General features: G+C 40.7%; 2 protein-coding genes and 1 long non-coding RNA gene across 3 annotated transcripts; 2 read left to right on the top strand and 1 right to left on the bottom strand.

Moving 5' to 3' along the window:
• Window positions 1-13,163: 13,163 nt before the first annotated feature.
• LOC141621216 (uncharacterized) lies at window positions 13,164-13,837 on the top strand. Its single transcript, XR_012532151.1, has 3 exons — window positions 13,164-13,272; window positions 13,517-13,634; window positions 13,747-13,837. It is a non-coding gene; the product is annotated as an uncharacterized LOC141621216 (long non-coding RNA).
• A 16,813-nt stretch (window positions 13,838-30,650) lies between these two features.
• LOC141621215 (E3 ubiquitin-protein ligase PUB23-like) lies at window positions 30,651-32,168 on the top strand. The gene has a single exon (XM_074437873.1). It carries the CDS (start codon window positions 30,804-30,806, stop codon window positions 32,103-32,105), a length of 1,302 nt encoding a protein of 433 aa, XP_074293974.1. The 5' UTR covers window positions 30,651-30,803; the 3' UTR covers window positions 32,106-32,168.
• Window positions 32,169-47,045: 14,877 nt separating this feature from the next.
• Window positions 47,046-51,715, bottom strand: LOC141622851 (uncharacterized). Its single transcript, XM_074438869.1, has 7 exons — window positions 51,382-51,715; window positions 51,242-51,291; window positions 51,051-51,116; window positions 49,839-50,096; window positions 48,873-49,034; window positions 48,307-48,396; window positions 47,046-47,462 (listed from the first exon to the last, which is right to left on the bottom strand). Exons 1-7 carry the CDS (start codon window positions 51,648-51,650, stop codon window positions 47,266-47,268), a joined length of 1,092 nt encoding a protein of 363 aa, XP_074294970.1. The 5' UTR covers window positions 51,651-51,715; the 3' UTR covers window positions 47,046-47,265.
• Window positions 51,716-72,089: the final 20,374 nt, after the last annotated feature.

Here is a 72,089-nt window from a genome sequence, read left to right as displayed (position 1 = left end):
AAATTTTCCGTTATAATATTGACCATTTTATCGCTCTTTCTCCCACCAAAAAAATGTTACAACTTTAAAAATTTAATATTTAACTAGGTTAGACCCCGTGCATTAAATGCACGGCTTATAAAGTTTTTTTATTTCTACTAAATTAGATATATAATAATATTTTATTAGTTGTTCATTTTTCTCATCATTGCATTTTGCTTTGAGAAATAAAAAGTTGAAATTGAAAATTAATTAAAAAATTTAAGTAGCATGTTGAAATGTATTTTTCTAAATAATATTTTTTTTATAAGGCAAAGCTAATGATTCCAATTTATAAATTTTCTCAATTTTTTGTCTCGAAAGTAATTAAAACGGTTTATAATTTTGTTTCATACATAGTATCAGTTAAGTTATTCTCAAATAATAGAATTAGTTAGTAAATCATAGTTTGATACAATTTTTTTATTAAAATATTTTAATTAAAAGATTATAGATTAGAGTTTAGTTAAAAAAATATAATTTGATGAAAAGATTAAATTTAATGGAAAGATAATAAGTTAATAAAATAAATTATTATAATTATTAGTTACCTTACTTAGTTAATGTATACATAATTGTTATTAACTACCTTATTTAGAAAGATGCTTTTTGGAGGGAAAATTTGTGAGGATGTCTATTCATTTAGTAAATAGGGGTCAATATTATGTTTAAAGTCTCTTATATAATAAGTATACTTTGAGAGATTCGATATATTTGAGGCTAAGTTCCAAGGATAAATCATATTTATAATCATGGGATCACCACCTTATAATAATCTTCTGATGTGGGACAATTCAACTATTTATACGTAGTATATATTTATCAACCTACATTATTTTTTAATGTGAGACGAATAACATATTTAAAAGTACACCATATTTTTGAACCTAATTCGACATCCAGCCCGATTTAATAATAAGCAAATACTATATTATCTATTATTATTCATACGTTTATTTTCTATTTTTTTATCATAGTTAAAATATGTGCAAATGATATGAACCTATACTCTAATGATAGAATTTTTTTAGAGTAAATTAATAATTACTCCCTTTTATAGACCGCTTTTCTAAAATAACTCTCTTATGAAAACTTTTTAATAATTTACTCCCATAAAATGTTCTCGGGTCAAAAATTGCACCCATTTGCAATCTCAGGCAACATTTTACGTCAATTTTCAAATTTTCAGGTTAGAAACCAAATTTGATGACGAAAATGCCCTTACCTATGCTGTTATATGCTTTTAAGGTTTTCAACTCTATTTCCATTATACATCCATGATCCACCCTACTACAGCCAACAACGACTAACACAACACCACTACGACCACCGCACACTTTAGCCTAGCCACCCGTAGCGTACAACCGACACAAGCACTTCATGATGTCCTCCACACCGAACCCAACACTACTATTACTCAAATCTTGACCACCATCATTACCTCATTAAAAACCACATTTACCAGCTACAACTCCGGCTACCGCATAAGACTCCGACAACGACGTCGAGATCGATCACGGTCCTCATGCGACACCACCATTACCTTCTCCACCACTTAATCTTCAAAGCCCAGATCTACAACAAACACCAGTCGATCAGTCATTCTCACCGCCACCATCACTCAACCCACGACCAATATCATTTATCACCACACCCCACAACTTAATTCATGAACCACCACTCACATACACGGAAATTATATCCATTATTACAAACATAATTTAGCATAAATTTGTTGTTTGTTAGAACAATTGTTAATTGGTGATTAATCTTACCTAATAATATGGATTTCATGATTGTGTTTGTACAATTCTGTATAATTGTTTGTATAATTTTGCGGTAAGGCTAGGTACTGTGCTGCGAATTGGAGTCGAGGTAAGGAGGAACAAAGTATTTAATTAAGGCATTCTTAGGCAATTTCTTAACACTTTTCATAAGTTCAAGATAGCTTACCTCTTCTTCTTCTTCTTCTGAATCGGAATCTCGTAGAAAGCAGCAATAGGAGTCTACGCTATCTTTATCATTGTCTGAAAATAGGTCAAGACTTACGTTGCTTAGACATAGGTTAGCAACTTGCTTAAACTCCTTCTTAGTCTTCTCACGTTTTGCTTTGTCTTTAATTTTCTCCCATGTAGGACAATCCTTAATCATATGACTGGATTCTCCGCACTTGAAGCATCCTCTATTAGCAAACGTATTCTTTGACTCGGAAGTTTTCTTATTATAGATTTTGTTGTTGTTGTTAAACGACTTTGCTTGCTTATTTCTGAAAATTCGTTTATTTAATCGTTTGGCAAACAAAACCGTTTCATCCTCTATTTCAACATCTTCTTCCTTAGCAGAAGCTTGTAGAGCCATGCTCTTACTGTTACTGGCCTCGGCCTCTTCATCTTCCAGGATGAGTTCATGAGCCATGAGAGCATCAATGAGTTCTGCATAAGGTAGAGAGGTGAGATCTCTGACTTCTTCCATAACTGTGACCTTGGGATGCCACTTCTTGGTTAAGCTCCTAAGTACTTTTCTAGCAATATCCCCGGAGTTGAACGGTTTACCAAGATTTTTGAGCTCATTGACTATAGTAGAAAATCGTGCTGACATGCTATCAAGTGATTCATTCTTTTCCATTTTAAAAAGTTCATATTTTGAATCAGCAAGTCAATACGATATTTCCTAACAGCCGACTGAAGAGCTATGGGCGAGATTGATGCGGGCGAAATACTATCCGGATGGTGATGTTATGTCTACGGGTTTGGGAAATTGTCCGAGCTATACGTGGAAGGGTATTTTGGAAGCTAGGAAGGCCTTGGATAGTTGGTGGCGAAGGAGAATTGGCGATGGACTTACGACTAGGGCATGGCATGATGCGTGGTTGCCCGGGTCCCAGATGGGACGTATCTTATCTCTCAGGGGTATGATAATATGTTAATATGTTGGTGGCTGTTCTTTTAGAGGCGCGGGGGAAGGTGGCAAGAAGGAGTGCTCCACTTGTTGTTCTTGCCTTTTGAGCAAGAACGGATTAAGAATATTTGGGTTAGTCAGAATAGGCCTCGTGACGAGTGGTATTGGGTTGCCGAGAAGGATGGATTGTATTCAGTTAAGTCCGCGTACCGTCAGTTGGTTGGGGAGCGAGAGGCTTTGGAGGTGGGTGGAGCGTCGGATTAGGAGAAGGAGAAGTGGCTGTGGAATAGGCTCTGGAAAGTCCCGGTGTGCCTGAGTGAAGCTCTTCTTTTGGCAGCTGTGCAGCGAGGCATTGGTAACAAGTGCGAACATTGCGTCTCGAGTTCGAGGTGAGATTTCTTTATGTCCTTGTTGTAATTCTTGTTTTGAGTCGTGTCTTCATTTATTTTGTGACTTTCCTGTAGCAAAGCGGGTTTGGGAGGGCCTTGGGTAGGAAGGGGAAGGAGGTGGAGGAATGCGCGATTGGGTGGAAACACGTTGGAGAGAGTTTGGGTGTCGGGAGCACGCTTTGTTTATAGTAGGGTGCTGGGCTTTGTGGGAACACCGAAACAAAGTGGTGTTTGACTCGATGGTGGCGGATCCTATACGAGTTATTAGGAGAGCTACAGATGTCTTCGGAGGAGATCGATGGGGAGGGTTTTTGCGATATAAGAGGAGGGAAGGGGATGAGAGGCGAGAGGAGCAACCGGAGAAGAGGGGGTGGGGTACACCGCAGGAGGGGGTTGTGAAGGTGTATGTCGATGCGGGGGTTAAGGAGAGGGTTGGGGCGAGTCTAGGAGTGGTGTGTCGTGACAAGAAGGGTATGGTGCTGTGGGGTGTCGCGTTCATACAGGAGGCGGTTGTTGTTCATGAAGATGTCCGGGTAGCGAAGAGGAAGGGCCATTTCAGAGTCGTGGTGGAAAACGATTGCTTGATCGTTATCGAGGAATTGAAGAGAAAGGCCGCAAGGAGAAGCATTTTGTCTTTAGTTTTAGATGATATTTTCGCTTTATGTAATTCGTTTGCTTCTATTTCTTGGTCATATACTTATCGTGTGAACAATAGTGTGGCGCGCGCCTGAGCTCATATTACACCTAGGGTTCTTGGTAGATTCGAGTGGTCGGATGGTTTACCACCGATTGCGAACAGTGGTGTTCTTTATGATCTTTCTTTAATGTAGTAAGCCTTCGGGCTTTTCCCTCCAAAAAAAAAAAATCCTAAAATCTACTATGGTAACAGAGAAATCTCTCAAGGTGATGAAGAAGTGATGAAGGGTTTGTATGATTGTATTGTAAGATTGGTTCCACACCCTTAAAATTCAAGACAAAATTTGTAATGAGTTAGGGTTTTATCAAACCGGGACGAGTCTCATTTGCTTTGTGCATTTTGCTTTTGTGGTAATTGATTACAAAGTTAGCCTTTGAGGTTTTCTCTCTAATCGTGTATTATTGCGTGCCTTTGATTGTTACTTATCTCTGTAAGTCTGCCCTTAAGACGTTTAAGGTAAAGTCGGGTCAAGTACATATCACTTGTGTATATAAGAATGCATACGGAAAAACAATATATTTGTCTTATATATACACGAGTGGTATGATACTTGACACGTCTAAGCTTAAGATGGATAGTGCTTTCAACATACTCTAGAGTGGAAGTTGGTTGCGGAGTAGGGAGTAGGGGGAGGGGTCGAATGCACATTTGTTAATTCCTTTCACAATTGACATTCTGTGATATAAATGAAATGAATTGAGGGAGTAATTTATTACACTCCGTTTCTAACATTTGGTTTATTGCTCAATATCTTAAATATCAGCAACATCAATTGTGGATCAAAGACAAAGAGCATCCACATTGAAGAGGATAATCTTCTTAGCACTCTCTTTCATCTAAGTGGATGTCTTCTTCAATGTGGGTATATCCTCTTTAAAGAGGAAGAGGAAGACTTCCTCTATTTATGGAGGATGTTCTTATCTTGGCCCTTGTGCCAAATAAGAGATAAAAATTATAGTAGGGTCTACTTTAAAGGTGAAAGAGGAGAGAAAGATAGCATCCTCTTTGATTTGGGCAAAAATAAAAGAAGAGGAAAAAGATAATGGAAAGTGAGGTATATGAAAGAGGGTATAATATGTCAAAAATATAGAATGAAAGAGAGGAAATAAGAGGATCAAACTATCCTCTTTAATGTACATGCTCTAATACTAAACCTGACTAATAAGGAAAAACACATGTATACAACACATACTTACCTCCGAATCTCCGATGATAAGTTACATAGAGCAGTAAGAAAAATTCAATCAATAGATACGAGAATCTTACCAATAATCGCGTTGGATTGCTAATGGGGGTGCAATTCTAAGAACAAGCTGAAAAAGGGGAATCAGACACGAGGTAACAAAAGTGGAGCTTTCAGGGAAAGCGAAAAGCATTACCACTTCACTTACAAAGATATTCGTATAGTATAACGAATTTTAAAAGAGTTGAAAAAAAATGAGTTTCATCTTGTTGGATAACATTTTTTCATAGAAATGATTAAGATATATAAGAGGTTACATCTAATGGCTATAATTAAGATAGGCAAGGCAATACATGCAATACATAGAGCAGTAAGAAAAAACTCAATTTTGAACTTATCCAACCAAACCTTTTTCTCCCTTTATTGACACTAGAAAACATGAATTATGTGATAAAATTCGTTTAGTCAAATATTATTGTAGGTGTATGGGGGAGTATAAGAAGTAGAGTGGAGATTAGTTGTTTGTTTAGTTGATTAGTTGAAGGTTGATTAGTTGGAGTTTAGTTTAAAGGAATTAGTTTGTATTTGATTTGTTGTGAATTTGTTGGGATACATCAAAATGGGAGGGGAGGACCTCTATTTATAGTGCTCCTCCTCCTTCTCCTACATTCTTGGAATTCTCTAGAATAGAGCATTCTAGAGTGACCTAGACTTAGTACGTCTCTAGAGTTCTCTATACATATAAGACATCTCTAGAAGGTTATAGACTTCTCTACACACATCTAGACCATTCATGATCCTTCTAGAGTATTCTAGACTATTCTAGTAACTTCGACATTTTTCTAAAACATTCTAGAAGTTTCTACATTATTCTAAAATATTCCGGAACCTTCTAGAACACTCTAGAAAAGTCTCACACTTCAACAATTATCCACAACACCTCCGAGGAAAGAATGGAGGATGAGGTTCAAAGTTGAGGATATGATCCTAGACCAACTTGGAGACACAATACCTCTTTAACTTGAATGCATTTTTAAAACCTGATTTCTCCCACAAGACTTTCATTTTTAAAAAGGTCTAGATCATTAGATATGAAGCTTCGATTGATAGTATTTCCCTTGCATCAGCCCAAAACATGTGCATGCTATACTCTACCAAGGTTGAGTTCTAAGCCCATCGTATGTCAAATTGACGCTAATGATTTATAGCTTTCCTCTCCCAAAGATATTACCTAGTTGAGAGATATTCCATGTTTAGCGGTGACAAGTCAGATTTGAGAGTAGATATAATCTATGTTGCTCGAACTCTTCAATATTACCTCGCATGCATGCTCGACATGGATAATCATGAATGTCTTTTAACCTAACCTCCTTTCATTCCTAATATGATGTCAAATGATCCTAAGTCGTTCTTGCATATCAATTTTCTCATCGTACTTTCCTAATGCATTTAATTTTGAACTCCATTTTATTATGACCATTGAATGGTCTTCGTCGGATCACTAGTTCAATGTTTGTTATTCATGTATCCTTCTAAAAAGGGAGCACTGCCATTGTATAAATCTGATTTGATGATAATTGAACAAAAATTGGCTTATACAAAACTTTTTCTGTTTCTCCCGCCTTTTGTTTTTCACTTTTTCTTTTCTATTTTTTTTTCGCATTTTGAGGTGTGCGTTCACCCCGTGGACGATTCCAATTGATGATTCATGTCAGCGGACAATATCGTACTATTATAGGTTGTGGACACCGGTGCAGCAAAGGCCCAACACAAGATATTTACGCTTCCGCACAACATGTATGAGTATATATATATATATATATATATATATATCGGTTTTTCTAACATGTGCCCTAAGGGCACATGATAATAAGCTAAATAGGGGAAGATTTTCAAGATTATTACACTAATTATGGTAAATATGAGTTTCAACTCTAATTTATCATGAAATATTCTCAACAATATTTCCCTATTTAGCTTATTATCATGTGCCCTTAGGGCACATGTTAGAAAATCCGTATATATATATATATATATATATATATATATATATATATATATATATATATATATATATATATATATATATATATATATATATATATATATATATATATATATATATATATATATATCAATGTAAAAGGTTTTATATGATCAATCCAAGTCAAATATACTGCCTCTTTCATTATGCATTATTCGGATGAACCACATACTTGATTTCAGAAGGCACGAGGCATTTTTTTTTTGTAAACAAATTTGTATTGTAATTTTTTTTTTCTTTTTGGTGATACCTGAGAAGCTGACCTACGAGTGAGACTAAAAGCTAGCAATAATGTGACAGAAGGGAATAACAAAAGAACTACTCGTACAAGTTAAAAATGGAAACTACTTAGTTGTATGTATTGCTAGTTGCGTTTTAAAACAAGGCGCGTCCTTAAGACCCTCCTTTTTAAAACTCAGGATCCCGGCGTTTTGTGACCTACAGTGTGTCCAATGTTTATAGTAGTGAGACTTTTTCGAGCTTTTTTATTTTCTAGTTTACTCACAATACTGGTGTCATACCAATATGGAATTGTTGATGAGTTGGTCGTGGTGCTTAACTTTTTCATTTTGTTGAAGACTGTCGTTGGTTGAAAATACTGTAGTTTTGCTACTAAATGAAGATATTGTTACCAATTTTATTAGAAACGTGAGAGAGGAGATTTGAGGGAAAGATTATCACTTTAATTGTTTATTAACTTGTGTTATTTACATGCTAGGTTATGCCTTTTATATACAAGCAAAGAATCAAGTAAATAAGGAAAATAATATGTACAATATTTAAACATGGGAAGGAATTATTTAGAGTCCTTGATTTGTGGGATATGGGAGCCTTCAACTGATTTGGTGCAACGGCTCTTAGCGGAGTCTATTACCCCCCCGCAAGTTGGAGTGTGGGTTGATGACACACCCAGCTTGGATAAGAGATCATCGAAGGAAGCTCGACCAAGAGCTTTTGTTAAGATGTCCGCGAGTTGAGCTTTAGTGTGAACATAGCTAGGAGCGATCACACCTCTTTGTATTTCGCCGCGGATGAAATGACAATCGACTTCGATGTGTTTAGTGCGCTCGTGGAAGACCGGGTTTCGGGCAATGTGAAGTGCCGACTTGTTATCACATCGAAGTGGTATGGGCTTTTCTTGAGGGATGCCGAGAGTATGAAGTAGGCCTTTAAGCCATTTCAATTCGCAAATGGTAACTGCCATAGCCCGATATTCCGATTCAGATGAGGAGCGTGAGACGGTCAGTTGTTTCTTTGTCTTCCAAGAGATTGGGGATGATCCCAAAAAAACAATGTAGGCCGAAAGTGAGCGTCGACTTGTTGGACAAGAGGCGTAGTTGGCGTCACAATAGGCATTGAGATGTAAATTACTGTCGGAGCGAAGAAGTATACCTTGACCCGGAGAGTTCTTTAAATATCGCACCACGGTGAGAGCTGTCTGCCAATGATCGGTGGTAGGGGCATTCATGAACTGAGCAAGAGTGTGAACCGAGTATGTGAGCTCGGGTCTTGTAATCGTAAGATACACGAGTCGTCCCACGAGTCTTCGGTAGGGCTGCGGGTCTTTTAGTAAGTCGGCCTTAGAAGTGGCAAGATGATGATTTTGTTCCATGGGTGTGGAGGCCGGTTTGGTACCGAGAAGTCCGGTTTCCGTTAAGATATCCAACGCATATTTGCGTTGAGAGATAAAAATGCCGGAATTATTACGTGCAACTTCGATTCCAAGAAAGTATTTAAGGACCCCGAGATCCTTCATGTAAAAAAATTTGTGCAAATAGTCTTTGAATTTTGTAATAAAGGGAACATCGTTCCCACAAATGACCAAATCATCGACATAGACGAGTACGTGTACCTCGGTGGTGGAGTGTGAGATGGAGAATAATGAATGATCCAAAGGACATTGTTTGAAACCATATTCTCGTAGTGCGGAAGCAAGCTTAGCATACCAACACCGAGGTGCTTGACGAAGACCATATAGAGATTTTCTGAGACGACAGACTTTCCCTTCGGTTGAGGGAAGGAAACCTGGAGGAGGCTTCATATAGACTTCTTCATTAAGGTCACCATGTAGAAAGGCGTTATGGACGTCCATTTGGTGAATAACCCATCGTTTTGCTGCAGCGATAGCAAGAAGAGTACGGACCGTTACCAATTTAATTGTCGGGGCAAATGTCTCATTGTAATCCACTCCTTCAATTTGACGGTTACCCATCACAACTAAGCGGGCTTTGTATCGTTCGATGGACCCATCAGCATTGTATTTGATTTTGTAGACCCATTTCGAACCAATAGCCTTCTTGTGCGGAGGGAGATTTTCGAGAGTCCAAGTTTTGTTTTTCTCGAGAGCATCCAATTCCTTTTTCATAGCCGATAAAAAAACTTTATGGTTAGTAGAAAAATGTGCATAACTAAGATAATGCGAAATGGGATAGACGGTACCTCAAGATGATGACGTGGTGAGGAGTGAATTTATTGAGGGGCGAGAGGTAGAGAGGGCAAAGTCTTTCAAATTGGAGTTCGGTATTTTGGTTCCATGCCCTCGTCCTAGTGTAGTCGAGGTGGTCGAAGGTTGAGGGTCCTCATTTGGGACCGTGTCCCCAGCCGTTGTGGTGGCCTCGGGCTGCGGTTGGTCCGTGGAGGGTGGAGCTTGTGGTGTGGTAGATGGGTCTGGGGTAGTTGTCTCGGTTGTCGAAGGGGAAGCAGTAGAGGACGAGGGGGAGGGAGTTGAGGTAGATGTGGGTGAAATGAGAACAGGTGAAAGAGTCTCAAAGGAAAACGAGGTGGGATCATTTGTTGAGTCGTGGATGTTTAGTTGTTGATATGGAAATTCAGACTCGATAAAAACAACATCTCGGGACTCAAAGAATGCACCAGTGTCTAAGTCATACAGACGCCACCCTTTCTTGCCAAACAGGTACCCAATAAATATGCATTTTCGGCTTCTTGACGCGAATTTATCATGAGTACGATTTAAAGTTTTGGCATAGGCGAGACACCCAAGTATTCGAAGGTTGTCAAACGGAGGTGGTTTATTAAAAAGGAGCTCGTATGGCGTTTTGCCTTTAAGAATTGGTGTCGGAGTACGGTTTATTAAGTAGACCGCACTTAAGACACATTCTCCCCAAAAGTAAATAGGTAAGCTTGCTTGAAAAAGAAGAGCGTGGGCAACGTTTAAGATATGACGGTGTTTTCGCTCGACCCGCCCGTTTTGTTGGGGGGTGTCGACATTAGAAGTTTGAAATAAGACGCCATTTTCTTTAAAAAAAGGAATAAGAGGTTGAAATTCAGTGCCATTGTCAGTTCGTAAAATCTTAATTTTTGTATCAAATTGTCGTTCGATCATGGCAAAAAAATTGAGCAATTTTTGTTTAGTCTCACTTTTTGATCGTAAAAGATAAACCCACGTAGATCGTGAAAAATCGTCAACTATGGTAAGGAAAAACTTAGAACCACATGAGGCGTTTTCGGAATACGGCCCCCACAAATCACAATGTATAAGTTCAAAAGCGGAAATTGCATGACTAGAGCTTAAATTAAAATGCTCACGAGTTTGTTTTGCTCGTAAACAGATGTCACAATGTTTGCTATGAAAATCGTCACAAGTGCGAGAATTCTTATTAAGAAAAGATAAAAAACGAGAGATGTTGGAAGAGGGATGCCCCAACCTTCGATGCCAAAGTTCAAAAGAATTGTTTTTATCAGTCATGTTGGCATGAACACGGTCACGTCGCACCCCTTTCAGATGGTAAAGCCCCTCATATTGTTCACCCGCACCAATCACCGTCTTCAAGGTATGGTCCTGTATAAGACACATATTATGAGAAAATTGAATAGTTAACGTTTTATCCATTAAAAGGCTAGACACGGAGAGTAAATTGCAATGAAGATTAGCCGCGTATAAAACATCGCGTAAAATGAGACGCGGTGATAAACAGATGTCGCCACTTTGAGTGGTTATTTTCAAGTCCCCATTTGGTAAACCAACAGAGAGGGAATTAATATGTTTTAAATTCGAAAAATGCGAAAGGCACCCCGACATGTGGTGGGATGCCCCCGTGTCTATAATCCAAGATAAAGGAGAAGTATTACCATTGAGACGGTCGGTAGCATTGTCAGATTGTCGAGCTTGTAAGAGACGACCTAGTTCGTCCAAAGCTTATGGGGTTAAGGCATTGAGGTCGATGTTGTCGAACTGGGCAAGCGGGGTTTGGGAAGCCGAGCCTGTCGTGTTGCCAGAAGTCGTAGAGGAGGAGGACTTACCAGCGGCCATGTTCGCTTTAGCGGATGTAGTGGGTTTGCACCGATCAGCTGGTGCCTTACCACGAGGGTCGGCCAACGAGAGAGCAGCAATAACAGCAGGTTCAAGATGAACTCGGGGACGGGGACGATCACCCCAAGTCTCGGGATAATTCCCCGTCACTTGGTAACAAAAATTCACACTGTGTCCCGGTTTCTGACATATTACACAAAAATATTTGGATGGTTCATTCGGGTTCCGACGACCCCCACCCTGTGAATCTCGAGGTCCATTAGAGGCACGGGCCGCAAAGGCCATAACGTCAGGGGTAGTATCGTTTTTAGCAGAGGATAAATTTCTAACGCCCTCATCTTGTAAAAGACGATTATAAATAATATCTAAAGAGGGAAGAGGAGTAATACCGAGTATTTGAGACTGCGTATTAGCGAAACGAGTATCAAGACCCATTAAGAAATCACGTAACCGCGCCTTTTCCCTGCGTTTATTGATGAGCGTGACCCAGTCACAATTACACGGGTTGCACGAGCAGCGAGGCATAGGATCTTGATCAAGCAGTGCGTCCCAAATCGTCGTCAATCTGCCGTAATAGTCCACCAATGATTCAGAAGTACCTTGACGGTAGGAATGGAGATCAGTTTGCAGCTGATAAATTCGTGCTTCATTGGCTTGGCAGAAGCGGTTTTTAATGTCAATCCAGACTTGTTTGGCCTCTGGTCGCAAGGAGATTTGTCGGCGCAAAGCAGGGGTGAGAGTGTTAAAGATCCACATGGTAACCAAAGCGTTGGTCGATTGCCAAGACTCAAATTTATCAGATGTTGAGGATGGTGGCGAGATCGACCCGTCAATATAGCCGAGTTTGCCCTTAGCGAGAAGGGCGAGATTAAAGGAGCGAGACCACTCATCGTAATTTGTGTCATCGAACACGATCGGGGTAATGCTATGTCCCGTGTGTTCAACGTGAACAAGATTATAAGATTGAGTTGGTGTAGGGTTAACCACGACACCAGTTTCCGGGTTTGTCATGGCCGCGAAACAGAGAAGAGAAAGGCAGCGTATTGGTGTTGTTGTAAAATTAGATGAGAAAACCTAGAATCACTGATACCATATTAGAAACGTGAGAGAGGAGATTTGAGGGAAAGATTATCACTGTAATTGTTTATTAACTTGTGTTATTTACATGCTAGGTTATGCCTTTTATATACAAGCAAAGAATCAAGTAAATAAGGAAAATAATATGTACAATATTTAAACATGGGAAGGAATTATTTAGAGTCCTTGATTTGTGGGATATGGGAGCCTTCAACTGATTTGGTGCAACGGCTCTTAGAGGAGTCTATTAAATTTTGATTAGTTACTTACTGTATATGTTTATTTTAAGGACATATTTCTTTGCACCGTGAATTGTATTGCTTTTGAGTTTTTTTTTTTTGTTAGTTCCTAATTGCAGTTTCTTTTGGCTTAATTTAGGTTAATATATTGACACATACTGCTGAAGTTACCTTGAAACGTGAGAAACTAAAGGCTATTTCCGCTTTGAAAAAGAAGCACTATGCTCAAGACCAAAGGGAAATCTTTGGTAAGGTGCTCCCTGAAAATTGTGGTGGAGAAATAAACTCACCTGGTTTATCCGACGAAGTGGAAAATCATGCTTCTTGCTCCCAATTCTGCTTTTTGAATCTGAATCCTATCCTGTTTTTAGGAATTGAGCCTTGGACATTTGTTCAAAATCTTGGAGAAGCGGTCTTAATTCCCGTTGGCTGTCCTCATCAAGTTAGGAACTTGAAGGTACCGTTGCTTGGCTTCAATGATCAGTTCTTTAACCAAATAGGGTCTGTGAATGCTGCTGTTATGGTTCAAACAATCTCTTGCAAAATTAAAGACCTTTTTTGTACCCGTGCCAAACGGTCTTTACAAGATAGGTTATTTGGAAGTAGGTTTCTATGTTTTGCTGGTAGTCAAGTAACAAGTTTTTTATTGCTTTCTTTACGTGGTTAATGTTTTGCGGCCAATTGATTTTTTTTTTTTACAGTCCTGCATAAAAGTCGCTCTTGATTTTGTGTCTCCTGAAAATACGCAAGTGTATGCGGCTATCAGAGGAATTTCGTCTTCTGCCTCAAAACCACAGGGCAAAGGAGGATAAATTGGAGGTACATTCATCACGCTTTGTCACAATGTAGTCGCCCCATTCTTGCGCTTTTGCTAGGATTAGAAATAGAACAAATATTTCTGGATAGGGACTTAATGCCCTTTTCTATGTAGGTGAAAAAGATGACTATATTTGCTGCAGAGAAGGCTGTGAATGATATTTTGAAGTTAGAAAATAAAGCCCAAAGGCCAAAGCTAAAGCCTTCTTAAGTAAGCTTCTACTTTTATTTTATCTGCATGACTCGATTTTCTACCAAATGACTGATTGCACCTTCTGTTATGCGTTATAAAGTTCGTGTGCATTATGATAGATGAACCAACTCAACCAAAACCTTAAGGTGATGGTTGAGGCCCAACTATTATAAATATTCCTATTACGCTCCCTCACTCAAATGCCCGTTGGGCTTGAAGAGTGGTTAGTTGTGCACCGGCTCTCCCGTACCATGTGCTGGGTTTCCACTTCGAGAGTTTTTGAGGGGTTTTGAGGATGCCAGGATTCGAACTCGTGACCTTCGGTCACACTGGCTCTGATACCATGATAGATGAACCAACTCAACCAAAACCTTGAGGTGATGGTTGAGGCCCAACTATTATAAATATTCCTATTACGCTCCCTCACTCAAATGCCCGTTGGGCTTGAAGAGTGGTTACGCTCTCTCACTCAAATGCCCGTTGGGCTTGAAGAGTGGTTAGTTGTGCACCGACTCCCTATTAACCAAGATCATTCTTTATCCTCCATATCTTCACATAATCACAAATCAAGCAAAGTAAATAATATTATTGTGTAAATATAGCTAGTGTATAAATCTTGTCTATAGGCTCCATATTCTAACCTAAATTAGAGGTACATTAGTCCCTATAAATACCAATGTAAACATCAGTACAATGTATCCTTTACACAATCAATATAAACCTTTTCTATATGGTATCAGAGGAGCTCTAAACGATCCATCAAAAACCCTCTATCACCTCGGCAACCCACCTCTTTCAAACGTTCCAGCCCTATTTCCGTCACCATCACCACACCCGCCACCATGTCCAATCCAGAAATCACCATTCCCAACCCTCACGACACCACCACACCCTTGATCTCGCTCAACCTTAACAACTGTGTCAAATTGAACCCCATGAATTATGTCTCATGGAGGTTTTAACTCATGAACATCCTATTTGGATACAGCTTATTCGGGTTTCTTGATGGAACCCAACCCGCCTCATCACCAACCATCACAGGTGATGACAAACAGGAGAAACCGAACCCGGCCTATCTCTCATGGCTTAAACAAGACGGTCTCATTCTGGGTGCTCTCATGGGCACTTTAAGTGCCACCGTCCAAGCCCTAATAGTGAGAGCCACCACGGCCAAGGAAGCGTGGGATATCCTCGCTTCCACCTATGCAAACCCGTCTAAAGCGCATATTTTACAACTAAAAGACCGTCTAGACTCCATAGTCAAAACCTCTGATCAATCGATCAGTGACTACATCAATTCCTTTAAAACCTGTATCGACCAACTAGCACTATTAGGCAAAACCGTCGACCCCGATGACATCATATCGAAAGTCCTCCGTGGCCTAGATTACAACCTCTATAAGCCAGTCATCGACACCGTCCGCAACCGTGATAACTCAATTTCTTTTGAACTCCTTCATGAGAAATTGCTTCACCATGAATTATTGTTAAAACAACAACCATCAAACGATTTATTTCAACCGACTGCAAACTTGTCTTATCGAAATAACAACAACAGCCGCGGCAACCATCGTCATCAATACCAGCCGTCTGCCAACAACTACAACCCCCTGCCCCACCAACCCTCGGCCTCCACCAACGCAACCCCACGACCCTTTAAGGGTCGATGTCAATGATGCAGGCAAACGGGTCATGTAATTGCCAATTGCCCCTTCTTTAGGAAATTATTTCCTAACATTGTATTTCCTTCTTCACCATCTCGCAACAACCAGGCCGCACCCCAGGCCAACACCGCCACTGCCAACAACCTCGGCCCTAACCCCAATTATCTGCTCGACAGTGGGGCCTCCCACCACGTCACCCACGACCTTGATACTCTTGCCCTTCATTCCCCTTATCTCGGCCCAGACAACCTCTTTATTGGAGACGGTTCCTCGTTGGACATTGCTAATATAGGTTCGCTTCGCTTACCTTTCTCATCGCTTAAATTTACGAATGTTTTACATGTATCTCGTATCTCTCGTAACATTTTATCTATTTCACAATTATGTCGAGAAAATAATGCATATGTAATTTTCTCATCATCTTCGTTTATTGTAAAGGAAATCTCGACAGGAACGATACTCCTCCAGGGCCGAGCTAAAGACGGGATTTACGAGTTGAGCCCGTCACAACCCCACGCCTACTTCACCAAGAAAGGCTCAACTCCTCTTTCGTGGCATCATAAATTAGGACACCCGACTTATGATGTAATGAAACAAATTCATAAAAATGCAACATTTCCGTTTTTTGATTTTTCGTTTTGCAATTCATGGCATATCAGTAAAAGCACGAAATTACCATTCGCAACATCATCGTTCAAAACAAATAAACCACTCGAATTAATTTACTCGGAATTATGGACAAGTCCCGTTCTATCACGCGAAAAATATAAATATTATGTTATATTCGTCGACCAGTTTACTAAATATATTTGGTTATTTCCATTAAAACAAAAATCCGAAACCACTCAAGTCTTTCTCCGATTTAAGGCTCTCGTTGAAAAATATTTTAATACAACCGTTAAACATTTTTTCTCCGACAATGGTGGAGAATTCCAAAAATTAACTCCCGCCTTACTCGATAATGGTATAAGCCATTCAACCTCTCCGCCTCACACCCCCGAACATAATGGATACGCGGAACGACGTCACCGTCACATTGTTGAAACTGGGCTCGCACTACTATCCCACGCGGGCCTCCCAACCACTTTATGGCCTTTTGCGTTTAGTACTGCCACCTATCTAATCAATCGCCTACCAACTCGAACTTTAAACAACCAAACTCCGTATTTCAAACTTCACAATGTCGAACCAAAATATGACAAACTACACAATTTTGGTTGCTTATGTTATCCATGGCTTCGGCCCTATACCAAGAATAAACTCGATTATCGATCAACACCATGTATTTTTGTAGGATACTCCACCACTCAAAGTGCTTTCCACTGCCTTGATCCCAAGACCAATTGTATCTACACTTCTCGTCATGTTAAATTTATTGAAGACGAATTCGCTTACCAAAGTCTCGTTTCTACCGCATCAACTTCTCATACTCACACCAATCCTGATGAGTGGTGTAACCTCCTTATTCATGTACTGTCGCACCCTCCCAATACCGCTTCCAACATCGTTTCATCAGCTGCTCACCAATCTCGACATCCCATTCATCACGTCTATAATCGACGACCACCCACCAACACCCCTTCATCAACCGCTACACCATCGACATCTACCACACCTCCATCCAACTCGGACACCATACCCACAACGATCCCACAACCTCCAAGCACGGTAGTCACTCGACTTCAAAATAATATTCGCAAACCCAATCCTAAGTATGCGAACCTCGCTCAAACTTCCACCACAACTCACTCACTACCAAACACGGTCAAACAAGCACTTGTCCTCCCTCCATGGCGTCATGCTATGCAGGACGAATATGATGCGCTTGTCCGTAATAAAACTTGGACTCTCGTCCCTAGACAACCCTCTCACAATGTAATCGATGTAAATGGGTATATCGAATTAAATATAATCCTGATGGTACCCTAAAACAACATAAAGCACGACTCGTGGCTAAGGGATTTCACCAAAGACCTGGCATCGACTATACTGAAACCTTTAGTCCTGTGATTAAACCAACCACCGTACGACTCATTCTCTCTCTTGCGGTCACCAACAACTGGACTCTTCGACAACTAGACGTTAATAATGCCTTTCTACAAGGCACCTTAACTGATAATGTATATATGGCCCAGCCGCAAGGCTTTGTTGATTCCGCTCATCCTACCTTCGTATGCCCGCTACACAAAGCCATATATGGCTTAAAACAAGCACCTCGCGCATGGCATACCGAACTTAAAACATACCTTGTCAACTACGGTTTCAAACAGTCCATATCAGACTCCTCCTTATTTCTCCTCAAAACCAAAACGACCTGTATTTACATGCTAGTCTACGTCGATGATATTATTATTACTGGTCCAAACCACACTCATATACAACAATTTATAACACATTTAGCTAACCGATTCTCAATAAAAGATTTAGGACCGCTCTCTTATTTTCTTGGCATCGAAGTTGTACATAATGCTTTAGGCATTCACCTCAATCAATCTAAATACATATACGACCTACTAACCAAGTACAAAATGTCTGCAGCAAAACCTATCAATACTCCTATTGCCACGGACATCCACCTTATTCGTGAAGATCAAAAACCAATCCACGATCACTCGGATTATCGCGCCATCGTTGGGAGCCTACAATATCTCTCTCTCTCACACGACCAGACATTGCCTTCACTGTCAACCGTCTAGCTCAGTTTCTTCATCACCCCACGGCCACACATTGGACTGCCCTGAAACGCCTACTCCGTTACCTTCAAGGCACTCAAAACCATGGTCTCCAACTTTATCGTACCTCACCTCTTTGTCTTCATGCTTTCTGTGATGCGGATTTTGCAGGTGACAAACAATCCTACATCTCCACCACTGGCTACCTCATTTACCTCGGACGCAATCCAATCTCCTGGTCATCGAAGAAACAACGTGGCCTGGCCCTATCTACAATCAAAGCGCAGAATTCCGCATTGCTGTGTCCTCACTATCAAACCCTCTGGCTACGCAACTTGCTCACTGAACTCGGCATAGTCACCACCAAAGCACCTGCCATCTACTGTGACAATATGTCTGCAACCCTCTATGCCAAGAATCCCGTCTTTCATTCAAGAATGAAGCACATGGCTCTTGCCTTTCACTTTGTTCGTGAACAATTACAACTCGGTCGCATTCGAATTCAACACATTGCTGGCAAAGATTAACTCGCTGATGCGCTAACCAAACCACTTCACAAGCCACGATTCCAAGAACTACGCGACAAGATTGGTCTTCTTCCTCCGAAGTCCATCTTGAGGAGGAGTATTAACCAAGATCATTCGTTATCCTCCATATCTTCACATAATCACAAATCAAGCAAAGGAAATAATAATATTGTGTAAATATAGCTAGTGTATAAATCTTGTCTATAGGCTCCATATTCTAACCTAAATTAGAGGTCCATTAGTCCCTATAAATACCAATTTAAACATCAGTACAATGTATCCTTTACACAATCAATATAAACCTTTTCTATACATTATACTGGTTTAATTTTGTGAAATGATGTTCTATTTGGCGGATGTTGGCAGTAGAGGAACAATTGTTGTCAAGCTCGCCAATTTATTCATCACTATTATTACCTTTGTTTACTCGAGAGACAAAAATATATTTCAAAAAAAAATTGTTTCTGTTTGCAGGCTATGGTTACAAAAGGCGGAAAAAGTGACAAGATTACCCAGGAATCACATTTGTTTTATGTTAGCCAAGTCTTAACAATTACCAAGCCCTGAACTTCTTGATATCTTGTCGGCGTTCTCCATTTTTGGTCAATCTACCCTCTATGATTGAAGATCTTTTGACCGACGCAGGTTGTTGAGTCTGTATAGAGGGTGGGGTGGTGGGGAATAAGAGATTTAGACATTTAGGTGGCTGGCTGACTGCATCAGGTATAGCCTTATAGGGTGGAGTGATGAACTTGTTTTATGGAAACACTTTATAAACCAAAAATGATTTTAATTTGTGTGACAATCACAATTTCAGATTACGAAATCTGAATATTCTAAAAAGACTTGTTTTTATTCGCTTAGTAGTAAGGTGGATTAGCAATTGATGATATTTACAAGAATCTCTCGTACTGCATGGACATGCATGGGCCTCAAATCAACATCTACATTACATACACACACTAATTTCCAATCTTCATGTAGTAGTTAGTATGTATATCCCCGCTGATATCAATGCAACTCAACGGTCAACTCTATCTTCTGTGTAGCTTCCTCATTCACATGATCTAACGTCTTCTTCCACAATTCACCACTATTTAATTTATCCACTTTTTCTTCCATTCAATATCATTTTGGCCCACTATACAATACTCTTTACACAAATTCTCATTGAAGACGGATATATCTGTCACAAGCTGAATACGGATCAAGTATACCCAAGTGAATAGATAAGAGAAGAGCAGAATGCTACTAGTAGCATTGTACAACCGCCTCAAAGTTGTTGAGCTCATACACAAAATTGTTGAATTATTTTATAAGTTTTTGAGCTATTTTACGAAGTTATTGAGCTTAATAATTATTTTGTTAAGCTCAATAACTTTGTATCATAACTCGATAATTTTGTTAGTAGAGCTCGATAACTTTATAACAAAGCTCAACTATATTGAATAAGTTGTATATACAACCAGTTGTATAATACATTAACTGGGGCATTTTGCTTTTGTCTTATCTACCCACTTGGGTATTACTTGACCCGTCTTCAGCTTGTGACGGATATATCCGTCTTCAATGAAACTTACCGTACTCTTTAAGTATTTTCATTTCAACTTAAATTATTGAGACTTTTAAGTATGTACGAAGTAGATTGTAACTACTTCAATAAAAATGCAATTTTAAAGAAATTTAAAATTTTTCAAGGTAATAAAAAACGAATTAAAGAGATTTGAACCTACAATATCAGTTCGGGGTTTTCTGCCACGTGTTCAGGGTCGTTTTAGAAGTTACACTAATCGATTTGAGCCCCAAATAACATGTATTAATCCATTTTCATAATTATCCGATTTTCGTCCAAGTCTAGTTTACCGCATACCGACACCCTCAGATGTCGTCTGTTGCTCCTCAAAATTTGTGCGTCGACTTTACCTGACCTAAAGAATCATCTGTGTGATTTACGGACAATTTTATTCCGGAACCTTAAAATCACAAAAACTATGTATTGTACACTTTAATTTGAGCCGTTCTGAGGTTGTACAGGGTCACGACTCTTTTTCTCCCGGGTTTTCTACCATGTATCCAGAGTCGCTTCAGGAGTTATTCTATTCGAGCCCCGGGTAAAAAGTATTAATTTATTTTTCACGATTATCCGTTTTTCGTCCGAGTCTAGTTTATCACATACCATCACCCTCAGATGTTCGTTGTTGCAACTCAAAATTTGTGTGGCGACTTAACCTGACCTAAGGAATCATTTGTGTGATTTACGGATAATTTTGTTTTGGGACCTAATAATTTCGAAACCGTCTACTACACTTCAATTTGAGTCGTTCAGGAAGTCGTATAAAGTCAAGTCTCTTTTCCTCCCGAGTTTTTTACCACATGTGCGGGTTCGCTTCAAAAGTTATCCTTTTCGATTTGAGCCCCCAGAAAACAAGTAGTAATCTATTTTTCACGATTATCTCATTTTCGTCCGAGTCTAGTTTATCACATACCGGCACCCTCATATGTCCTTTATTTCTCCTCAAAATTTGTGTGGTGACTTTACCTGCTATGCGAAATTGTGTGTGTGATTTACGGACAATTTTGTTCCGGGACCTTAAAATCCTGAAACCGTGTATTTATACACACTTCAATTTGAGTTGTTTTGGAGGTCATATCGGGTCACGTCTCTTTTTTCCCCAGGTTTTCTACCCCGTGTCCGGAGTTGCTTCAGGAGTTATCCTATTCGATTAGAGCCCCCGATAACAAGTATTAATCTATTTTTCACGATTATCTAATTTTCGTCAAAATCTTGTTTATCACATACTGTCACCCTCAGATGTCCTCTATTGCTCCTCGAAGTTTGTACGTTGATTATTCCTGACCTAAAGAATCATTTGTGTGATTTACGGACAATTTTGTTCCGAAACCTGTAGACTGTGTATTGTATACACTTCAATTTGCGCCGGTCAGGGGGGTCGTACCGTGTCACATCTCTTTTTCCCCCGGGTTTCTACCACATCTCCGGAGTCGCTTCAAGAGTAATCTTATTCGATTTGAGTCCCGGGAAACAAGTATTAATCTACTTTTTAGGATTATCCGATTTTCGTCCCACTCTAGTTTATCCCATACCGGCACCCTCAGATATGCTCTGTTGCTACTCAAAATTTGTGTGCCGAATTTACCTCACCTAAGGATTCGACTGTGTGATTTGCGGACAACTTTGTTCCGGAACTTTAGAAATCACGAAAACCGTGTATTATAAACTTCAATTTTAGCCGTTCAGGAGGTCCTACCAGGTTATGTCTCCTTTTTCTCTCGGGTTTTCTACCACGTGTTCGGGGTCACTCCAGGAGTTAACCTATTCGATTTTAGTCCCGGGTAACAAGTATTATTCTATTTTTCAGGATTATTTTCGTCCCAGTCTAGTTTGCCGCTTACCGCACCATAAGATATCCTCTGTTGCTACTCGAAATTTGTGTGTCGAATGTACCTGATCTAAGGAACCGTTTATGTGATTTACGGACAGGTTCGTTCCGCGACCATAGATATCCGAAAGCTGTGTATCATACACTTCAATTTGAGCCATTCAGGAGGTCGTACTGGGCCACGTCTCTTTTTCTCCCTGGTTTTCTACCACTTGTTTGGGGTCGCTTCAGGAGTTATTCTATTCGATTTGAGCTCCGGGTAACAAGTATTAATCTTCATGATTATCCGTTTTTCGCCCGAGACTCGTTTATAGCATACCCTCAGATGTCATTAGTTGCTCCTTGATATTTGTGTGGCTACTTTGCGTGACCTAACATATCGCTTGTGTGATTTATGTACAATTTTGTTCCGGAACCTTAGAATCCCGAAAATAGTGTATTATACAATTCAAATTGGATGGTTTTGGAGGTCGTCCCGGGCCACGTCTCTATTTCTCCAGAGCTTTCTACCACGTGCCTGGATCACTTCAGGAGTTATCCTTTTTCGATTTGAGCCCCGTGTAACAAGTATTAATCTAGTCGCTTCAGGAGTTATCCTTTTCGATTTGAGCCCCGGGTAACAAGTATTAATCTAGTATTTTCGTTTTAGTCTAGTTTATCGCATACCGCACCATAAGACGTCCTCTGTTGCTCCTTAAAATCTGTGTGGCGACTTTACCTGAGCTAAGGAATCAGCTGTGTGATTTACGGGCAATTTTGTTCTGGCACATTAGAATACCAAAAACCCTGCATATACACTTCAATTTAAGTCCTTCGCGAGGTTGTGTCGGGTCACGTTTCTTTTTCTCCCGGGGTTTCTACCATGTGTCCGGAATCGCTTTAGAAGTTACCCTATTAAATTTCAGCCTCAAATAAAAAGTATTAATCCATTTTTCACAATTATCCGATATTCGCCTGAGACTCGTTTATCTCATACGAACACATTCGGATCTCGTTTTTTTTTTCTCCCGATTTTCTTACCACATAGTTGATGTCGTTTTAGGAGTTATCCTATTCAATTTCAGCTCCAAATTACATGCATTAATCCATTATTCATGATTGTCCGATTTTTGCCCGAGTCTAGTTTATTGGATACAGGCACTCTCAATTGTCCTTTGTTGCTCCTCAAAATTTGTGTGGCCGCCTTATCCGACCCAAGGAATCGTCAGTATGACTAACATAAAACTTTTGTTCCGGGACCCTGTAATCCCGAAAATCGTGTATTATACACTTCAATTTGAGCCGTTCTAGAGATCGTATAGGGTCACATTTCTTTTTCTCCCGGTTTTTCTTACCACGTGTCCGGGGTCGCTTTAGAAGTTATGTTATTCGATTTCAGCCTCAAATATCAAATTACTAATCCATTTTTTCACGATTATCTGATTTTCGTCCGAGGTTGATTTACTATATATCAAAACCCTCAAATGTCTTATGTTGCTCCTCAAAATTTGTGTAACTGTCTTATCCGACTCAATGAGCTCTTCGTGTGATTTATGAACATTTTTGTTCCGGAACCCTAAAATCTCTAAATCCGTATATTATTAATTTCAATTTAAACCGTTCGAGGGATCGTATTGAGCCAAATTTCTATTTCTCCCGATTTTTCTACCACATGCACAGAATTGCTTTATAAATTCCTCTAATTTGATTTGAACCCCGAGCAAGTAGTTTTCGTCCATAATTAAGATACAGAGTATCCTAATATTTTTCCAAATCCAACAAAGCTGTGGAGCCCTTAGACTTAGTTATCACGGAGTCAAAAAGGACAAGGAAAGTCAAAACATGGCGCCCATTGTTTAGGCTAACTATTCACCTCAACTACCAGATTATGGTGTGGTGTGTCATGTGTCCCTTAACTTTAATTTATCCATCTATTAAACACATGTATAAGGTGCGTTTTTAGCATTAACTCAGTGTTAGGCCGACTTAAATAAATTTACATCACAAAAGCTTCAAGATTTTGTTACAAAATCTTAATTTATTACTCGTAATTAAGTTTTACTCCGTATATTTAAGTTTTATTCGATATTTTATTTGTTGACAGCGATAGTTAAGACATAACGCATATAATGATCTTACAAAACTAATTGTGAAGTATAATATACTCCCTCCTATTCTCTATTTTCTTCCCTATTTCCTAAAACGGATTATTCAGATTTTCTTCCCCTTTCCTTTTTTGGAAACTTTTAATCTTATTTTATTCATTTCTCTCTCCTATCACCAAACCCCACCCAACTCACAATTTCTTATTTAATTCATAATTATTCATTTCTCTCTCCTATCACCAAACCCCACCCAACTCACAATTCCTTATTTTATTCATTCCTCTCTCCTATCACCAAACCCCACCCAATTCACAATTCATATTTTATTCACTTCCTTAAATATTGTGCCCCATCCAAAGGGGAAGAAAAAGAAGAATAGGAGGGAGTATATTTTTATGATGACGTTGTGAAACTTTAACTGCTGCCTTAACGTCTTACTTCCTCCATTCAACTCCACTCTACCACCTTCCCATTTTCATCCATTCAACTCCACTCTACCACTTACTAAAAAAAGAAAGAAAAATTACCATATTATCCTTATGACAACATTTTATTTACAAATCTTGCCACTAAATGGCCCACTTACTTTTACCCACAAAACACACCCTAAACTAATCCTAACCCAATTAACACTACCTAATCCATCTTATTTGATTAACCCTTCCCTCCAAATTTTAATGACCCAACCCAATTTTCCATTGAATATACCCCATTAATCCATTCAAATTTTGTTGCTGCAAATGGACTGGACTTCCGTCTCCTTCAACAACCCAAACCCAAACCCAATTTCTTGTCCTCTGAAATTCCGTCCTTCTAAACCCTAAAGACCTCTCTCATTCTCTCAAACCTTCTACACAATTCTAATAACCCAATCTCTCCCTTCTCTCTCTACATCCGCCTCCTTCTCCTTTCTCTGAAACCCTAGATCTGCCATCCGTCTCCTTCACATCTTTACTTCATCCTTTACCTTTACTTCATCACTTCATCTCGTCTTCTCATCTTTATCTCTTTATCTCTTTACTTCATCTCGTCTTCTCATCTTCTCATCTTTATCTCCGTCCTATCATGAAACCTCCTCATCCAAACTGTGGTAATGAGTGTATCCATTGTGTTTTTTATCGTTATCGTGTTGGTTTACAAGACGATGAACGCGATGAAGGCGATGATGAAGGCGGTGATGAAGGCGATGATGAAGTCGATGATGAAGGCGATGAATCTGCTCCTGAATCGCCTCCTCCAACCCATATCGTACCTGATTCCCTAGATCCTGATGATTTGGGGACTGAAGTTGAAGAGACGGAGTTCGATGATGGTGGCGTTTGCATTCCAAAGTCGCCCAAACGCTCGAGAACGTCGCTCCTTCAAAGGAGCTCCGAACGCGGAGAAAACCACTTTAATCGAAGTGGGTGGTGGTTTTGGGGAGCCTGAAAGTCCATGCACAAAGTACGCAAACCGGTATTTGAAGCGGATGGCGGAGAAGCGTCTTAAAACGCCTGAGAAAATAACCGAGTATGTTGAAAAACCGGTGGTTGATTATCCGTCACCGATGACTGTGAAATTCAATGCTTTTCTTGATAGACAGTTGTCTAAGCGATAATTATCTTCGAGGTGTTGGTATATTTTCTATCTCCTCAATTTTTTTTTTGTATTTTTTATTTATTTAATCGTATATTATTTCAATTATTTAATGAACTGCTGGGTTAACTGCTGTTAGGATTTTTTTAGGATTTTTTGTATGATTTGGTGATAAGATTTGATCTATGGCTCATGCATTTTTTCTGAATTAAAATCCTCTGAATAAACGGATAAATTGGAATATTAAAATTGAAAAATTGTAATTGATGTATTGTCTGTTTGGTTTGTGCGTATAAACTGAAAATAAAATCAAGTATAAGTATAATGTTGGTATGCATCAATTTGTCTGTCTAAATCTTGTTTTGTCTCGTCTCGAGATAATGTAATTTTTGTTTTTCTTTCGAATCAAATTTTGATTTATTATAATTTAAATTTATTATAAGTTTGTCTCGATTGTCTCTTTATCAAGTGAAAAATTTCGAGTATTAAAGGCTTAACGTCTGTCTCAAATCGCTTTTGTATGTCCGAGATAATGTAATTTTTGTTTTTCTGAACTGAAATTTTGACTGTTATAATTTCAGCTGTTATAAGTTTGTCTGACTGTCTGTTTATCAAGTGAAAAATTTCTGAGTATTAAAGGCTTAACGTCTGTCTGAAATCTGCTTTTGTATGTCTGAGATAATGTAATTTTTGTTTTTCTGAACTGAAATTTTGACTGTTATAATTTCTACTGTTATAAGTTTGTCTGACTGTCTGTTTATCAAGTGAAAAATTTCTGAGTATTAAAGGCTTAACATCTGTCTGAAATCTTGTTTTGTCTGTCTGAAATAATGTAATTTTTTTTTTCCTGAACTGTCAGTTATGAACTGAAAAATTGAACCAATTTTTGTTTGTCTGACTTAATGTGTTGAATTTTCTGTTAGGATGCAAGGTTTACTGTCATTAACCTCGATGATGGTCCTTCATGGACTGAGGGGTATCATCACTGTTATTGTTACTGTCATAGTTGCTCTATGATGATTATACCTTAATGGTTTGAGAGCTATACATGGTTTTTGGTGGAGTCTAGTTAAGTGGCCAATATGTTTAGTTGTTCAGCCACCACATTAAAAATAAATGAAAGGGTGTGTGTGTCTAGCCATTTAATTAGGAGTACTTTGACATCTCAATGATTACTCTACCTTCATGGTTTGAGGGCTGATTTAGTACTCCTTTTGAATGGAGATGACATGGTCTACCTTCATTATTTCTGTGTAGGAGGCTTTACAACTTCAAACAACTCAATGATGAGGCCACTTTGGCCTGAGAGTTGTATAAACCAAAATGGCTCTATGATGATTATACCTTAATGGTTTGAGAGCTATACATGGTTTTAGGGGGAGTTGAATGGAGGAAGTATATGTACGTTTTATTGCCCATAACTTACAAGTTATTTTGCCACCACATGTTATATTAATGAAAGGGTGTGTGTGTTCAATCATGGTAACTGCAGTTGAGCATGGTCTACCTTCATTTTGTAAAGTGTAGGAGGCAAGAATACTTGGGACAACTCAATGATGAGGGCAAACGTAGCCTGAGAGTTAGTCTATGCATTTTGCAACTGTCTGAACTGTTAAAATTTGACTGAAACTGTTAAAATATGTTTGTCTGAACTGTTTAAATTGGACTGGAATTTTTATTACTTTTGTCTGTCTGGACTGTTAAATTTGGACTATTACTGTTAAAATTTGTTTCTCTGGACTGTTAAAATTGGACTGAAAATGCTAAAAATGGTATGAAACTGTTGTTAACTTCAACTTAAAACAATCTGAACTGAAACTGATTATTATTATATGAACTTCAACTTCAAATTGTTATATGATGTTCAACTTTGCATTGCATATATCTGAATGCATATAACTTAAAATAATCTGAACTGAAACTGATGTTCATTTGAAACTGAAATTGCATATTCAACTTTACATTCAACATTAGGCTGCAGTTTAATGTTCATTTGAAACTGTTGTTCCAATTGAACATTAAACTGAACATTACATAACCTTTACTTAAAAAGGCATTACATTCCATTTAACTGATCTACTATAGCTTCAACATTATATCCTAGTTCAGTCATTATGTATTCTAAACCTTCAGTTTTACCTAAACCCTGCATATGTTCAATGCATTGCCTTACTAAAACTTCATTAACTACTAGATTCCTTGGCAACATGCCAATAGCAGCTAGATGTCCCTTCCCCATATGAGGGAGTGAAAAATTGTTATGACCCTTACACTTCATCATCTCTATCATAACTGCTTGTAACGATAAGAAAATGTTGTTGAGTTTGCTTGGACCATGTCGATAAATGCTTGCATAACTTCATTCACTAGGTCGTCCACTTGTCTTTCTTTGCCTTCTTTTTTGTAATGATTGTAGTGCCTTGAAATACCCAAGATCATTAACGTTTAGATCTGGTGAGTTAGCGGGCTGAAATACTAACTCGATATTAAATCCATCCGAATTTGCTTCTTTGCCATAAAATCGGGATCATCATTCTTGATGTGTGGCCTAGCATTGTCTTGTTGTATGTAAATATGCTTGCTAAGACCTTCTCGCCAAACACTCTTAATTCTTTGGAATTACTTGATGAATTAGACAATCCTTGACTACTTGTTTTGTGATGGACTCAATAGGCTTAGTCTCTAATGTACCCCTTGGCCTATTTACGCTTGACCTAGTCTTTGAACTTGATTAGTAAATGGAAACATGCCTATTTTACCATCAAAAATGCATTCACCATCTTCACCATAAATAGGTCTGCGATCGCACACATGAACATCACTTTTGTGATGAACCTCTTTGATTGACAAACTTCTATGAGGCGCTCCTCCCCTCAACTACGTATTACGGTTTCATTGTCTTCCGTAATATAGAACCACTTCTCATCCATGTGTATTACGTTGCTCATTTCATTAAACATTATTTCATCCACGAACATTATTAAGATCTAAGAACTCTTCAAGAACTTGTTTAACAACCAATGACTTTAATGAATAAAGTAGCCTTTGATCCTTGTGTAACTCACTGAGTTTAGGATGTAATGGGCTTGAATGACGTTTAAGTAAACCTTCTTTCACCCATGAATGGACCGTTCCAACTGAAACTCCACAATTTTCAGAAACTCTGATCATTGTGTCCCTTAGTGATTTATCAAGTGATTTGATATGTTCAATGTTTGGTAAAATCCTTTTTCTATTTTTGTTGCCTATCCTACCACTCTTGACATCTAATTTTTCACCTACTAACCTTGGTTTTTTTGCAAGTCTCCATATGTTTGATATGGTCCTTACACTTACATTGAATCTTTTCTTTCGCCTCTTTGATTGCACCACCACGATCAAGTTGCCCGTCATTTGATTTTTGAAGCAAGTAGATGGCGACTTCCGTCCTCGTTTCTTCAGACATGCACTTGAACCCCATTGATGCTCTGAAGATAATTTTGGAAACTTGTGTAATTTTTTGGTCTGTAGTGAACTGTAATTTTTTGGTCTGTAAATAATTTTAGAAAGTTTTTTTTTGTTGTGTTGCTAATGAATGAGGGAATATGTAATTTAATGTGAGGATGATTGTAATTTATGCATAAAACTAACCCTAGTTGGTGGGTTCCAACAGCTTGACTTGACAGAAAATGGTGGGAAATTAAGTGTTTGGTGGGGTTTTTGAAGTTTTGTAATTTTGGTGGGAAAATTAGTGTTGGTTTAACACACTAATACTTGGACAATTTCTGATTCCATAAAGTAAATGGCACAACTCCAATTGTACTTCTATTCATTTTTTAATTTACCCTTAAAACTTGTGCTTTTTGCCAATAGGTAGAGTGGAGTTGAATGGAGGAAGTATTAAGTAAATCGTAGGTATATAAATGTGATCACAAATTCTTGTTTCAGACCGTCACTATCCGTCTTAAGCTTAAGACGGATAGTGGCCTCTCACACAAATGCAAGTGGGAGGCAAGTGGGTGGGAAATGGATATACCCACTTGCCTCCCACTTGCATTTGTGTGAGAGGCCACTATTCGTCTTAAGCTTAAGACGGATAGTGACGGTCTTAAGCAAGACGGACTGAAATGTGATAGCCTACACCATGGTAGATGACTCTAACTAGACCAATCACCGTCTCAAATCAAATTATTAAACAAAAATGAGTCTTGAATAAAATATTCATAATTAATATTTATTTTATTAACATAATTAACACAATTAATATTACACGCTTAATATTAGTTCATTAAGCAGAAGCTCTTGCCTTAAACGAAGACATTTTAGCAGCTAAATATTTAGGAATCTCAAAGCTAATTGTCGAAGGTGATAATTTATGTGTTATTAACTCAATCCGTAGTACTTGGCAAATTCCTTGGGAAATTTCTAGTATTATCAAAGATGTAAAATTAGATCTTAATTTCGTCGAGGAAGTGATAATTAAACATTGCTATCGGGAAGCAACAAAGTTGCTGATTTTATGGCTTCTATTGGACATGAATGTCCAACTCTTTTGAGGTGGTTTGATAGCCGGTGACTTCAACTTACCTCACTCATTCGAAAGAATGAGATAGGTTGGTCCTACTCAAGATGATCAATCTAATTTTCTTACCTTATCAAAAAAATAAAATAAAAAAAATTACACACTTAATATGACAGAAAAGTATTTGTGTTAAATTAATCATTTTCCAAAATTCAATTTAATTTTCTAAACTTTTTACTCACTTTTCTCCATAAAAAGGTCCGTGTTTGACTTTATGCTAGGGTTGAATTTATTTAATTAAACAAGTTGTTCTTTTCTTTCTATGTGAACTCATCTCCTCTCTCTCTCTTCAATTCCTCATTTATATATCAACCTCTCATATCTCCTCTTTTCTTCACTCCTCACAATATCTACAAACATATTCTTTCTACCCATTAATTTCATCATACAACTCATTTAGTCCAGATTCGAGCCGGTACACCACAAAACTATCCATATTTTTAACAACATACCCGTAAGTTGCTAAAACAATATTTAGTCACGAAAAACATATAAATGGGTGATTTCGAAATCCCAACACATTTTTTATGTCCAATCTCACTACAACTTATGAAAGACCCCGTTACCATAGTAACGGGTATAACATACGATAGGGATAGCATAGAAAAATGGTTTTACACTTGTAAAAACACAACATGTCCCGTTACTAAACTAGGGTTAATCTCCCAACCATTAGATGATAATAATCATCAAAATTTAACGATCAACTCTGATCGCTTCTGTATAAAGGTAAGTCCTTATTATCCTACACTAATGATCACACCAAACCATACTCTCCGCCGTCTGATCCAATCATGGTGCACTCTCCATGCATCGGACGGCGTAGAACGAATCCCTACACCAAAACAACCAATTATAGTAAACCATGCATACGTCACAAAGCTCATTTCTGACGCAAGGGAGTCCACCAAGTTAACGTACTCCTGCATGGAGAGGATCTTGTCTCTTGTTCTAGAAGGTAAAGCTAAGAAGGTTCTAGAAGAGTGTGGAGCTTTTGATTATGTGGGGTCCATTTTAATAGGTGAAGGATATGATAAATGTTATAAAGAAGAGGCATTGTCCTTTTTTGCACAAATTGTTGATATTGAGAATGTTTTCAAGGGTTTGATTAAGAGTAGTGGTGATCATTTGTTGTTTATCGACTCAATTGTTGAGTTATTAAGGTTCGGGTCAGTTCAGATCAGGGAGAACGGGGTTAAGGTACTTAATTTTGTGTATAAAGTAGCGGACCCGACTCAATTAAGTAATGTCACGTATGATATGGTTAGGGAAGTTGTTAATATTATTAGAGAGAATATTTCTAATGTGTCTACCAAGTGGGCTTTGAAGCTTCTAGTGGAATTAAACCCGTGGGGGAGAAATCGAGTTAAAGTGGTTCAGGCTGGGTTGGTCCATGTGTTGGTGGAGCTACTTATAGACGGGTTGGATCGTCGATTAAGTGAATTGGGCCTAGTGGTGTTGGACCAGTTATGTGGGTGTGCGGAAGGAAGGGCGGATCTAGTAGGGCACGGTGCAGGAATAGCAGTTGTGTCTAAGAAGATTTTACGGGTGTCACATGTGGCAAGTGATCGGGCGGTTAAGATTTTGTCGTTGATTTCTCGGTATGTGGCGACCGGGAGGGTTCTTGGGGATATGATGGAGGTTGGGGTGGTTGCTAAGTTGTGTTTGGTTATACAAGTAGAATGTAGTTCAAAGACTAAAGAAAGAGCTAAACAAATGTTGAAGTTGCATTCTAGTGTTTGGAAGGTTTCCCCTTGTATTCCTCCTCATTTGCTTTCTTCTTACCCATGTAATTGAATTTTGGACTATTGATTATTGTATTCTTAGTATCTTTTTGGTAAGAATTACAAGGAAATTAGGTAAACCCTCCTTTCCTTTTTTTTTAATCAAATCGTATATATCGAGTCATGTAAATAATCAATCAAAATGAAACGTTAATATATGTTCAATTTGAATAATTTTAGTTCATTGAGACTGAATTCGAAGTTTAGCATACGAAATCATGCAACTAGTGGTTACTGGTTAAACAGCAAATGTCAACTACCTTAGCTGATAAAAATTATGAGAGGTGGTACTCATTATGACCTGGATTAGAATCATGTAGCATCAAAATCGCCTTTATTGCTCCAATTACATAAAAGAACTAGTGACTAAGAACTAGCTTAGCTAGTCACGAAGTTTCAAAGAAAAATATAACTGTTCGATTTATGTCTAAGTCAATTGTTAAAGTCAGTTGAAGAGATCGGTATTAAGAATTTTCCCAGTCTCTTAAACAAGTGATCGATTTAGGTCGCAAAATCCGACTCCATCCCTTTAAATGAAGAACTTAAAAGAGGACTTTTTCTACAATTCTACAAATAGACAAAAAGAAAATTGAGTAAGTGTACCCATCACAAACTGAAGGAGATAAGAGAAAGAAAGAGACAAGCTGCTTGTGTACAGAAAATGATGGGATAAAATGATAAATAAAAGTTGTTGATCCATGCACTTATATTAATATATACACAAGCCTAACTAAACATGCATTCATTCCTCATCAATTTTGACATCAAACTTATGTCGACTTATATTATTGTTTACGTCCCTCTCGATCTTAGATCCGATAATTTGTCTGCTTATAAAAATTTATAAACTATGATGGTTGATATAAAAAATAAATAAATAAATAAAAGTACGTAGTCACACATTACGGATTAAAGGGTGCTATTATGTGGTATTAATCTTGGTACAACCCTCTTACTTACTGTTGTATACATTCACACCTACTGTTATATATGTCAACACATTATACGTGAGAAGGTGCTACCGAGAATCCGAGGACGGTGATTATTATGTGAATGAATTGCATATATAGACATATAAAGATAACTGCCAAAAAAATTAAAAAAAAAATACATATAAGATGTACCCTACGTGTAATTAAGCTTTAATCTATTATTGATGGGGCATATTCTCGACCACCGATCGATCAACATATTGAGCGAAGTCAAAGATATCCACAAAGAAATCAACGGCTTAGACGGCCTGCTAACCGACGCCACTTCGGCTGTCTCTTGTGCCTCGGCGGGGACAAGCTAGGCCAGAGGCACACATCCGCGAACTCATATCCAAGACCCCTCGGCGGTGAGTTAACAGGGCCCGCCGGCCTGCCATGGGTCCCTCGGCCGAGGGGTAGATCAGTCTTTCCACCTGCTAGCCACTTGGCCACTTGGCCACTACGTGACAAAAGGTGAAAGTCTATAAATACTCCTCAACTCTCATTGAGGAGGAGATCCACAATTAACCTAGAATCACTATTCATCTGGTAATATCTTCCTTATCTCTCTATAATATATACTTCGCCAAGTAACAACAACTTATCTCTCTAAGTTTACTGACTTGAGCGTCGGAGTGAGTTCGCTCGGTCCAAAGCCGAGCCCTCAATTTGTTCATCGTTTCAGGAGACCGCAAGGAAGATTCAACTAAAGACGTCATTCTACAAGCACGGGTGGTAACGTATAACTGCTCTGGAATTACACCCGGAACAATTGGCGCCGTCTGTGGGAAAAGATACTAGAAGCTAGTCACATTCATTCCCAAACAAAAAAAAAAAAAAAAAACCCACCCAAAAAGCTAAGAAGATGTCAAAACAACAAGAGGTATTCGTAATCGACGAAACCGACTTACTCGCCAAGATGATACCGTCCACAATTGGAGTTGCGCGCCCTCCACCGGCCGGGTAATTCAACCGGAGTACGGGATGCCAATAATACCCGGATACGCCACGCCCGCCGACCAGGTCACCATCATGGGACATGTGGTTGCTTTGTGGCAAAACCGAAGCTACTCTGGACCTCATTGGTAGTACGTCGGCTCACACTGTCACACCGACAAGAGCGGCGGAACCCGTCCGGGAGACCGGGCCCGATGTGACTCCAAGAGACTTGAATGGAGCACCGGAAGAAGGCCGGCCTGTCAAGACGCCGGGGGAGCCCGGAGCGCTAGTGGTAGACCTTAGTCCTTCCCGCACTCGCGGAGGACGGACGTCGCCGCGCGCCGACGAGGCATCCCCGGAGGAGTGAAAGAAGTCCGACTCACCAGAGTCGGAGAAGAAGCCCGACTCACCGGAGTCGGAGAAGAAGCCCTTCCCGCCACGGGGAGAGGAGCCGGACTAGGGATGTGAGGAGCCGATCGCCGCGTGTCGTTCGACACGTGGTCGACACCCCTCGGCGCCTCGTCCTAGATACCCGATCTTGACTAAGTCAAGTTGCCACCTATAGCATACAAAGGAGAAGGCGACCCAACCGACCACGTCGAGGCTTACGAGTCTCACATGTCGGTATGGGAGCAACCCGATGAGGTTTGGTGCCGAGTCTTCCCAACGACACCGCATGGGATGGCACAAAGTTGGTACAAGGGCTACCCGACGGGGTCGGTATCTTGTTACGCCGACCTAAAGGACACGTTCCTAGCCCGATTCTCGCAACAAGAGGAGGGCCGTGGAGACCTCGGACCTCCCGACTATCGACAGGAAGGAGGCGAATCTCTCCGGTTATGTGAAGAGGTTCGACGCCAAGGTTCAAGCAGATTCGTGAGTGAGCAATGAACCGACCTTCGCGATAAAAGGCCTCCCGAGAGGAGACCTAAAGAATGAGCTCATCAAGTGCGGTGGCCAGAGACTAGACTCCGCCAGGAAAATGGTCGATCAAGCCATTAAGGTGGAGGACTACCACAAAACCTGGTAGGCCCAGCGAGGCCGAGCACTCGAAAGAAAGAGCCGCCGGAGGACAACCCGATGAAAGACGCCGTGACGATAATAGGTCACGGTCGACAGATCCACCGAGGCAGGCGCTCGGCGGGCGCCGGAGGGAGTTCGGGAACGTACCACCAAAGGCGGTACAATGATCACACCCCCGGTTGTATCTGCGCCGAGGTCTTCGCCCGAGCAAGGGCGAGGGCCGAGTGTGGGAAAGCCCCCCAAGCCGATGCGGTGACACGAGCCGATCGTGAGTACCACGGCCACACCGGTCACCTTATCGACAACCGCTAGCATCCGAAGAATGCCATTGAAGAGCTAATCCGGAAGGGGAGCCTCGGCAAGTATGTTGCCAAAGGCCAAAAGACCGAGGCCGGCGGTTCAAATAAGAAATCCGTCTTTGAACGGATAGGAGTGATCCATGTTGTCATCGGGGCAACGAGAACGGTGGGTCCGCTCATGGGCACAAACGGCACTGAACGAGCCAGATCGGGCCATCAACTTTGTGCCCAAAACAGCGGTCCCCGCCTCCAACATCCCCGACATGACTATTGGGAAGAAGGACTACGAGGGAGTCATCGCCCCTCACAACGACCCACTTGTAGTCCACTTGGACATATCCAACCACCAGTCAAGAGGTGCACGATTGACACAGCGCCTACACGAACATTATGTTCGAGGAGTGCTTTCTCAACCTCGGTTCGAAGGTTGAAGACTTGAGCCCCCGCACCAATCCGTTGTACTGACTTTTCCGGGGCCGGCTGGTACCCCAGGGTTGATCGATGCACGGTGATGTTCGGCGAAGGGAATGCGGCGAAGAATGTCCTATCCGAGTTCGTAGTCATTGACGGCTCGTCCGCCTACAACGTCCTCATAGGCCGCGTCACTCGAGCGAGGCCGATGCGATAATGTCAATCCGGCCCCGACAACGATGTATGTCTCGGACCGGGGGGAGGCGCATAAGCTCGTCTCCAAGGACGAGAAGGACGAGGTGGTCAACACCCGGATATCCGCCGGAGGGTGCAACATGCAATCCCTCAAAGCGGCGAAGAAGTCGAGGGAAGGGGAAGAGCCCGTCCTTGCGGCGGGAGGGCGACCCGATGAATACCGACGTCGGCATGGTTGAAGGAACCCCGACCGACCAAGGAGAGCCGCATCCGGCGTATGGGAAATAACTGCGACGGGTCCCCACGGCGAACGGCTCGGAGCGCCATTCTTATCACCGGCCAAACGGGGACGTGTTTGAGCACGCCTTGAAACTTACCCTCTCGACCTCAAACAACGAATACGAATACGAGGCGGTGATAAATGGAGTTGAGTTAGCTAGGGTCGCTGGGGGCGGAACACGTCGTGGTGAAAACATGCTCACTATTGGTGGCCAACCAAATCGATGGAGAGTATGAGGCTCGAGATGACGGGATGGTAGGATACCCGGAAAGGGTGGCAAAGCCGACACCGCCAAATTAAAGTCCTTCCGATACGATCATACAAAGACATTCCCAGGTCCGACGATCCCTCAAGACACACCGGCTGACAGACATGGAGGGTGCACCTTTGATGAGCCATTAGGGCACTGACAATCTCGGGAAAATTTTGTATAAGCGGCGGAGGTGCCCAAGACAACTGTGGGCACCCCGACCCACGTTTTTATCTAATGAAGAATCGTCCAAGTTTTCCATCAAAGTGTTCATTTCCCCCCATGGTCACGATCAAGAAATAGGCGCCGTCGCAGTCACCCCAAGAAGTAGACGCTACGGCAGTCACCCCAAGAGGTAGACGCCGCAGCAGTCACTCCAAGAGGTAGACGCCACGGCAGTCACCATCAAGAAATAGGCGTCGTCGCAGTCACCCCAAGAAGTAGACGCTACGGCAGTCACCCCAAGAGGTAGACGCCACGGCAGTCACCATCAAGAAATAGGCGCCGTCGCAGTCACCCCAAGAAGTAGACGCTACGGCAGTCACCCCAAGAGGTAGACGCCGCAGATCACTCCAAGAGGTAGACGCTACGGCGATCACCATCAAGAATAGGCGCCGTCGCAGATCACCCCAAGTAGACGCTACGGCGAACACCCCAAGAGGTAGACGCCGCAAAGAAATCCTCCAAGAGGTAGACGCCACGACAATCACTATAAGGAAGCGATTTCATGATTATCCACAACCGGCGCGGTTGATACTCGCAAAGCGATCAAAGACGCCCTAGAACGTTAAACACAACAGAGATACGCATTCTAACCGCTCGGTCAAAGCCGAGGTAGAAACAAAAGAAGCGCTCAATTAATGACGTAAGAAGACAACTCGGCGAAGACAAGAAAAGACCTCGGCCAAGCGGAGACGAATAAGCAAACTCTTATTAAAAATGATCAGGTTACAAAGTGAGGAAAATACAGACGACGGCCGTCCCCATAAGGATAAGCCAAAACACAACCTACCAAAGTTGTACAAAATACAAGGAAAAGAAAGACAAAAGGTTACAGACATATCATTTAAGCGCCAAAAGATGGCGGGGAGGAAAGGCTTAATAATTGGCCCCGAACAGCTAAAGCTATCCGAGACGCCGGTGAGCACGTGACGACCGCCCGTCTCCCTATGCTCGTTGTCGCTTGCCATCGCAGCGTTAGCGGATCGTCCTTAATGGGCGACCCGTATCTCGGCGAGTCTCGGCTTTCTCGGCGACCACGGCCTCGGCGGCCTCGGTGCCTTCATCCTCTCGGCTTCCTCCTTGGCCGCCTTAGCCTCCTCAGCAAGGGCCGCCTTCTCCGCGGCCGCCTCTTCCTCCTTCTTCACCCTTACCTCCTCCTTGGCCTTCTCCTTCGCGGCTTCCTCCTTAGCTTCGAGCTTGTCATCAAACAGCTCGTCAAATTTGTCCCACGGAAAGGATCCATCAAGAGGGAAAAGCTCCCCAATCACATGTTAGGGAGGATAACGGTTTGGAGCTTCTCAATGTCCTCCTCCCTTTGGGCAATGATAGCATCCTTGTTCCGGACCACCTTCCCCTGGGCCTGGAACAAGCCCCTAAATTCGTTTCTCTGCGTAAGGTAAAGGTCGGCGTGCTTCGAACGAGGTCACGCATCTCCCGCTTAGCCTTAGCGCCTTCCCTGCGGCCTCGGCCTTGGCTCTCTCAACGAGGACTTCCTTTTCGGCGTCCTCCCCGAGTTTTCTCTCGGACGGACGCCTCTTGACCTCGGCCTTGGCCCTCTTAGCCTCCTTGTTCGCGCGTCGAGTTCCGGCCTTAGCCGCTCGAGCGTGGGGCGGCTTCGACCATGGTCCTCTCTTGCTCCATAATGTGGGAGCCAGAAGCCGAGTCCATTTCGCCGACCTCTTGCCTATTCTCATCCCCTCCGCCACAAGCTCGGTGGGGGAAACCTTCTGAAGTAGGGGATCGACGGTGATATTTCTATCACCCGCCTTCTCAGTCGCTTCTCCAATTGTGCCACAAAGGAGAACGGCGGCCGCCGACTTGATCTAAAAAAAAAGTCAATTAAAACATCCGTGTCGCATACATGGACGTATCGGAGAGCTTCGTCATCGTGAACGCCTAATTAATCGCTAAGTCCGAGCCACGGGATATATCCGTACCATGCTTGGCCTTCTTGCTCGGAGGACGCATCTCCTCGCCGGCGCGATTCGCGAGTAGAGGGATATCGCAGCGAGGGGTGGGCTCTTTCCTTTTACGGACAAGGGGAGATCCCTCCGCATCGGAGTCCCCCCCATCGGTAATGTCAACGATCTCCACCGTCTCCTTCGGGATCAAGGGATGGAAGGTGGAACGGATGTCGACGCCGTCGCCGCCGAAGATTTTGTTTTCCGCGTTCGGCGCGGCATGTTACTAGCAACCCTCGCTGGGCCGCCTCCACATTCGGGCCTTTCGGTGGCGATCCATCGGATCATTCGGCGACGTCCTGCGATCACGGGCGAGCCTTAGGGTGCAAATCGAGAACGGTCTTATCCTTGTGCGGCCCATCCTCCGAAGGATATCCTCGACAGTCCTGGTCCAAAGTGGTCTGCAAAGGAAGCAAAGCAAGAGTTAAGTAAAAGTAAATCGAAATTCAAGAAACAAAACGTTGAGTGCGAAAATGGGCCCCACACCGACCCCACTCACCCCGCGCTAGGGCCGGTATGAGGCCGACATGGCGAGCGGTTCATCCTGAAGAATGATCCGCGTCGGGGAATCCATCTTTTCGACACCCCACTCTTGTCCGTCTCAAAGAGCCTCATCGCCGCTTCTCATCCTCATTAAGAGGGACCTTCAAGCGTCCATCTTAAGCTTTTTCCGGTGACCCATCCGTCATGCTCCGCCTCGCCTCTCACCGCAAATTAACTCCGTCTTTGAAGGGACCGGCAATGGATAGTCATCCCAAGACCTCAACGTACACCCACCGATCTTTCCAAATCCTTGCGGGAGAAAAGCTTATCGACGGAGATGTAACCCAGCTCCACTTGCACGCTGTACCATCCGACACGACCGGGAAACGACGGCCGAAGGTGGTGAAGCCGACGGAATAAATTAACCGTTGGGACCTCCCCTTGAAGAGACAGAGCGGACAAAGCCGACTATGGTCCTAATAGCCAACGGGTGCAGTTGGGCCACGGCGACGTTCATGGCTCTAATGATAGCCATGACGTAATCATTCGGCGAAACCGGAGCCCGTACTCAAGTGCGGGATGTATACGCCGGTGCAACCGGTGGAGGACAACGGATGGCTGGCCCTCCTCGGGGATAACAATTTTGTACCCCCTGCCAAAGTAGAAATGGCCCTCGAAAAATGTCTCGCGAGCAACCGGCGAACTTATGGGTCCGGACACGGTCAAGGCGGACCTTACGGGCCTCGCCGTGATCCATAACGTCTCGCCTCCCCTCATCGGGATGAGCCCTTTCGATATCATCACCGATCATCACCGTCGTCATCATCATCATCATCGTCCTCCCAATCCTCCAAAGCTTTTGGATCGACTTCAGGAGACGGAGACCTAGGGCCCCCAGACCTTATCGGGATGGCATCTAGCATCTCCTCCTCATCAAGACGCGGCGGGGAACCCCCGCGCACGGTTACTAGGACCCAGATCGTGAGAAGACATGATTCACAACGAAAACTTAATGAAAAAAATCAAAAATTTGATTGTTTACCTTGAAGAAAAATGCTACGCCGGAGTAACAAGTCCGAAAGCTAGAGAGAAGTTTCACAAAGAAGGCTAGAAAGAAGAAAATTTTATAGAAAATGAAATTGGTGGCCAATTTCAGGGACTAACTGCCCTATTTATAGGGAAAAGCCCATGAAGAAGGACCAATCAGGGCACAGCCCATGAAACGTCAGCCAATCATCAAACAGACACGTGTCAGGCATGCAGCCACGGAATGTCAATCGTTGCAACAGTTGAACGTCAATCAATGCAACAGTGACCAAGCGTCTTCAACACGCCCCTTCAAGTCTGTCTGCCTATTCGTCTTCCTCAACAAATTCCTAAGTATCCGTTTCTCCGCCGGCCACATGATCAACCAAGCCAGAAAGCACCGGCCAGGGGCAATCATAAACAACCTAAGACTCTCCACCCCGGTCTCGGCCAAATATCATTGCCTTTTCCACATCGGATGTCCATTACACAACCATGTGGAGGGGGGATATGGTACGGCCATAATACGATCAAGCCGAGGTAGAAAAAGCCTGGGCAAAAATTTTTACTTGCACAGAATATACGCTCAACATACATCGGAGCCCATACCACGGCATAGACTACGCTGGGGGCAAATTGATGGGGCATATTCTCGCACCAACGTGACCCGATCAACATATTGAGCAAGGTCAAAGATATCCACAAAGAAGTCAACGGCTTAGACAAACTTAACCGACGCCACTGTCGGCTGTCTCTTGTGCCTCGGCGGGGACAACTAGCCAGCCGAGGCACACATCCGCGAACTCATATCCAAGACCCCTCGGCGGTGAGTCAACAGGGCCCGCCGGCCTGCCATGGGTCCCTCGGCCGAGGGGTAGATCAGTCTTTCCACCTGCTAGCCACTTGGCCACTTGGCCACTTGGCCACTACGTGACAAAAGGTGAAAGTCTATAAATACTCCTCAACTCTCATTGAGGAGGAGATCCACAATTAACCTAGAATCACTATTCATCTGGTAATATCTTCCTTATCTCTCTACAATATATACTTCGCCAAGTTACAACAACTTATCTCTCTAAGTTTACTGACTTGAGCGTCGGAGTGAGTTCGCTCGGTCCAAAGCCGAGCCCTCAGTTTGTTCATCGTTTCAGGAGACCGCAAGGAAGATTCAACTAAAGACGTCATTCTACAAGCACGGGTGGTAACGTATAACTGCTCTGGAATTACACCCGGAACAATTATATTATTAGTTCTCTTCCAAAAATTGTTGGACGAAACCTCTCATCCTCTACAGTCTATCCTATCCGCTTGTAAGATTATGTAAATAACTTGAATATTTAAACTGTGTAAATAACTTGAATATTTAAACTGTATATTAAGCAGATCAAATTTCTCCATCTTCATTACATAAGCAAGTGAAAATAGAATTAATAACTGGGAGTGAAGAATTTATCTATATACATGGTTATGGACATTTGTATCTAAACACTTTTTTTAATTCTGAATTTCCGATCATTTGGTTACCTAAGTGATGAATACATTAGATCAATCAGTGATGGAGCCAAGATTTAACGAAACGAGTAATGAACAAGGTAAAATTGAAAAAAAAATCTCAAAACTTTTATAGAATAATTCGAAATTTTCATTTTCTAGCGGGACGCTCCACCAGTAAACTAAAGGCCAATCTCCCATCAGTTTCATTATTTCATTTTGGTAGGTCACTATTAGGGGTGTTAACGAGCCGAACCGAGCCCGAGCTTGGTCTTGCTCGGCTTGTGCTCATAAAATAAAACTTGAGCTTGATCCGATCTCGAGCTTCCCCGAGCTTGAGCTTGAACAAATTATGCTCGTTATCAACCTTGCGAGCTTTAACGGGAGCTCGAGCCAAACTCGAGCTCAACTCGAGCCTATATATAATTGTTGAATTTTCGTTTTTTCTCTCTCGATCCTTTCAATCACAAGGCTCGAATGTTTTATATACAAATATTGAAAAATCAAGGAGACATTCTTGATATGTGTGATACAAATATATAATCATGACAAAATATTTTTATAAAATATGAGTTATCTTATCTAACTACACAAGTTCGAGCCACTTACGAGCTTTTCAAACCTAGCCAACGTTAGCTCGGCTTAACTCGTTAAGCTCTCGAGCCGAGCCCGAACCGAGCTCACACGAGCCGAGCTTTGGCCAAGCCAAGCTCGAGTTGCTCGCGAACTGTCTCGTCTCATCAAGTGCCCTAGTCACTATTATGTAGGACCTAGATGCAAAGATAAATCAAATATTTAAGTTGACATTAACATATGGGCTAAATTGATTTAAGAATCACAGTTTAATGACAAACAGTTTAAGCCACAAAACTAAATGACAAAGTTTGGTTTCTCTACCTAATATTCATTTTATATAATCTTCGTCAAATTCTTGCCTTCGACGTGAATAGTACTACATCATTGACAAAAAAAGAGGTAGTAAAAGAGTTACGTCGTATAATACATGCCAGAGTGAATACCACAAAGTCAAATGTGGAAAGCAGTGTATAATATATAGAGCCCGTCTTAATTATTTGTTTACCTTTAATTAAAATATTTCTCAATATAAAAGGTAAATAAATGATTGAATAAAGAAAATAGTGAAGTTCAATTATAAATGTTTAATATCATACTTGTTTCTTCCCATAATATTCTTCCTAGTGTCACATTGTGACTTTATTTGTCAAATCCTAAAAATAATGACTTATATAAGTCAAGTTAGTATGAGTTATTATTTGATAATAAAATATTTACATTTATCATATAAAAGTCCTTTTCACAAAGCTAGTTTTAGAATGGAAAATAGTATATAAATGAAAAATCAAGTCAAAACATTCACTTATTATTAATAATAATAAACGAGAACTTAACAAATAAGACTGTCTCGTAGACTCATACTAAGGGGTTGTTTGGTTGATCAAGGAACTTAATTTTCCTAGGAAAATACAATTCATGGGAATTAAGTTCCCTCATCCAATTCGGGTGATTTTCGTAAAAGTGTATGGTTGCTCATGTAGGAATTAAATTCCACAAGAACTTCCAATGACCAAGGGGGGAGTAGGTAAGCAACTTCTCACATCATGTAGGCATTTGAAGTTCCTAGGAAGTGCTAATTCCTACATTTTCCAAAATTTATGGCAACCAAACAACCCATGTTTTTCAAAATTATGGGATTTTCCAATGCTTATGTTTTCTAAGTGGCAACCAAACGACCCCTAAGGAGTATAAGATGACCTTGTTTGTAAACATACTCCTATTAGGTAAAATTAGTAAATTCTTGCATAAATAATAAATTAATAAGTCAATCACATATTCAAATAGTAGATAAATCGAAATCTAATTAATCTATAATCTGCTAATTATTAAATATCATTTCTTAATTCAACTAATTTAACTTTTTCTATTATAAACCTGTTTTTACCGGTTCCCACACAAGTTCATAAGTCATAGCCGTGTGGGTTAGATTTGGGCTATTCTTATGGTCCAAGTAAATGAGAGTACACAGTTTGATTGAAAATGGTAATGACACAAGGTTGCACTTTTACTTTTGCGGCTATACAACGTACAAGTAGATCCGATCCGACTTGGCAAATACTAAGACAGCCGACAGCATTTAATTACGTGGGCCTCCCCCCCAGCCTACTCTTTTTGACTGTAAGTAGGCCCATATTTACTACTTAGACTCCACTCTTTAATTTCCTCCTTACCTATATTTTTATTTATTTATACGGTTAATACTCTCCGTAACTCTTAATACGACTATACGAGTTGTTGGCATTTTAGTGCTGACACGTCGACAACTGCGAAGGCCAACATAACCAACCAAGAAATAATGTAGTAGTTGATTTTTACTGAAATTGACACAATACTTTCTCCCTTTCGTCATTTGTTTACCTATGCCTCGACACAAATACTCCCTTCAAGTTTCTTTTATCTTCCCCTTTTTTTTGGGCACAAAAAATAAGAAAGGGAAAGAAAGAAGGGAAAGAATGAATAAAATAGTGTAAGTTGTGAAGTTTTTAAGAGAGAAAAAATAATAAAGAATGAATAAAATACTGGAAGTTGTTGATTTTTTATGAGAGAGAAAATAATAAAGAATGAATAAAACTTACCAAAAAAAGGAATGAGGGAAGATAATTAAACTAGTGTGAAAAAAGAAATATGAAAATAATAGGAAATTGGAGGGAGTACCAAACGGGAGAAGATCATTTGTAGTTAGTTTTACTTATTGACAAGTGGACAATGATATTGATCAAATTACTCATCAAAATAATTTTTAATATAGAAAAGTAAACAAATGAATAAAACATCCAAAAAAAAAAAAATAACCGAGATAAAATGAAAGGAGTGACTTAAGACCTAGGTAGCACCAAAACGGACACGGACACTGACACGACACGGACACGCGACACGACATCCCATGAAATTTAGGACACGGGACACGTCATTTAAATTTAATAAAATATATATTTTATAGGCGGTTTTATTTTTGAAAAGGTATTGAATATTAAATTTAAATAAGTGAAGGTAAAACTTGACGTTAATTATAACTCATTCTCATTTCCAAAACCAAAAACCAACTTATAATCAATCTATTTCGACATCTCATTACTAGTCTAAAGAACATCATTTACTTCCAATTCAACTTATTTCCCACCAAATTCAACCATATAACAATTCACGCCATTTATCTTAAATTCAACTTGATTCTGTTTGAAGATGTGTGAAAATACCATGGACACGGCTCAAAATATCATGGACACGTGTCAGACACGTGCCCAAATAAAAGATGAAAGTTAGACACGGCTTTACAAGTGTCCGACACGTTTTGACGTGTGTCCGGCGAGTGTCGTGTCCGACACGGGTATCCGACACGGGAACGCCGATTAGGATGAGTGTCCGTACTATCTAGCTTAAGACTACAAACGTTATAAATGAATCACTCGTAAAAAAGAAAAAAGAAAAAAGGAAGGGACCAAAGTGGAATAAAACCAAGTCAAAATGGTCCACATAGCCATTAACGGAAATGATTTATTTAGCCGTCATGTTAGTTGTGACTTGTGCGGAAGAGGAAGATTTTGCAAAAGAAAAAGCATCTGATCAAATTCAAAAGACGTCTATATGCAATGAATCATTTCAATTTTCATGCATGCATTAGCGTTTTTACAGTGTGTGCTTAACCAATTTGAGTTTGAGTTTGGTAGATTACCAGTTACCACTTACCACCACCCAAAGTGTGCTACAACTAGAGTTGTTCATGGGCCGTACCGCCCGATAACCCGACCCATCCGACCCTTATTTTTAGCTGGCTTGGACACAAAATTTTCAAAAAAATGGGTCGTGGGTTGGACAAGCCCAGCCCGATTAAGTAAATGGGTCGGACATGGACACGAGCTTTTCCAAACGGGCCAACCCGCCGGCCCACTAAAAATATAAGATAATAAATTTTCAATTTATTTGTGTATATTAATTGTTTTATATTATAAATAATGATTTTTTTTAATAAAAGAAAATAAAGACATTTTTATTTAATAAAGTCGAACCTAAACCGTTGTCTTTCCATATATCTCCATGGTAATTAAATTTTGATTGTCTTTACAATAGGCGCATATATTCAAAACACCGCTAATTACCGTGTATTACAAGTTACAATAATGTATACATTCAATCTTTACCTCTACTCTTATATGTATTCTTTCACTATCCATATATATTATACACATAACTTCAAATTTCAAATCAAGGTATGAGATATAAAAAGTAGTTTAAGTTGATGTTATTCTATACCGAATAAGTAATTAACAGTTAAAGTTTAGTGTTATGGCCCATTAGCCCATGGGCCGCCCGACTTTTAACTAAAGGGCGGGTAAGGGCAAGGATAGTTGGCCCATAATTCTAACCCGTCCCGCCCACTATAGTCTTAAAGGGCAACTTTTTTCTTCACGGCCCAACCCATATCCGGCCCAAGCCCGCATTTGAACAGCTCTAGCTACAACTATTATCACCATTAGTGACTGGCTTCCTAATCGCCGGCTGATATCGCCATTTTGAACTACCCTCCCCAGGACCTTCGTACTATCCTTCCGAGTAGCTACTCCTCGCACTTTAGCCACCTAGTTTCTTTTCTTGTACCACCACGTAACCCATCATATATGTAACAAGGTTAATTAGAAGTTAGAACATACCAACAGTCGCACACTGCAAATGTGACTGTGCAACTAGATTTTCAGTTATTTGCTTCCTCCGATTCATTTGGTTCTTTATGTTTTTATTTTTTTCACCAGTGTTTTAATCAAACGCAAAGACTTCAAGACTTTTCCAAGACTTCAAAAATGTTCAAATAAGGAGCCGGTCTAGCAATTTCTTGTCTTTGTAACTACTGCTGGAATATTAAATTTCATGGAACAAATACAGGAACCAAAATACCAAAATCATAAGCATCAATGTAAAGATAATTCACCTAGATGGTCTTAAATTGCTTAAAACGGGAAAGTATTAGGATTTTATATGAAAAAAAAAAAAAAAAAAATCTTCTCTTCGTCCTTCACTCTTTCATGCTGTTCTTAACCCTTCCATGTTACCTTGATCGCTCTCTTTTGCTCACAATCACCGAATGATCCCCAGCTAGGATTTGGCATGAGGTGACCCGTGACCAAGTCACCAAGCCAAGACCAAACCTAAGGTCTAAGGAGCTTAGGCTTATGACTTACAATGATAATATCCTAAGTTAGTATCTAGTCACCCACTGACCGGGAAGAGAAATACTCATCAGCATGACCAGCATCACCCTTTTCCTTCCCGCCTTCATCTTCCAGAAACAGAAACACTAGAAAGAAATTTTTGAAAACAAAAAAAAAACACTATTTCTTGAACTGTGACGTTGTCTATATGTCCCAATTCCTCAATTACACAATGAAGAACACATGACTTGTCAAATCATGGTAACACTGTACAGGCCTTACTTCATTACGAAGCATGTAATAACAAGTACTCACTTACATCAAACAGCAGAACAATGATCATTCAAAGCATGTAATAACAAATGAATGATTGAGTTACAAAATTAAGGTAAGTTTGACAATCTTACTTTGTATCATCTGAACCCCACGCTTCATCCCTCAAATTTTGCCTGGTAACAATTCGATTCCTTCTAGCATCTTCCTGACTTCTAAGCTCTTTGGAGCCAAAAGTAGAAGGCAACTTCACTCCCAACTCCTGGGCAATGAGCCTCTGCGCTGTCCGAGCAGATGTCTTGGGTCGTTGGCGAGGAAGATCCAAATCTAGAAGGACAGTAACCATATTCAGTGCAGCCTTAAAATTAGTCATACTTGCAGTTACGTTATATGTGCAGAAAGTTCATTTTCCAACTTATTCATGTACAAGTGTACAACGACACACGTGTCTACTTCTACCCCTTCTTTACATATACATCCATCATTAAACACACTTTATTGGTGACTTAAGTGAATCACCGGACTCATTTGAGTGTAATCGGGATTCAGTCAAAGTCAAGTAAGCTTGACCCTGAGGCCCTGTTCGTGTACTTTGTTATTTGGTATTTGGCTGAGCGGTTTAAGTTGGATGATGTCGGTTTATGTTAAAAACTGTCAATATTAGTCTGAAAAGGGACCATTGGATGATGCATACCATCCGTTTTGGATATGCCTAAGAGTACATGGATGTACATATAATACATAGTTACATACTATATGCCACATGAACAAACTAAGAAGAGAATTTGGAACTTTGACTTTGAAAAACAAACATCACACGAAAGTCCATTTGGAGTCTCTTGCTTTGTTTGCCTAGAACGAGAGGGAACCGTTAGTCTTATCCTCGGATACATTTAGAGATACCCACCCTTTAAGGACAACGTGTCTCGCGTGATTCTATTTTTATCCAAATCAATATTTGCCTTTGGCATTACAACGGGTTGCCAACGATTAAATTTCTCCAACATATTTTTCAAATTTCTTACCAGACTTGGGATAATAATCAGTATGATTTGTGGAAAAGGGTTATGGCCTGTGGCCCGTGGGGATATAAATTAGGTGTCTTGAGATAATCCTAAAATATACATATTCCCAAAAGGCAAGTGAAAATGCTAACAAAAAGAAACGATACCTTTCATTGAAATAGAGTTAATTATTGAGTCCTCTTCTTCCATCACACGAACCGAAAATGAGCAATGAACACTGTCAAGGGCTTCGCGAGCTGCATATCGATGATCATCGAGAAACCCATATAAGTTTGCATGTTTGTTATTAAGTACTCGCTGAAGCTATAGATGCTAACTTTATCACAATCAACTAGGCAAAAGAAAATTCAACTCGCATAGTTTGTCTTTAGCATGTGCACGAATTTAATTTTAAAAAAAAAAAAAAAAAGCCATTTATATGTCTCTGATTCAATCTTACAAAAAGATTTTAAAAAGATAATTTGAAGGTCTATCATCACCAGAGCATTTTAACAGTGACGGATTATTGACCGACAACATACCCCAGATTAGCTACCATATACATACTCCTACATAATTTTGATTTCAGGATGAATAAAACGGACTGATTAATTATATTCAACAAAAACATAGACTATAAGCCTGATCAAATGTAAAATGTCAATAAAAGAGGATTTATGGCAGAAAAATATGTATACAGCATTATCGAATGCCAAACTCAAGCATTACATACCAACTGATGGAGTTTGAAACACAGCCAATGCAAGTGTATCATTAACCCAACGAATGGCAAAGCCACGATCCCTATAGTCTTTATAAAGCTTCTCTAAATCTGTCGTTGTAGTTCTTGGGTCAAATCCATCCAAGACAAGGACATGACGTGTACCATGTGTTGCTGATACCAAAAAAAAAAAGGTATTAGGAAATTCAGCAAATTATGAGAGAGTGCATTAACTCGCCAAAAAATTCAAGAAATATATGACCAATGGGTTTTTTAGAAAGAAATGCAAATACCCAAAATATGCCTTATTATGATATAGCTGCTTAACCCCATTCACATGGCTGGTTTGGAATTTCTATTTATTTCAAAGCCAGAACTTTTTATTCCATATTAAGCAGAGAAGGAAACATAGTAGTATATATATTTTAAGACATGCAGGATAAGTGATTGGCAGAGGAATGAGAAAAAGATGTTTCACCAAATGTTTCTAGGATTTAGATCATTCAATCCCTGCACAAAGAAAAGACTCATGCTTGCGTTTTCATACATATAGGCATGAATTTCCTGCTACAGCCTTACAGGTGAGAAATGAGCAACAGCGTAGATAGAGAGTTTGACATGTAGGGTCTTAATTCTTAAATGATAAACTAATTAAAGGAGTCTATTATAGTAATATGGGTAGAATTTTTACTCAAACTCGCGTTTTCTACGGTAATTCCACACCCTATAAGGCTATCACCTACCTAACTGAATGCAAATCCACAATCACAAGATAAATCCCATTCAAGAACGACAAGGAGCAGAGAAAAACGTCACAGCTGATTCATCTATGGATAACAAGGCAAACAACATAAAGAAAAAAATGGATGTTCATCTCGCTGGATAGGGATCGTAGCTTTTAAAAGGATAGACTCCAACATATGAAAGCAGCATAAACAAAATAAGATACATAAGTGCTAGAGGACTAGTAAAGCTCACAATTTTTTGTTTCTGGAGCTTTTTCTGGAATTTCATGACCAGTCTCATTTGGTGATTCATAACCACCACAATCATCAGCTTGCTGATCACTATACAGTCCCTGTTTTCTATAAGTGAAGGTTCCCCGACCACGCCTTTTTGGAACTTTCGGTTTTGTGTCGTCACTCAATGAAAGTTTAGATACATCAGGTTCAAGTGGAATCTTTGGAGAAACAGATAGCAATTCGTCTGGAGCACGATCCACCATTGCTTCCCAATCTGTCCTACATGACAACAACATGATGTCACCGAATGCACAAAACATGAGTGTTTCAATGCTCACAAGTCACAACAAAATTAAGCAATGTCACAATTAAGTGATCATCTGAGTCAAGGGTAATTGTTGTTGTTATAGGGGTATAGAACCCAACACAAAGAAAAGAAACAAGGAAAATGATGCTGGTGACAGGAAGATAAAGGGGCCGTGACAGGTGAGGTGGTAGTGACAGCACTACTAGTCCTATAGGCTACCATTACTACCATTTAGAGGGTGTTTGGTTAAGTGTTTTCGAATGAATTGTAACGGAGTTAGATACTTCATAAATTTTAACTCCATTCAAATCCCTAGAATCCCATACCCTGCACTCCCCCCAAACTCCCGACTCCGCCCCCCTAAGAGAGAGAGATAAGCAAGACACACAAGTTTAGAGAGACATGGGATTCCAAATCCATACCCTTATGGAATGACATTCTATCTATTCCATTCCACTTTTTGACTTCCTTTGTTATTTTTTTCTTAATACAGTAATAATTACCCTAAATCCAAGCACACTTTAAAATGTAATACACCATTATAAACATAATATTCCTGCTCACTTGCTCAGTCCGAACTTCCAATCGAGTAAACACTATAAAACAAGTACATCAAGTCAAGTCAATAATCGAACCTCAACCAAAACGACAACAGAATACTTCGACAAACTAACACGTGTTATTTCAGTTGGTCTCTCTTAAGATGGCCATATCCGTTTTAAGTATAAAACAGGTAAAATACTTCCCTAGGCATTCTGCTTTTTGTCTCATCCATCTATTTGATCCGTTTCATTGTTTATGACGGATATTTGCAATGTCAATTCTAGGGCACAAAAATTATCCCTTATCATAATTAGCTAGTCTTTTCAAAACAGCAAATTTAAACCACTAACAAAAATTCCACCACAAAGGCAAACATACCATCATCCGAAGATTCCAGAGGAGCTACATTTCTTATCGACGATTCCGCGACGAACTCAACCTTATCTGAAAATAAAACACACAAACACCAGTCATAGGGCATACATTTACAAATACCGGTCGCAAATGATATAAAAGGTAAGCAAATGATTGAGACGGAGGAATGTACGATTATGCGAAAATAGCATTACCACACTCATTATCTCTAGTTGAACTCGAACCACCGCATCGAGAGCCATCACTAAAATCCCAAAAAAATCGACAAATCGAGTAAAAATTAAAATAAAAAAACGTTGAAAATAAAAGAATTAACGAGATTGAAGAGACATACTCAGATGATTGAGAGCGAAGTTGAATGGATTGAGCTTGAGAAGAAAGTTGATCGGATTTAAGAGAGAAACCGATTGAAGAGTAAAGTTTGGATAATTGAAGAAGTGCAGAAACTAATTGAGATTGGGAATTGGGGGAATTTAGGGTTTGGAGTTCGGTAATTAGGGTTTCGAGGTAAGAGATTGCGGAATTAGTGTCGCCGGAATCGAGTAAATCCTCGACTTTTTCGCTCCAGTTGGTGTTTTTCGGTTCTGCTCCTTTCGACGCCATTTTTCTGATTTGTTGCTGGAAATCTGGAATAATTGTAGTAGAAGAATTGATGTAATGAAATGAACACAAATTCTTGTTTGTGACGGCACATATCCGTCACTCTTGAGTAACGGATACCATTTTACCTCACAAAGTATCCATTTTTTTTCTCTCTGCAACACTATTCATGTGGTCCCCTTTCTCCACTAACCCATTTTGTTATCACTTTATCTCACAAAATATCCGCCACAAATGGTAACCCGTCACAAGAGAGACCAATTGTGAAATGAAATGGACCGAATTTCTGGACTGAAAAACATGGGCTGGTTATTTCATATGTGGGCTTGGCATGTTATCAAACTACTGAATGCATCAACTGAGAAGCTCGAGTTTGGATCGGAAGAAGCTCGTGCTCGAATCGAGTTCGATTTGTCATTATGTTTTCTTTTCATTTACTCACACTTAAAATACTTTAAAAAAATTATTATGAGAAAAACTAATACTCCATATCATTTGAAAAATGTTAGAATGTAATTATAAATACCAAAAGAGGATATAATATAAAATTAGTACAGTTTTAAAATATTAAAATTATTCTATATAAAACTAACAACAAACGAAACGAGTTTTCGATCCGCGTTTTGTTGAATTTGAGATCGACTCTGATTTGGATGGATTCGACTCAAGGTAGGTTTGACCGTTTTGATTTTGAGGACTTGAGCCGACACTGATCATTTATAACCCTAGGCCCAACCAGAACTTAAACAATTACAAATTTGGCCCAAATACAAATAGACCCAACGTAGCTCAATTTGGCCTCACTGTTTCTTACCACATAGTGATCATTTTCAAATAAATCGATAATAGCACACCTTATACAATCTTGGACTATTGGCGGATTTGGAGGAGGGAAAGTGAGGACAAGTGCCCTCACATGACCCAAAAGTTTTAGCTAGTTGTACCAGTTAGTTCCCCCTTTTATGCAATGTAATAATATTAGTGTAGTGGTAAGTGTAGGGGACTTATAACATGCCGGTCGACTTTATTTTGATACTAGATTTTGTGCCCGTACGTTGTACGGGTTATAATATTGACTCGCCTCTAATTGTATCTTCGCAATTGAGAAGTTATGTTTACTTTCTTAACATTAGTTTTCTCGTGAGAATGTGAGTATATACAAATAAATTGAGATGTTTTTTTTAGAATATGAGTATATACAAATAAATTAACCTTTTTTTTAATGATTTGTGTATATAAAAGTTATAATCGCCTTACTTGCACGACAACAGGAAATTATGGGAAGTTTATGATTCTAATCAAACTAAAAGTCTTAGGAAATTGTGGGAAGTCTATGATTCTAATCAAACTGAAAGTTTTAGGGAATAAGTACTCTGATCTAATATTGAATAAGTCATGCATATTATTGTAATCAGTCCCCTTTGAGCTCTCGTTACTACTATAATATATGTGTTTCGTAAACAAAGTACGTATTCAAATTGACCCAACCATATCCGATTAGAATTTATATTGTTGCGTAGTTTAACTTTTAAGTCAATCGTTGTGTGGTAATCTATCTCGTTGAATTAGTTGCTCTTCGTCGTATGCTTATACGAAATAGAGGCTTAGTTGACAAAAACCGTATAGTTCTTGAATGCAAGAGCATTAGTGTGCTTCATCATATAGAATTTACTTTTATCAATCGTTAGTTGGCGCAGTGGTAGCATGGGGCTGCGCTTGGTAGGGAGGTCTGCGGATCGATCCCCCACAACTGCGATTGGGAGGGGTTTAAATACCGTAATCCTTGGACACGCCCCGAAATCCGGATTAGTCGGCACAATGTGGTTTGGATTACCGGATGGTTAGACCAAAAAAAAAATATATAGAATTTACTTTATGTACGTAGTTTATAGTTGATGGGGCATATTCTGCACCCGCTGACCAAGTCAACATATTGAGCAAGGTCAAAGATATCCACAGCAAGTCAACGACTTAGACAGCCTAACCGACGCAACCTGTCGGCCTGTCACCTATGTCCCGGCCACGACGACTAGCCAGCCGGGGCACATATCCGCGTACTCATATCCAAGACCCCTCGGCGGCGAGTCAACAGGGCCCGCCGGCCTGCCATGGGTCCCTCGGCCGAGGGTAGATCAGTCTTTCCACCTGCTAGCCACTTGGCCACTTGGTCACTACGTGACAAAAGGTGAAAGTCTATAAATACTCCTCAACCCTTATTGAGGAAAGGATCCACAATTTAACCTAAACACCTCATAATCTGGTAATATCTTCCTTATCTCTCTACAATACATACTTCGCCAAGTAACACATAACTTAATCCCTTTAAGTTTACTGACTTGAGCGTCGGAGTGAGTGCGCTCGGTACAAAGCCGAGCCCTCAGTTTGTTCATTGTTTCAGGAGAGACCGAGAGAAGGATTCGATCAAAGACGTCATTCTACAAGCAAGTGTGGTAGCAAATAACTGCTCTGAAATTACACCCGGAACAATTGGCGCCGTCTGTGGGGAAACAGATACTAGAAGCTAGTCAAATCCCTTACAAAAAAAAAAAAAAAAAAAACCCACCCAACAAGCTAAGAAGATGTCAAAGCAGCCAGAAGCAATTGTGACTGACGAAACCGAATTCTACCAAGATGATACCGTCCACAACTCTGGGGTTGTGCAGCCCTCCACCGGCCGAGTAATTCAACCGGCGTACGGGATGCCAATAATACCAGATACGCCGCTGCCCGCCGACCAAGTCACCATCATGGGACATGTGGTTGATGCAGCTAAGCTGAAGCTACTCCTGGACCTAATGGGTGGCACGCCGACTCACACTGTCACAACGACAAGAGCGGCGGCACCCGCACAGGAGACCAGGGCCCAAAATGTGACTCCGAGAGACTTGAACGGAGCATTGAAAGAAGCTGACCCTGTCAAGACGCTGGGGGAGCCCAGAGCGCTAGTGGTAGACCTGAGTCCTTCCCGCACTCGCGGGAGGACAGCGTCGCCGCAGCACCGACGAGGCCTGCCCCAGAGGAGCGAAAGAAGTCCGACTCACCAGAGTCGGAGAAAAAGTCCGACTCACCAGAGTCGGAGAAAAAGTCCGACTCACCAGAGTCGGAGAAGAAGCCCGACTCACCAGAGTCGGAGAAGAAGCCCTTCCCGCCACGGGGAGAGGAGCCGGACTAAGGATGCGAGGAGCCGATCGCCGCGTATCGTTCGACACGTGGTCAGACAGCCCCTCAGTGACTATGTCCTAGAAGTCCCGGTGCCGACTAAGCTAAAGTTGCCACCCATATCATACAAAGGAGAGAGCGACCCAACCGACCATGTCGAGGCTTTCGAGTCTTACATTTCGGTGTGGGAGCAACCTGATGAGGTTTGGTGCAGAGTCTTCCCAACGACCCTGCATGGGATGGCACAAAGTTGGTACAAGGGGCTACCCGATGGGTCGATATACTGTTATTCCGACCTAAGGGACACATTTTTGGCCCAGTATTCTTGCAACAAGAGGAGGGCCGTCGAGACATCGGACCTCCTGACTATCAGACAGGAGGGAGGCGAGTCTCTCCGGAGTTATGTGAAGAGGTTCGACGCCAAGGTTCAGCAGATTCGTGAGCTGAACAATGAACCGCGCCCTTCGCGATGAAAGGCCTCCCGAGAGAAGACTTAAAAAATGAGCTCATCAAGTGCGGCGGCCTGAACCTAGACTCCGCCAGGAAGATGGCCGACCAGGCCATAAAGGTGGAGGACTATCACAAAACCTGGGTAGTCCCCAGCGAGGCCGGGCACTCAGAGAGAAAGAGCCGCCGGGAGGACAACCCGGATGAAGGACGCCGTGACAATAATAGGTCACGGTCTGACAAATCTGCCAGGAAACAGAACTCGGCGGGCGCCGGGAGGAGTTCAGGACCGTACTACCAAAAGCGGTTCAATGGCCACACCCCCTTGGTCGTATCTGCTGCCGAGATCTTCGCCTTGAGCAAGAACGAGGGTCAGAAGTGGGAAAGGCCTCCCAAGGCGAGGGGGGACGGTGACACGAGCCAATACTGTGAGTACCACGGCCACACCTGGTCACTTAATCGACAACTCGCCGGCATCGAAGAATGCCATTGAAGAGCTGATCCGGAAGGGGAGCTTCGGCAAGTATGTTGCCGGAGGCCAAAAGAAGGATACCGGCGGCTCAAATAAAAAATCCGTCTTTGAACGGATAGGAGTAATCCATGTTGTCATCGGGGCAACGAGAACGGTGGGTCCGCTCATGGGCACAAACGGCACCTGAACGAGCTATATCGGGCCATCAACTTTGTGCCCAAAACAGCGATCCCCGCTTCCAACATCCCCGACATAACTATTGGGAAGAAGGACTACGAAGGAGTCATCGCCCCGCACACGACGACCTACTAGTAGTCCACTTGGACATATCCAACCACCTGTCAAGAGGTGCACGATTGACACGGCGCCTACACGAACATTATGTTCAGGGAGTGCTTTCTCAACCTCGGTCTAAAGGTTGAGGACTTGAGCCCCCGCACCAATCCGTTGTACGATTTTTTTAAGGGCCGGCCTGTACCCACAGGGGTCAATCAGTGCCGGTGATGTTCGGCGAGGGAATGCGGCTAAGAACGTCCCGTCCGAGTTCGTGGTCATTGACGGCTCATCCGCCTACAACGTTCTCATAGGCCGAGTCACTCGAGCGAGGCCGATGCGATAATGTCCATCCGGGCCCGACACCGATGTATGTCTCGGACCGGGGGAAGTGCATAAACTCGTCTCAAAGGATGAGAAAGACGAAGTGGTCAACATCCAGATATCTGCCAGAGGGTGCAACATGCAATCCCTCAAAGTGGCGAAGAAGTCAGAAAAGGGGAAGAGCCCATCCTTACAACAGGAGGGCGACCTCATGGATGCAACCGTCGGCATGGTCGAAGGAGCCGAGACCGAAGAAGTGGAAATTGACCCGGGCGCACCGCTCGTCGGTGTCAACCTGGAGCCAAAATTCGAGCCGCTCTCCTGACCTCTTTGAGGGAGAACAAAGACGTCTTCGCTTACTCAGCAGCCGAGATGCCAGGCGTGAGCCGGAGGTAATTGTTCACAAACCGAACGTACTCTCCACCGCTCGCCCGTCAAGCGAAAGATGAGGAACTCCTCGGAGAAAGATGAAGCCATCAAAGCCGAGGTAGATAAATTACTAGCGGCGGGCTTTATCATGCCTTGTACTTATCCTGAGTGGTTAGCTAATGTTGTAATGGTGAAGAAATCATCGGGGGCGTGGAGGATGTGTGTAGATTTTACCAATTTTAATAAAGCGTGCCCCAAAGATTGCTATCCCTTGCCTCGAATAGATAGTTTAATCGACGCCACGGCGGGCTACACCATGCTTGAGCCTGCTTTGGACGCCTTCTCGGGGTATCATCGGTATTCATGGCGAAGAAGACATGCCTAAATGTGCATTCATCACCGGTAACGGCACATACATATATAAAATGATGCCGTTCGGTTTGAAAAACGCCGGCGCAACTTACACAAGACTGGTGGACAAAGTGTTCCAAAATAAAAAAGCGCGAAACATTGAGGCTTACGTCGATGATGCTATTGTAAAAAGCAAGTCTGACAGCGAGCACCTAGCCGATTTACACGAGACATTTTGTTCACTGAGGAAATACAAGATGAAACTTAACCCAATGAAATGCAACTTCGGTGTCCGGTCAGGTAAGTTCCTCGGCATGCTTGTCAGCGCCAGGGGAATTGATGCCAATCCAGAGAAAGTCCAAGCAATTCTGGACCTGCCGGAGCCGAGGAATCGAAAAGAGGTTATGATGTTGACCGGGAGGATGGCGGCTCTTGCCCGTTTTATCTCTCGGTCAGCCGACAAGAGCACCCGATTCTTCAAAGTGTTAAAGGGAAATAAGGACTTGGTGGGGGAGGAACAGAGCACAGCTTTCAAGCAACTGAAAGCTCATCTTCAAACTCTCCCAACCCTGTCCAGGCCGATGGTGAGGGAGACGCTATATCTATACATAGCAGTTACCTCGGCCACGGTCAGTGCCGTGATCATCAGAGAAGAAGACAAACAGTAACACTCAATCTACTTTGTCAGCCATACATTGTTGCCCGCCGAAAGGAATTACCCACTGATTGAAAAAGCAGCCTTTGCTGTCGTCGTTGCCGCAAGGAAACTGAAGCCTTACTTCGACGCACATCCCGTGACGGTCCTAACCGACCAACCGTTGGAGAAAGCATTGGAAAAATTTGAGCAATCCGGCAGGCTCATCAAATGGGCAGTAGAGCTATCCGGCTTCGGCATTCAATACAAGCCGAGGCCCTCGATAAAGGGACAGGCACTTGCAGATTTCCTGGCCGAGTGCACATATCAAGAAGAGCAAAACCCCGGAGTATGGGAAGTATACACCGACGGGTCCTCCACGGCGAACGGCTCGAGCCGGATACTTATCATCGGTCCAAACGGGGACGAGTTTGAGTACGCCTTGAAATTTACCTTCCCGGCCTCAAACAACGAGTCCGAGTACGAGGCGGTGATAACTGGAGTCGAGTTAGCTAGAGCTGTCGGCGCAGAACACATCATTTTGAAAACAGATTCACTTTTAGTGGCTAATCAAATCCGAGGAGAGTACGAGACTCGAGACGACGGAATGGTAAGATACCCGGAAAAGGTAAAAGCGACACTTCAAAATTGAAATCTTTTCGTATACAATGCATTCCCAGTGCCGAGAACAACCGAGCCGACGCTCTCTCAAAGCTTGTCGGTTCAACCATCAAGAATGTCGGTCGAACCGTCTTTGGTGGACATCGGAATACCAAAAGCATTACGAGACCGTCGGCATGGTGGGCGACATAGAGGCCGAGACGACGTGGATGACTCCGATAATGAAATACAAACCGATGAATGAGTTCTGGGAGGACCGCAGTCTCTCACGAAGATAAAGAGGATCGCAGCAAGGTACTTGGTGTTTGAAGGAGAATTATACCGGAGGTCCGTGATAAGGCCACTCTTGAAATGTGTCGGCCCGGTACGCGAGCTAATCTTGTGAGAAATTCACGAAGGCATCTGTGGTCATCACATGGGGGCAAGAACGCTAGCCCACAAAGCTCTCCGAGCCGGCTACTTCTGGCCCACCATGCTTGAGGATTCCAGAGCCAAAACTAAGAAGTGCAACAACTGTCAAATACACGCTTCGGTGATACGTGCACCTTCCAGAGACCTGCAGCCGGTACTTAGTCCCCTTCCTTTTGCACAGTGGGGGATGGATCTACTAGGGCCGTTTCCAACGGCATCCGGAGGAAGAAAGTATTTGATTGTCGCCGTTGACTACTTCACCAAATGGGTTGAAGCTGTAGCGGTACCTGCCAAGACCACAGCGGCCGTAAGAAAGGTAATCTGGGAAAATGTCATAACTCGTTTTGGGTTACTCCAATTCATGGTATTTGACCACGGCCGAGAGTTTTGGAGTGACACAATAATGAACTGGTTGGAGGAACTTGGTATCAAATTTGCATACTCCTCCGTCTGCCACCCACAGAGCAACGGACAGGCGGAGGCAGCCAATAAAACAATCCTCAACGGTCTGAAGAAGACAGTCGAAGACCTAAAGGGAAGATGGGCCGATGAACTACCCGGCGTCCTGTGGTCCCTCCGGACCACGGAGAAAGAAGCAACGGGGTACTGTCCATTCCACTTAGTCTACGGGTCCGAAGCAGTCCTGCCAATTGAAGCAACGGTGCCCACATTCAGAACGGCCACCTTTAACCCGGTTGAAAATGAGGAAGGTCTAAGAGCCTCCCTAGACCTGGTCGAAGAAAGCCGAGATACAGTACGCCTCAACTTGGCAGTATACCAAAACCGAATGAGAAGAGCCTACAACCGAAGAGTCCACAAAAGGGACTTAAAAGTAGAGGACCTAGTCCTAAGAAAGTCGGCCGCCACCAACAAAGGAAACATTCATGGTAAATTGACGGCTAACTGGGAGGGTCCCTACAAAGTGGTTGAAGAAATGAGGCCGGGTACATACCTGGGTGACAGGACATGGAGGGTGTGCCTTTGATGAGCCATTGGAACACTGACAATCTCAGGAAATACTTTGTATAGCGGCGGAGGTGTCCAAAACAATTGTTGGCACCCCGGCGCGTGTTTATACCTAATTAAGGATCATCCAAGTTTTCCATCAAAGTGTATGTTCCCCCCAGTAGTCATATCGAGGTAGACGCCACGGCCCAAGCCGGGCAGTCACCCCAAGAAGTAGACGCCGCAAGATCACTACCGGCGCAGTTGATACTCGCGAAAGCGACCAACATGCCTTAGGAACGTATAAGTACAGTTGAGACGCAATTCTAGCCGCCTCGGCCAACCGAAGGCCTGGCAGAGGAAGCGATCAATATGTCCACAGATACGAACGCTGTCGAGCCGTAACCTCTAGCCGCCTCGGCCAACCGAAGGCCTGGCAGGGGACACAACGGTCGATACGCTAACATGTTTACAACGGCGGTTGGAAACGCAAATCGGACGCCTCGACCAGACCGAGAGTGAAAGAGGAAGCGACCACCATGCTAACATGTTTAAAGAAAAAGACGTTAAACACAGTTGAGATACGCATTCTAGCTGCCTCGGCCGGGCCGAAGGTAAAAACGAAAAAGCGCTCAATTAATAACGCAAGAAGACAAGTGAAGGATTGTGATCAAAACCCGGCCAAGCCGGGGGCCAATAAACAAGCTTTATTAAAAAATGATTACAAGTAAGGAGAATACAGACGACGGCCGTCCCCATAGGGATAAGCCAAAACACAACCTACCAAAGTTTTACAAAAAACAAGTGAAAGAAATAAATCAAAGTTCAAATAACAGAAACATTAAAAGCAGAGATGGGCCTCACACCGACCCCACTCACCCCGTTCGAGGGCCGGTATGAGGCCGACGTGGCAGAGCAGCTCATCCTCGAAGAATGATCTGCGTCGGGGGAATCCATCCCTTCGGCATCCCATTCTTCTCCGCCTCAAACAACCTCATCGCCCGCTTCTCATCCGCATTAAGAAGGACCTTGTCAAGGCGTCCATCTTAAGCTTACTCCAGGAGACCCATTTGTCATGCTCCGCCTTAGTCTCGCACCGCAAATTGACTTGGTCTTTGGAAGGACCGGGCGATGGATAATCCTCCGGAACCTCAACGTACACCCACCGATCTTTCCAGTTCCTTGCGGAAGAAAGCTTATCAACGGAGACGTAACCCGGCTCCGTCTGCACGTTGTACCACCCAACGCGACCAGGGGCCGACGGCCGAAGGTGATGAATCCGGCGGAATAAGTTCACCGTCGGGACCTCCCCCTTGAAAAGGCAGAGCCACACAAAGCCGACTATAGTCCTAATGGCCAACGGGTGCAGTTGGGCCACGGCGACGTTCATGGCTTTAATTATGGCCATAACGTGTTCATTCAGAGGAAACCGGAGTCCATACTCCAGGTGTCTGATGTATACGCCGATGCGGCCGGAGGAGGGCAACAGACCGCCTGACCTTCCTCGGGAATTACGATACTATACTCCTGCCCGAAGGAGAAGTGACGTTCGAAAACGTCAGGACCGGAACAACTGGCAAACTTGTGGGTCCAAGCACGGTCAGGGCAGACCTTACAGGCGTCGCCGTGATCCATGATGTACGGCCTCTCCTCATTAGGATGAGCCCTTTCCTCATCATCACCGTCATCATCAACATCATCATCATCCTCCCAATCCTCCAAAGCTTTTGGATCAACTTCGGGAGAAGGAGACCTAGGGCCCCCAGACCTTATCGGGATGGCGTCTAGTATCTCCTCCTCATCAAGACGCGACGGGAACCCCCCGCGCACGGTTCTAGGACCGGCATCGCGAGAAGACATGTTCACAACAAAAAACTTAACAATTAAAAATTGAAAATTTGTTTGTTTACCTTGAAGAAAAAGTGCTACGCTACGGAGTAACGCTCAAGACTAGAGAGAAGTTTCACAAAGAAAGTTAAGCAAGAAGAAAATTTTTTGAGAAAATGAATTTGGAAGGCCAAATTCAGGGGCTAACTCTCCTATTTATAGGGCAAAGCCCACTCAATCCGACCAATCAGGGCAAAGCCCATGAAGCGTCAACCAATCAACAACGAGACACATGTCAAGCATGCAGCCATGGAAGGTCAATCGACAAACAGTTACAAAACTTCTTCAACACGCTCCTTGACAGAATGCCAATCGACGTATCTTCTTCAACACACCCCTTGGTATCTACTTGCCAAACGGCCCGCTGATTCAACCAAGCTTGGCAACGACCGGTGGGGGGGCAATCAAAAGCACACGGCACTCACAACCTCGGTCTCGGCCAGCGCCACTTTCTTTTCCACATCTGATGTCCATTACACATCCATGTGGAGGGGGGATATGGTACGGCCTAAGCAGAACCAAGCCGAGGTAGAAGAAGCCGGGGCAGAAAAAATTTTTACTTGCGCAGAATACGCTCAACACTCATCGAAGGTCCATACCACGGCATAGACTACGGCTGGGGGCAAATTGATGGGGCATATTCGCACCCGCCACCAAGTCAACATATTGAGCAAGGTCAAAGATATCCACAAGTCAACGACTTAAACTGACCCTAACCGCGCAACCTGTCGGCCTGTCACCTATGTCCCGGCCACGGCGATTAGCCAGCCGGGGCACATATCCGCGTACTCATATCCAAGACCCCTCGGCGGCGAGTCAACAGGGCCCGCCGGCCTGCCATGGGTCCCTCGGCCGAGGGTAGATCAGTCTTTCCACCTGCTAGCCACTTGACCACTTGGTCACTACGTGACAAAAGGTGAAAGTTTATAAATACTCCTCAACCCTTATTGAGGAAAGGATCCACAATTTAACCTAAACACCTCATAATCTGGTAATATCTTCCTTATCTCTCTACAATACATACTTCGCCAAGTAACACATAACTTAATCCCTTTAAGTTTACTGACTTGAGCGTCGGAGTGAGTGCGCTCGGTACAAAGCCGAGCCCTCAGTTTGTTCATTGTTTCAAGAGAGACCGAGAGAAGGATTCGATCAAAGACGTCATTCTACAAGCAAGTGTGGTAGCAAATAACTGTTCTGGAATTACACCCGGAACAATAGTAGTATAGAATATTGTGTAGAATTAGGTGAGACGTTTTGTAGTATTTGATACCCTATTTACACAATAGAAGCTCTACCTTATATTATGGACGCAAATGTTAAATCTTTATCAATAATAATGCCTCTTATCATCAGTTAATGTTATACAACTGATTGTATATACAACTTATTCAATTACAAAGATGTCGAGTTCTATTAACAAAATTATCGAGCTATGGTACAAAGTTATTGAGTTTAACAGAATAATTATTAAGCTCAGTAACCTTGTAAAATAACTCAAAACTTGTAAATAGCTCAATAACTTTGTAAAATAATCGGATTCCGATCCACAAAACGTTATAGTCACTACTACAAATCCAGGCAACTACAACGCCCCTTTAACAACGATTATTCACGAAAATCACAATAGACGTTGTAGAATGTATGGCGCGAATTTTACTAAAATCAATTACAACGGGTATGGTTATAAAAACCGTTGTTATTCGTTTTAACAACGGGTCACACATGAACAACCGTTGTTAATAATTTGGCGCAAAATTGGCGCAAAGTTAGTGAAAAGTAATCACAACGGTTATTTTTGAAACCCGTTGTTAAAACTTATTTAACAACGGGTGTTTTTTACAACCGTTGTTAAAACATATTTCACAACGGTTGTTGTTTAATAACCGTTGTCAATACCTTCCATACTATAAACCACACAAACACAAGTCTGTTGCGGCCACAAAACACAAACCTTAATACACAAACACAAACCCAAAGAAATGAGCAAACACAAACACAAAACACACACTTTCTCATCGTCTCTTTCTCTCTTTCTCATTGTCGCTTTATCTTCTCGCCGTCACTGTTGATTTCATCGTCTCTTTACGTACGTTCTTTAATTATCAGGTTAGTTTCATCGTCATTATTTTATTTTTCTAATTATTTTATTTCCATGTATGTGTTTTTATCGACCATTAGGTTCCGTTCAAAGATCTGCTATATCGTCATATAGTGCAATTCTTTGCTACTCCGTCAAGCCATCTTCTTTGGCGTCCTTGATCGGATCAAGCATAGTAAGAGTCTTAAGGATGATATCATTCATTTTGTTGGAGTTTGGAGTTTGTTTTGAAAGATTAAGGAGAGGGTTAATTTATTTGGAGTTTGTTTTAGCAGTTAGGGTTTGGAGAATATATTGAGATAATAGAAATGTATGTTAGTTGAGATAATGCAATGTATTTATACTAAGCAATGTGTGGGTTGAGTTGTTTTTTAATTAATATATATGTTAGGAAGTTGTGCCATAATCAAGCATCATCATATCTCTCAATCTTTGCTTCAAATCTTATTACTAAACCTTCTCATTCCATATTGTCCGTTCATATGCACAAAGTGATGACAAAGAATAATCTGGATCTTGATGATGACTGATCTATGGAGTTCAAAAATGGAAGCAAATCAAACAAGCATAACTCAACACTTTCAAAATGATCATTTCATTTAATTTTAAACCAAATACATTACAAGAATTATCGAAAATCAAAAGATGTATAATAAGCCGGAACAACCCCGGTTAAGCGTAAAAAGCGCTTCTCAACCCGCCACCAATCACGCCACTCTGGTATACCGCTAACTTCCTGGTCATTGGCTTCATATTTTGCAATAACAGATTGAATATATGCAAGGACATGACTTGCATGTGGAGATAAGGTTGGAAGAGTACAACTCAACATATCTCTGGGTCGCAGACCAAGTTGCGAGTAACAGGTAAGACGAGGGTATGAAGATGATGATGATGATGAGGCTTTGTTGACAAGCCGGACCGCTTCACGCCTCTTAATCCAATAATTCCGTTGATGTTCAAGGGATGCTTTGATTAATGGGTGTTGATCGGCGGAAGCCCTACGAGAACCTTCCCATCATCTTCAATCGTTTGTGTAAGCCATTCTTCGTTGTTGATAAAATTAGGGTTCATTGCCATGTTGTTTCAATTAATGAATGTTAGTAAAGGATGCTTTAATATTTATAGCTAGTCACATTTATAAGTTTTTTCAAAACCGTTGGTAATTAATTTAAGGGATATTCTGCATACATCGGAATTCTAACGGGCCGTAATTATACATGCATCTAGTAATATTTAATTTAATTTTTTTTTATTTTTTAAGAACAAACAACAACGGTTATTTACAAACAACCCGTTGTTATAACTTTCCCCCCAAAATTGAGTCACACTTTCCACAACGGGTTTTTATACTTAAAACCGTTGTTAATATTTTTCACAACGGTTTCCTTAAGAAAACCAACCGTTGTTATAGCCTGTATCTGTAGTAGTGAGTGGTTTAACGATGGAATTTAAAACATGAAGCTAAGTAATCCATCGAGCTTCAACGAACGGAAAACATGAATGTTTTATGCTCCAATGGGGAAAGTGCGGTCGCATCGACTACCATGCCCTTCACTTTTTTTGTTGCAATACCCTGGATATTTCCACTTATACAATCAACGCATATATCAAAAATTTATTTGCTTTAAGGGTTGTATTTATCATTTCCCATAATTTTATTAGAGGTTCAATATTTGGTCTATCTCCATAATTCACTTTCCTATTTACTTACAATTACAACTCTTTATGAGGATACCAATCGATTTAAAACTCACGGAAATATATTTGGCTTAATTAAGCGGTCTAACGTATAAAGTCACTTAGCTAACTCCCTAAATAAATTGAATTTTCTACAAAAATTGCAATTTCGCCTCCTAACCGAGCAATTTTATGCAATCATATGAATTTATTAACTTTTACGAATATCTTTGGAGAAGACAACATCAAGCACCTCGGCTATGAGGACATCATCAACATTGCTCGGAAGGATAACCGTCATTTTCACTTGATGACCGAACAAACTCAGGGACTTGGAGAGTAATCAATGTCGTGATTATTTTTATTTGCCAATAGAAAACCCTTTTCTCAAAAGAAATAATAACATGCAATCAATGTTGTGATTATTTCTAACAACTTTATAATAGTGCGCATTAAGCCCGACTACTCCATAAGAGGTTTTGGAGTGTAATCAATGTCACATGCCATTATATCCTTTATGTTCCAATGATCGACTTGAAACTATAATTATTAAAATAAGTGGACATATGATGGGATTTGTTCGTACACAAGTAGATTGGTTTGTTTTAGAATTCATATGCATCTCTTGTAAAATATCAGTATTCTACTATTCTTGTATTAAATGAACAAAAATTATAGACTAAGACCATCTCATAATATTCTGTACAAAAAAAAATCATTTTTTACATTATTAAACCGTCTTACAATATGAGACCGCCTCACACAATAATAAATGTTTGATGAGAGGTTTAAGACCCGATTTATGTATAATAACCAAACTTTGAATAATTGTTACCAGTCATGGCTTACTAACTGTGTCTTGATTAACACTTTACGTCCAATGAAACAAAATTCGCTTGTACATCAAGTTCATTATATCTGAATACAAAAAAGCTTGTTAGTTCAAACGGGAAATAGATAAAAAATAAAAATAGGGAACATACAAACTGACAACACAAATAATAGAAAACGAATACCTCTCGTATTTTCTTAAAATTGACAATTTTATATAAATCCTTGTGTTTTTCGATGATTAATTTTCTACAGATATAACATGAAAGCAAAGTAATTAGAAATCATAAATTCAAATGAATGTCCAATGATGAACACATGCAAGATGGTTTAATTTTGGCACAGCATACAGAGACCGGGTGAGGATTTGACAAATCTTCAATCTACCTCTACCTGAATTTCTACTCCTGCGTAAGAGTAGGTAATCAATTTTAGAATTTACGAAAACCGATGCATAATCAAATATGGCTATAGTACGCAGTTAATAAGATCAACACAAAAAAACAAAATAATGCATTAGGTAAAATTAAAGCCATAGGGCGTTATCTTGCACAACCAATGATGGGTTTATATATACACACACCTGGAACAATATTTTAGTGTAATTTGGACTCCTTAGTCTTACACATATAGCCAATTTAAGTTAATGTAGAATTCTATCTCACTAAAATATGACATCTTATCAAATTCTCTATCTTTTAAGATTTATTTTAAGATTTTAAGATTTAGTTTTAATAATATTAATTTATTAATTTAATTTAAAATTATTTAGGTGTTTTAGAATAGTGGGAGACTCTAGAATTCCCTGAAAAAAACCTCTTATATATATATTAGTTTTAATGCCCGTGCAATGCACGTGCCTGTCAACAAGGTTCTATTGCGGACTTAATAATGGTAAAATGTTAGTGTATGGTACAAAATTAAGTAAATTTATAAAAATTGTTAACATGGTGTATGTCAAAGGCAAGTGGTGATATTTTAATATGTACTCCGTATGATATATGTATTCTATTTTACAATAACTAAAGTCAATCTTTCTTGTTCTCTTTTCTCATCACAACCTTGTTTTAGCTTACACAAATTATCATTTATGATGAGTATATCTGTCGCAAGTTTGCGACGGGTCAAATACTATCCATGTGGAGTAGATAATACAAAAGCAATTAGCAAAGCACTTAGGAATAGTAATCTGTTTTGTTTTATCTCTCCACATGAATAGTATTTGACCCGTTATAAAGGAGACTTGCTGGCTTACATTATTAGGGCTGATCTCATCATTTTACATCGCTTCTACAAACAATGCATGCTCAGACAATATGTTATTGTGATGCATATGTATATACTCCGTACTATATATTAGGGATCATAATGAAACTAATGACAACATTGAACATTGACTTAGAAATTGATAATAAGATGATACCTTATCTTTAACTTTAGTTATTACTCCATCTCTCCCAATAAATATTTTACACTTGTTTTATTGTGAATGGAAAAAATAAATAAATGTAAACTATTATAGATGATAACTTATCTTTTAGCTAGTATTACGATAAACATTGGACATTGACTTTGAAATTGAACATTGACTTTGAAATTTATAGAGGTTACGTCTTGGCTGTTGGCAAGAAGTTAACAGCCAAGACGTTGATACAAACCCACTTTTATGTAAAATAAATCTTTATTGGTCATTTGCTAACACAAAATTGCATCAATTTTTTCCCCCTCTATAACCTAACTCGTATATTTTAGCTATCATATTTTTAATCTCGATCAAATTGAAAGGCATCTTTTTTCACTCAATAGCGCTTTTCGTTTCATCATGGAGTAGTTCATAAAGTAGAAAACTCAAATAACGCTCGAAATCGTTCTGTAAAACGGGAGACTTTACGTCAATAGTTAAAATAGTTTTCACGTCTAAATAAATTCCAGGGGCTCCCATTAAAATCATATCTTTAAGACTTTAACATTGAATATATGTACGTACATATCAAATATGTATAATCTTTTTCGTATTTGAATCATGTTCGGAACTCGGATAGTATGTATGTAAGTAAGTGCATCTAAAGATCTACATCATCAAGCGGGCACTTAATTCAAATATAATTGCAGATTTGCACTATGTAGTATTGTTTGGATATGAGTCCAATAACGTGGGTTTTACATCACTTATGTACTTCACAAATTCTTGTTTGTGACGGCACATATCCGTCACTCTTGAGTGACGGATACCATTTTACCTCACAAAGTACCCACTTTTTCTCTCTCTGCAACACTATTCATGTGGTCCCCTTTCTCCACTAACCCATTTTGTTACCATTTTTACTCACAAAATATCCGCCACAAATGGTAACCCATCACAAGGGAGACCAATTGTATGGACTTATCTTCCCTTTTTCATTATCTTCTTCTTCATCTTCGAGCGCATATTATTTTGAATTGACCAACCGAAAATACGATTATTAGAGTTAACATCTATTTAATTTATTTTACCATTATATGGAGTAGTCATTTTAACACAATCAAATAATGCAAATCATTTGAACATGTTTAAGAAACTTAAAACCACAAATATGATAAAAGTAAAATACTAACAATCTCATGTACATCTATTCATTTACGTACTCTGTCCTTGATCCTACTCCTATTGTGATCTTGCATGTAATATATATGGTTATTATTTTATTATAACGACGTTTTAAGCTAACCGGAAAAATAAATAAATCAAAATATAAAAATCAAAAGCTTGCCTTTATTTAAGAGGCTTTCTAAATCCCCTACAAACTCTATTAAAAACATAAATAGGAAACCAACCGTAGAACACATTAAATCATAAATCACACTGTACTTTCGTATATATACTTCGTACTTGAAGAAAGAATGTTAACCCTTTCCTCTTTTAGCTACCTGCAAAATATATAAATAGTGGTAACTTAGGCTTAGAGATGTGCTTTAGACTATCAAAAGGGTCATTGATCTACACTATGAGATGCACTTTTAAACCTTTAAAGAATAACACTAAAGACATAATAAAACTTACGGAGTACTGATCTTGTAAAGTTATCAATCTATCTATTCATTATGAAATTTGCAAATATACATGCAAAACTATAAAATTCATTCATTTAGAACTTACTAATAACGTACCTTATAACACAATCTTAAAGTTGCTCCTTTTTTAAACTTAAATCTCCGAATCCTAAAAGAAAAAATCAATTAGTTCTCTAATTAGAAGCTAATAACACAGCCATGCACTAAACCTAAATTAAAATAGATGAAATATATAATTATGCAAATATGCAAAAATAGATGATATATAATCATGCAAATATGTAATAGGTGATGTACGTCTATACAAAAACAAAACCAATAATGAGGACATTGTTGAAACTCCTAGACTATTTATATAGCTTTAATATTGGTGAGATTGATACCAACTAATCTCTTAACCGTGGTAGACTTTTTAATTGAACGACAATCTATCATGATAATATTTTTTTCGGAAATTTCCCATGGTACCCTCGAACTTTGGCAGATTACACATGGTACCCCTCATTTTAAGTTTCTACATATGATACCCCTGTATTTACCTTTTTCTTTCCCAGAATACCCTTAGCAGAGTTTCCGTCATAACGCCGTTAGTTTACAACTTTAATCACTTTATTACCCCTTGCTTTTACCCATAACACATATTTTAATTTCTCCCTTTACATCTTCAAACATAATCTCCCTTATCCTCTCTTCCACCACCACCACTACCACCACACCACCACGGACGACCCCCACAGCAAACACAGCCAACGACACCATCCAATCCCAACACCACCACTGATGACGCCATCCTGACGCCCTTTCGCCGGCGACGTATCTCTATATTCTTCCTCCTTGGCGACGAGTTTTAGACCCACGACACCACCCTTAAACGACCAAATCTGGTGTCTTGAAAGGAGGGGAGAGAGTTTTTATGTTTGAAGGACGGATTTTGTGGTGTTTTATGTGGTATTATGGAGGTAAGTAGTAATTTTAAAGGGTAGAATAAAAGGAACAAACAGTCCAGTGTGGGGATGGATTGGCTCGCCGGTGGCAGGTATGACTTGCCGGCTGTCGGCGACCAATTGCTTGCCGGTCTGGATCACGATTGTGGTGGTTTGTGTTGAGTGTTAGTTGTAATCGAATTGGGGAATGTTGATGAATGTTGATTGAAGATGATTGTAATCGATTTGGGGATTTAGGGTTGATAAGGGTGGAAACGGTGGTGGTTTTAATGGTGGGTGATTTTATTATATTTGTTTAACGGATTGGTGGGAAAGAAAGAGGCGGCAGTGGTGGGTTTTGAACTAGCATGGTGGCGTCGGCGTGGTGGCGCCGGCGTGGTGGTCGATGAGGGCGGGGTAGGTGGCGGCAGTTAAGAAGAAGATGATAATGAGTGGTTTGGAGATTAGATATGAAAGTTAATATGAGGGATTAGTGTATTAAATAACAAAAAAAAGGGTTATTTGTCAAATAAGTAACGGAGTGATGACGGAAGTTTGGCAAAGGGTATTCTGGGAAGTAAAAAGGTAAATACAGGGGTATCATATGTAGAAACTTAAAAGGAGGGGTACCATGTGTAATCTGCCAAAGTTCGAGGGTACCATGGGAAAAAACCGTATTTTTTTTAAAGTGTTATGTTAACGTCGAGACTCTTGTAAGTCATTAGTTAAAGATGGACTCTCTATAAACACTCGAAAAAAGGTTCATTTATTAATATACTAGTTTAATGCCCGTACGATGCACGGGCCACTTGTAATATTCTGTCTCATAAATCACTCTTAAAGAAATGAGTTGAACTAAATTGAATGAAGCTGAACTGGATTGAACTAAAATGAGCTGAAATTAAATCGGAAAAAACAAAACCCAAAAACGTATTTACACAATTGAAATGATATGCTACTTTGTTTTGTAGTGTTGTACCCACGTATGAAATTAATTAATGCTCTCATCAACTAATTGCACATCTATCTAATGAAAAGTAAATGACAAACTTACTCCTCTATACATACTCCATAGTAAATAAGCTAACAGTGGGATACAAAGAGGATAAAAAATTCTTAAAAAGCAAATATAGGGACGGGAAAAATTAAGTACATATTTATACGAAAAATTCCTAAGGGTGTATATATTAACATTTTATATATTATTGATATCATATTAAATTCTATTTTTCTAATATTTATTAATGTATTTTAGGTAATTCGTAAATATTGGACTCTCTAATATTGTTCTAAAAGAGTTTTGTGAAAGTTAATCTTTTTTCTTAAAAGTATTTCGTATAAGCTTCTTAGCTACGAAGTACGGTATATTATAACTAATTTTTACATTTATGATAAAGGTTTCTAAATTCATTGATTAGTTGTGTGTTACTGATTGAACTTAGACTTAAACCCTTATCCACCCTTCTCATCTCCAAACTTAACTGTTCGGGAATTTCTATACGTCACTCTTTAATTTTAAAAACCAATTTATTAAATTATAGGAGTAACATAACTATGTTGGTAAGTTGTGGTTCAATTGGTCTTAAATTCCTAGCCTTGAAGATTAGTTTGTTGTGTTTTAAGTTTACAGAAACATTACTATTGTCATATTTATGAACTTAGCTTTTACTATGCAATATGACATAACTGATTACGTGTTGACATTTAGGTCGTTATTCTCTATATAATCTTTAGCTAAATAATTGTATTATCCTGTCTTATATATATATATATATATAGGTGTGTGTAGTTCATAAAAATTATACTCTCACACATTATTTATAAATATTTGATAAAAGTTGGACTCTACCATCGATCAAAAAAGATACTCCGTTTTACAATAAATTTATATGAAACGACCCAATAAGTCTTGCTTAAGACATTCACTATCCGTCTTAAACTTAAAACGTGTCAAATACTACCA

Source organism: Silene latifolia, chromosome X (genome assembly GCF_048544455.1).
Source record: "Silene latifolia isolate original U9 population chromosome X, ASM4854445v1, whole genome shotgun sequence".
Lineage (NCBI taxonomy): Eukaryota > Viridiplantae > Streptophyta > Magnoliopsida > Caryophyllales > Caryophyllaceae > Silene > Silene latifolia.
Note: the sequence above shows the minus strand (reverse complement) of the source record. Positions and strands in the feature narration are given on the sequence as shown.

Bases quoted from the DNA above. Each gene is read 5' to 3' on its own strand.
- LOC141622851 (XM_074438869.1), bottom strand. From the start codon at position 51,650: ATGGCGTCGAAAGGAGCAGAACCGAAAAACACCAACTGGAGCGAAAAA. The intron at 51,117-51,241 runs GTAATGCTATTT...TTTTATTTTCAG, and splicing joins AACTAGAGATAATGAGTGTG to ATAAGGTTGAGTTCGTCGCG. The intron at 48,397-48,872 runs GTATGTAATGCT...ATCGATATGCAG, and splicing joins GTTTCAAACTCCATCAGTTG to CTCGCGAAGCCCTTGACAGT.
- LOC141621215 (XM_074437873.1), top strand. From the start codon at position 30,804: ATGGGTGATTTCGAAATCCCAACACATTTTTTATGTCCAATCTCACTA.